The 72089-nt window shown below is 31.8% G+C and overlaps 8 protein-coding genes across 8 annotated transcripts; 4 read left to right on the top strand and 4 right to left on the bottom strand.

The window, feature by feature from the left end:
- The first annotated feature begins 15385 nt into the window (after positions 1-15385).
- On the top strand, positions 15386-16167 carry LOC123212259 (major allergen Pru ar 1-like). The gene is made up of 2 exons (XM_044631348.1): positions 15386-15569; positions 15680-16167. Exons 1-2 carry the CDS (start codon positions 15386-15388, stop codon positions 15973-15975), a joined length of 480 nt encoding a protein of 159 aa, XP_044487283.1. The 3' UTR covers positions 15976-16167.
- A 248-nt stretch (positions 16168-16415) lies between these two features.
- Positions 16416-16975, bottom strand: LOC123210129 (major strawberry allergen Fra a 1-3-like). Its single transcript, XM_044628349.1, has 2 exons — positions 16792-16975; positions 16416-16689 (listed from the first exon to the last, which is right to left on the bottom strand). The coding sequence occupies exons 1-2, from the start codon at positions 16973-16975 to the stop codon at positions 16598-16600; spliced, it is 276 nt and encodes a 91-aa protein (XP_044484284.1). The 3' UTR covers positions 16416-16597.
- A 13125-nt stretch (positions 16976-30100) lies between these two features.
- On the top strand, positions 30101-30960 carry LOC123210141 (major strawberry allergen Fra a 1-2-like). The gene is made up of 2 exons (XM_044628365.1): positions 30101-30429; positions 30538-30960. Exons 1-2 carry the CDS (start codon positions 30135-30137, stop codon positions 30831-30833), a joined length of 591 nt encoding a protein of 196 aa, XP_044484300.1. The 5' UTR covers positions 30101-30134; the 3' UTR covers positions 30834-30960.
- Positions 30961-31071: 111 nt separating this feature from the next.
- On the bottom strand, positions 31072-32079 carry LOC123210140 (major allergen Pru ar 1-like). The gene is made up of 2 exons (XM_044628363.1): positions 31709-32079; positions 31072-31607 (listed from the first exon to the last, which is right to left on the bottom strand). Exons 1-2 carry the CDS (start codon positions 31890-31892, stop codon positions 31309-31311), a joined length of 483 nt encoding a protein of 160 aa, XP_044484298.1. The 5' UTR covers positions 31893-32079; the 3' UTR covers positions 31072-31308.
- Positions 32080-41018: 8939 nt separating this feature from the next.
- On the top strand, positions 41019-41945 carry LOC123210139 (major allergen Pru ar 1-like). Its single transcript, XM_044628362.1, has 2 exons — positions 41019-41307; positions 41410-41945. The coding sequence occupies exons 1-2, from the start codon at positions 41124-41126 to the stop codon at positions 41706-41708; spliced, it is 483 nt and encodes a 160-aa protein (XP_044484297.1). The 5' UTR covers positions 41019-41123; the 3' UTR covers positions 41709-41945.
- Positions 41946-42089: 144 nt separating this feature from the next.
- LOC123212265 (major allergen Pru ar 1-like) lies at positions 42090-42845 on the bottom strand. The gene is made up of 2 exons (XM_044631356.1): positions 42567-42845; positions 42090-42456 (listed from the first exon to the last, which is right to left on the bottom strand). The coding sequence occupies exons 1-2, from the start codon at positions 42748-42750 to the stop codon at positions 42161-42163; spliced, it is 480 nt and encodes a 159-aa protein (XP_044487291.1). The 5' UTR covers positions 42751-42845; the 3' UTR covers positions 42090-42160.
- Positions 42846-51955: 9110 nt separating this feature from the next.
- On the top strand, positions 51956-55662 carry LOC123211496. The gene is made up of 6 exons (XM_044630264.1): positions 51956-52407; positions 53239-53450; positions 54133-54418; positions 54520-54605; positions 54707-54798; positions 54903-55662. The coding sequence occupies exons 1-6, from the start codon at positions 52147-52149 to the stop codon at positions 55160-55162; spliced, it is 1197 nt and encodes a 398-aa protein (XP_044486199.1). The 5' UTR covers positions 51956-52146; the 3' UTR covers positions 55163-55662.
- Positions 55663-56113: 451 nt separating this feature from the next.
- Positions 56114-58941, bottom strand: LOC123211497 (protein DEHYDRATION-INDUCED 19 homolog 4-like). Its single transcript, XM_044630265.1, has 6 exons — positions 58796-58941; positions 58610-58684; positions 58375-58523; positions 57583-57660; positions 56512-56777; positions 56114-56409 (listed from the first exon to the last, which is right to left on the bottom strand). The coding sequence occupies exons 2-6, from the start codon at positions 58680-58682 to the stop codon at positions 56301-56303; spliced, it is 675 nt and encodes a 224-aa protein (XP_044486200.1). The 5' UTR covers positions 58683-58684; positions 58796-58941; the 3' UTR covers positions 56114-56300.
- Positions 58942-72089: the final 13148 nt, after the last annotated feature.

Raw genomic sequence — 72089 nt, 5'->3', positions numbered from 1 at the left:
TTTTGAAACTTGATTGGGGCCATTTTGTAGAGTGCCTTAGATATAGGTGTTATTCTCATTGCCAGTTCTATACTGAACTCAAGCTTTCGCTCAAAATTAAATTTTGACAACTTTTTTAGGAAAATATTTAAAAACTCCCAAACCACTAGCATCTTCTTAATGCTTAGGTCTAGCTTTACCTTGCTCATTATATGAGCCAAGAAACATGTACACCTCTTACTTAGCATTTTTCTTACTTTTAAGGCACTGATTATCAAACTCTTGATACACCCCTCAATGGACTCAAACTAGTCCCTATTTTTAAGACTAAATCAAACTTTCTTATGTTGGTAATCAATCTCAGGATAGGATTGAGCCATATACCTTAGCTAGCGACATCTATAATAGACTTTTTACCCTATCTATCACTCCTCTTTATGATGTCTACCATATCTTTGATAGGCTGGAATCAACTTTCTCTATTTCTTATTGCTCTTCTAGCCTTTTTTATTGCCTTTATACTAGAAGGGTTTTTTTCCATTTCTTCTCTGAATGAGTGTTTTTCTAAATTGGGGCATTACTAATACTTGACTACACTAGTATTAGTGTTAGGATTGGCACTCGTAAAAGTGTTGTCTAGGTGAAGGTTTAACCATACATATTTTTCATAAAAAACCTCTACCATTAATGTTCTACTCAAGGCTTTGTTGTAAGTCTATGGTGGTTGTTATCTTATCATCACATCTCAAGCTATAGCTAGATCAAACTCATAGACAAATTTCTCTATCTACCCTTTCTTTGTACTAACTATCTTAGGGCATACCTCGTTAAGTGATTAAACTTAGTAGAGTATCCCTTTACTGAACTATACCTTTTGTCAAGGTAAGAAACTCTTATGCTTGGATGGTTTTCATATTTGTACCCTTATACTCAACCTCAAATCTCCCCCTAAACATAGACTAAGACATCTCCAAAATCTTAGTAGTCTATCAGACCAGGTTCTATCATGTTCTCACATTAGACTTAGAAAAGTAGGTGGCTTGTTGCATTCTCTCCTAATCCATTATTTTAAACATGGCCATAACACTTTCCACCTACTCTAGCCACTTTTCAACTATAATTAGGGCCTTAGCTAGCATATACTAGGCAAATTGAAAATAGGATACATCTAAGCCCTAGCTAGTACTGTTGTCGATACTATTATTGGTGTTGAAGTCACCTCTATTAAGCCCTAAGCCTATGTTAGTGGTACTTGTGCTAACTCATTACCTTGAGCTAAAACAACTTCATGCTCCTTAAATATCTCCAAAAAAACGTCTCTAACATCCAGAGCACTCAAATCTCTCTAGGGAACTTGGGGTGCTGCCTCATTACTTTAACTCCTCTGTTATTTGTTTCACTATTCTTCTCTTTTTTCTTGAAAAACTCATTCACTACCATAAGCTAGAGAATTTCCATACTCCTTGAACATCTCGTAAAAAATGTCTCTGACATCTTGAGCACTTAAACCTACTTAGGAAACTTAGGGTGCTACTCCACACTTTAACTCCTCTGTGGGTTATTTGTCTAAGTATTCTTGGTATTGGCTTTTGTTCTTCTCATTTTTCCTAAAAGCCTCACAACGATGAGTCTCCATAAAACTTAACATGTATAATAAAATTGAACTTATAGTAATCGGCTATAATTGTCATCAATGTGGCATAAAGGACTTATATTCCTGCTAAATTGACCACACACATTCTTTGAAAATATCTTTTGGATACCAAAATCATGCTCTGTTATCAACTTGTAACACCCTTTCTAGAAGTACAGTTCTAGGAATGTAAGCATCACTAAATTGCCTACTTTAATGTAAACTCAAAACATTTGAATAAAACTTCATTTATTATACTTTATAAAATGATTGAAATACCCTTTATTAAATCTATCTCAGAAGCATAACGAAAGATCTTAAATAGTAAGCCTGAACTAAAATCATAACGTGGGTAGTCTACTACAGTCATAAAATTGAAATAAACTAAAAAACAAGAAATTTGGAAATAAATTTAGAAAGATAGAAATGTCATCACACGTCTAACCAACACACATCTTATAGTTATCACAATCACTTGTATTTGGACACAAAAAGGTAAATGAATGAGTGATAAAAACACTTAGTAAGTAAAAGACTATGCTGATAATTTTTACTAAAGTCTCCAAAATGCCCTTAAACTCAACCTATACCAACTTTGCCATTTGTAGTTAACATTAAACCATTCTATGGGTGATGATAGGCCATATTTTTTTTCTTTATGCTCATACTAAACACTAAGGACTGTTTAGGCTATATATCGTAACTCTCAAATTGAACTATGTCTCTTTCAGTCATCAAGAAACCATTCCCCTAGATTTTTATCTAATATGACCCTATTGAACTTGGTGAAAGCATTTGAATCTAAAATTTGTAATTAAAGTTGTATACTAGGTCGATCAGTCTAGATTGAATATAAGGATTTAATACCTTGGCCATTGAGTTATCTTTTTGTTTCACTATACCAACTATATCTTAATTAGGCTCTATTGCAAGTATACACCCTATTGAGGGTCTAATGTCTTGTTACAGATGGTGTATTGATTGTATATTAACAGTGACCCTTCGTAAATATCCTATGATGTCTATCATGGATACATCTAAAGCCTTTACTTAACTTAGCTCGCTCTCACTTTCATCTAATACTATATCTTATGTCCTACTATAATTAAACTCTAAGGCATGTAGGCACTATTACCTACCTAGGCTTTTTATACTATTACTATAGACGACCCTTAAATCTCTAGCCTAGGTCCCTTATTCTTTTCTTGACTCTACCTTAAACATATAAGCATGTACATTTAGACATATGAGGGTGTGTCTTTTTATTTTACTTGCATATGACCACCTTTCTGTGGTTTCTCCTCGTATGCATCTATTGATAGATACATGAGTATGTATCCTAGCTAACATAAGCATGTACCCTTCAGATTTTTAATCTACTTACCTTTCTTATTCTCTTCCTAACTGTACTACTTCTTAGGAGTATTATGCTCATTTCACCACACACACGGTCGAGCTAAAACTACATATGGGAAGTCTATGTGTCATAGTTGACCATTAACCAGTCAATGACGTCCAATGATTGTTAGAATGTCAACAAATTTAGCCTGAATTCTAGAGTTCATGCATATGAGCGTATATCCCATACCACAAGGACATGTGTCAAAAAAAATAGACGTAGGAACCCTAATTTTATACCATGTATATTTTATATAGAAGTTTGCGATCTCAACACATTAGCACATCTAAACAATTACTTTAAGAGCAATACTAAATTGGTTTATGACCTATATATTTTCATCTAATGTCAAACCTTAGAGCAAGTCTAATTTTGAAAACCCTCTACTTCTTATATAACTCATCCGTTCATCAAATACCAATAATTCCTTCAAGCTAAATATGTCACACTTTAAACGGCTAGGGGTTCATAAAATAATTTCATAAACTTATATTTACAAAGAAGAATCAACGATTATTGCAATAATGACCAACAAACACAGTCAACACATATATCCATGATATCATTCACAATACCTCAACAACATTCAATATTCAATCAACAAGGGATCATGATAGGATTATTTTTCTTATCAAACACATAGGCTTCAACCCTCTTTTTATTACAAATCATCAAAATACAGAAGATAGTCAAAACCTATTTACCTTAACTCTGTAGAAATTGAGCACGTAAGCAAGCCCTTTTTACTATTCTCTTTGTATCACCATATCATTAGAATTAGGCCACTAAGGTTACTATACAGAAGTTAGATGATCAAACTCAAATTTATCTCTCTCTTCTTAGGGTTTGTGTATTTGGGAATTGAAAATAATAATCCCTAAAACTTAGCAATGTGCCTTATATAAAAACTAATTTTGCGTTCAATACATAATTGTGTGTTGAGGCATACAGGTGTGTGTCACTTAAATTTGAATTTTACATGGATTTAACTTATTCAACTGCGTGGTCATGGCACATAGACATGGTCTTACTATACACAACTATGTGTCACTCTAAACCTATATTTTTTAACTTTAAATTATGCCAACTCATGTAGAAAGACTATTGTACCTTTGAGATGTACTTATGGGTCCTACAAGGTGCTGGCCAGTCTTCTAAAAATGTTTAGTTTATTAGTGTGATCCTTTAGGTTTATCGTAACATAACCATAAGCTTTTTTTTGAACAATCCAAAAAACATATCTAGAAACTGAACGACTGTAGTAAACATCTAGCAATATGTCATAGTCTTAAACCATGATGAAGAAACACTCCATCAAACCTAATTTCCTAATCATACCTTTTGTGTAGGTAAGATCATTCCATTGTCTAATCCTGATCAAGTTTGGGCCCATGGTATATGGAAACCCTAATCTTAATACTCTATAGATCATTGATCAATATATTTAGATTACGTCATCATGAACAACCTTTTACGACTTATATTATACTCCGATAAGAGATTTTGATTTGTAATAGTTATCAATGTTTATTTTAGAACTCGAAACTAGATCAAGTCAGAGGATACTTTGAATCCAATGTTTTCAAGTCAATAAATCTTATCTTGATCATCATTTATCTTCATATACAAAAATTGCATGACTAACATAACCTTTTGTACAAATTTGATTAGCCTCATATTTATACACCATATGAACCATATGTATCTGTATAAGATCGACCATGATATCTCACATCAAATGATTACTTTGGACAATCATATGATAAGTCATTGATTATGATTTAAGGACCATGTGACATTGTTATTGGCATGTTCGAAAAACGATTCACTAACTGTTAATCCTATACTAATCTCTAATGACATGATGATCATTGTCATTTGCACTAATATCATCTCATGATATTCAATGAAGATATTCAATATGTCTGTTATATGATATTATTGCCTAACTTATATCATGTTTATAAGGAACAATTCAATAATTCAATTTTATATTCTGAGTGAATTACTTGAACAGTTCACATACATACTTTATATTAATGCAAATAAAGGAAGCAATTTACACATATAAACAAAAGAAATATTTCTTTTATTAATAAATTATTACATATATATACAAGATAGAATATCCTAAAACTAATAGCACAAATGGTTCCTAAGACATACACAACATAATTCATGCATAACATGAGATGTTTTCCCATGCATAAGACATGCATACATGTACATAAGATTACAATCTCAGTAACACGTGTATGATGAATCATACAAATGCAAGCTATGTATAATCATTTATGAAGCATGCATGACTATCTATTCTATAACGGTTAAGAATACCCTGTGACAGAGTAGCTCATGCATTAGAAGAAAAGGATATATGTTCTTTTAGCTTGAATGCACGACTATACAATTGACTCAAAATTGAATGAATGTACAAGGGTGTTACCTAATCATTCGCAGATTTGTCTTAAGTGATATTTAGGGATTTAAGTGGCACTATTAGGAATTGATAGGTGCTATGAAAAGAATAAGTTAAGGCACATAGATCATGAACATGTACATGATAGGTGAAAACTAGAGCCTAAGTTAAGTTAGAATTTAGATATGAGAAAATATATTTTAGAATATGAATATGAGATTAAGATTAAGAGATAGAGTAATAATTAATGTTTTTCTAGAATAGGGTGATGAGACATAAAGATCTCATAGACCATATGTAGACCTAATTATCTCGAGAATACATCTATGGTACATAAAGATTCGAAGATATAGAAAGATCCATATCATCCATGGAAACATGAATTCCTCACAAATAAAGGACAATGTATTTAAGAATATTGTTATGAGAAGGCATCCATAACATAGACTATACACTAATAGAGAGGTGTTGTACTGATGGAGAAGATGTGTTGTTTATCATACACACCCATAGAAAATTGTCATGAGAGAAAGCCTATTCTTAGGCATCCATAGAGAGATGCTTAGATATGTTCATGCATACTGTGATTTACGATATCTTGAGAGAGTTAGTAACATTGTGAGGGTTCCAAATCCATGTTTTATCCTAATCTAATGGGCATAGAGATAAGTAAAGAGAAGATTGAATGTAAATGTTTTCTCCATAATGACTAAAATTTACACTTGTGAAGCATTCCAAGCCATCCAAGGATGGGTAGAGATGAACCCCTAGATGATGAGACAAATTAAGTGTATTATCCAATATTTATGGTTATTATTATTTTACTATTATCATTTTTTAATATGATAAATTTTGTTTAGGATAAGAGTTAGAGATTGTGATATAATTTGAATATTAAAGATATGGGATAAGTTTGAATTTTGAAAATTGGTTAAATCAAATTTAAATATTAATTATTAGAGAAAATTATCTTATCTTCCATTTTAAGGGGATAGATACTTTTGAATATTACGATTGAGACAAGGATTTTAATTATGGATTTGAGATGTCTATGAATATTAAGGATTTCTATTTGGAAAAAGATTTGAATATTAATGAGGACAAAGTGAATTTGAATTTTGTAGAAGATTTTAATAAATTAAGGATAAAGATAAGGAGTTAACTTCAGTAATGTAAATTTCTCATTAATTGGAGATTAAATGTTTAAAGTCTTATGAAGACATGCATTAAAAAAAAAAATTCCAAACCTAAGCACTAATAGAACAATAAGAGAGGAGATGATTATTATCTTTCAAGGAGGCAAAAACATTGTTGATAAAGGATTTGGAGTAGTGAAGAAGTGTTGCTGGAAAAGTCTCAATCACAATACGGTAAGTCTCAATTGTAGTATGTTTTAACATTTTTGTGTGAATATGATATAGGATTGAAGAATTAGATCTTTATTTTTGTTAGAATCATAATTTGATTTTAACTGTTTTAGATAAAAAAAAAAAAAAGTTATAAAACGGGTCTAAACTAGTTTTTAAAATAAACAAAATATATATATTATTGGATTTTATTTATAAAATTAATATTTTCCTTGAATTTATCTATTTGCTAATAAAAATACTTGACGTATGTTTCATTTCATTTCATTTTATTTATTAATTAAATTTTATAAAAATCTGAAATTTCTAGTAATTTGTTTAAAAATTAATTTTATGAATTTAAATTATCAGTTTATGGTATTGTAAAAATTTCAAAAAATATATATATATTTAAGATGTCATAGAATACTATTAACCCATTTATAATTTTTCATGATTTTATAAGTTATAAAAATTTCACTAAGTTTTCTAAGATCTTAAATCGTTGAGCCTAAAAATTTCTCGATAGTGTTTGTGACCTCTGAAAGGAACCATTTTATACATAACTTTCTAAATCATTTTCAATTTGAATATTTTTTACATATAAATTAATATGTCTAGCTCTATTCTGAAAATTTTTTAATTTTACAAATTAAATTGAATTTATTAAAATTATTATAATATTCAGTGTTAAATCTGAAAATTTTTTGGTAGAGCTTGTGACCTGTTAAAAAAAATATAGTTTTTAGGGCTTTCCAAAAATTTTGAACTTGAATATTTTTTTTATAAATAACTTAGTATGTTACAAGATTGAGTGTTAATTCTAGAGGAGTTTTGGCAATATTAGTAATTTGTTAAAAAAATTCATTTTACATGACTTTTCAAATTATTTTTAGGTTGATATTTTTTATTTAAGCCATTAATATGTTTAGTTCAAGTCTGCAAAATTTTATAAATTTATGAGTTATATAGAATTTTATAAAATTACTAGAAACTTGAGTGTCAAATCTGAAAACTATTGGCAATGTTCATGAGCTATGGAAGAAATTAATTTTTGAGGAGTTTTTATACCCCTTTTAAGTTGAATATTTTTTTTGGTAAACTATTCATATGTCTTATTTGTCGCTGCCAAGTTTCATAATATTTTAAGTTGTATAAGAATTTATAAAATTCATGGAACAAAAGTTGTACTGTGCAAACATGTGTTAGCTAGGTCTAGGATTGTTTATTTGGGTATCTTTAGAGGTTTTTGATATAAATTGAATTCCTTGATTGTGGCTAGTTATCTAGTAGGTTTTTGTATGGTTGCTTGAAATGTGTAAGAGTTTGTATTGACCTTTATTCTCAATTGAGATAAGTAGAAATTATTCATTTTGGCCTTTGTGTTAATGCTAAAGCCTACACTATCATTCGGGATCTAGTAAAGGACAGTCCATCGACAACTATTGGTTAGTTATCTTGTCATAACACTCTTTTTTATGTATTAATTTTATCTGGAGCCACATATCATTTTATAATATGTAGTACTATTGAGAGAATAAATCTGAGACGAGGGTAGGTAGCTCAATTATTTAAGATAAAGGCTCAAGTATTTATGATAAAGTTATTAGATGTGAACAGTGTGATTAGTATTTGTTACTAACAGGAGAATTTGTGTTTGTAAGGGCATATAGATTTTGGTGGATCTCGTTGTGTTTGATTTTTAGAGAGGGACATTTGCATAGTATTCTTATCAAGATGAGAAAAATGTTAAACAATGGATACACAAGATGTTTGGCTCATGTGGTTAGCTAAGTGGATAGTAAGAGCCTAAGATTGAGTGAAATACTAGTAGTCCAAGATTTTCTTGATGTATTCTTATATGAGCTACTAGAGTTGGCACCTGACAGAGATAGATTTGGTACTGCGTAAGATGCCAATTTCTAGTTCCATGCAGAATGGTGCAACCGAACTTTAGGAATTGAAGAAACTACATCAAGAATTCCCTTATAATGGGTTGATCAAACCAAGTCGTTCTCCTTGGGGAGCTTTAATACTTTTTCTTTTTCTAGTAAGTAGAGGAGCCATAATACTATATGCAAAAAAGAAAGCTAGATCTTTAAGAATATGCATTATTATAAGGAGTTGAATATAGTAACAATCAAAAATAAATATCCACTAGATCACACACGATGGAGGATTGTTTGGCAACAGTGAAAAGTATTAGGCATATTGTGTTGGATAATAATTTAATAATTAATAGGTGGTTAGTTTGTGCCAATAAAGTGTGTATTGTATGCTACAAAAAGTGGGTAGTATGTCTTAATTGTTAGGGAATTATTTTTATGTGTTTTAATGGTTATAAAATTTTTGGTAACCACCTCTACATGTTTAAAGTAATGGGTTAGTGGTTATTTATGGTTATTTAAGTTTTTGTAAGTAGTCGGTTAATGACTATTTTAGTTTGTTTAAGGTAGTGGTTAGTGGTTCCAAAATTCTTGTCCAAGTTTTAGTTTCTATTATTATATAGTCTATTTAAAGGTTTTTAGTTAATGAAGAAATATGCAGAAATTTTCATTCCTTTCTCCTGCATATTTTTTTATTTTAGCTAACAATGGTATCAGAGTAAGGTTAACCAAAGAAAAGCTTTTGTGAGAAGAGAGTTTATGGAAAGCAGTAGCTTATTTTATTATGCAGCAAAAAATTATGGCAATTGATAATTTTGTGCAACCATCAATTCCTCGCTTTGATGGTTAGTATGATCATTGGAGTATGTTGATAGAGAATTTCATGAGTTCAAAAGAGTATTGACAGATTATTGAGAATGGAGTACCCATACCAGCAAAAGAAACATCAACATAGAAAGCGAAAATGGAACCATTAAAATTGAAAGATCTCAAAACCAAAAATTATCTCTTCCAAGCAATTGATCATTCAATCTTGGAAACTATTCTTTACAAAGACACTTCTAAGGATATTTGGGACTCTATGAAAAGGAAATTTCAAGGATCAACAAGTGTAAGGAGGTAGTAGCTTCAAACACTCCTTCCATAATTTAAAATGCTATAGATGAAAATAGAAGAGTCAGTCACAAATTACTTTTCACAAATGATGACAATCATCAACCAAAGGAGGATCCTTACTGAACAAATGACGGATGTCAACATAAATAAAAAAATTTCTTGATCCATGACACCAAATTTTAGTTTTGTTGTTTGTTCTATAGAGGTAGCAAATGATATTGAAGAACTCTCAATTGATGAATTGCAAAGTTCTTTACTAGTTTATGAGCAAAAGTTTAGTTGGCAAGAGAATAAAGAGTAGGAATTAAAGCTTCAAATGGAATCATTTGTTTGCAGCAAATAGAGCAAATGGAGGATGAGGTAGAAACAAAGGAGGTAAAGGGAACTTGGATCAAAGATACCATCAAGAGAATTAATCTCTTAATTCTGAAGGAAAAGGATGAGACCATTCTAGCTCAACTAATTATAGACCAAGAAACAAGTCTAATGTTGAGTGCGGTTGATGTCATTAGTATAATCATTACAAATTTGAATGCTAAATAATCTCTCTAAAAATAGAAGAGAAAATTCAAATTTTGTAGAAAAAGAGGAAGAAATATCCTTGTTAATGGCTCGCTATACTGGAGAAGAAGTTAATAAGAACTTATGGTATCTAGACATGGGATGCAACAATCATAATGTGAAGTTTTGAGATAATTCAAAAGCCTCAATCATAGGAAAAAAGACAGGTAACTATTCAAACAAAAGAAAATGTTACTCAAACAATTTCAAATGTCATTTGCCTTCCACAATTGAAGAACAATTTGCTAAGCATTAGACAATTGCAAGAAAAAAGTTACAAGATTCTCATAAAAAATGGAGTATGTTACCTTCAAGATACCAATTTGGGTTTAATAGCTCGAGTTGAAATGACTACAAATAGGATGTTCCCTTTCTATCTCAATAGCATCAATTGATCATGTTTTTCAGCAAAATTAAATGATATGGCTTGGTTGTGGCATTTTCACTATGGTCATTTAAATTTTAGTGGTCTAAAGATGCTTAAACAGAAAAATATAGTTACTGGTCTTCCGGTTTTTGCTAGCCCTTCAAAAGTTTGGGAAGAATGTGTTGTTAGCAAACAAAATCGTGATCCATTCCCAGAAGGAAAATCACATAAGAGAAGAAAGCAATTGGAAATTTTTCATTTTAAGATATATAGATCAATAGATCCAATGGGAGAGGTATTTCATCATTTTTATTGATGATTTGAGTCAAAAAAATTGGGTTTATTTTTTGCAGGAAAAATCTGAAGCTTTTATAGCCTTTAAAAGCTATAAAACACCTATTGAGAAGGAAGTTAGAAACCTAATAAAGATTCTTCATATAGATCATGGAAGAGAATACAAATCACATGAATTTGAAATTTTTAGTAAGACTTATGGAATCAAGAGGTAACTTACAACAACATATACACCTCAATAGAGTGGTGATTGTGAAAGAAAGAGTCATACTGTTTTGAATATGGTGCAAAGTCTTATGACAAAAAGTTATGTTCCAAAAAATTTTTAGCTCAAAGCAATAAATTGGACCATTCATATTTTGAATAGAAGTCCTATATTTTCTATTCAAAATATGACACCAGAGGAAGCACGGAGTAGATAAAAACTGATGGTTGACCATTTTAAAATTTTTGGGTGTATTGCCTATGCTCGTGTTCTAGACCAAAAAAAGGAGAAATTAGATGACAAGGGGGAGAAGTGCATTTTTCTAGGTATTAGTGAGCAATCAAAAGCTTATCAGCTTTATAATCCAATCACGAAGAAAATTATTATTAGTAGGATGTTGTTTTCGATGAAAATCAAACCTAGTAATGGAATGAGAATGGCATTGGAGGAGATATTCCAATAGATTTTGATGAAAACAATAATGAGAAAAGTCAACAAGCTTTGGAGAATATACAAAAAACAGTAATTCTAGCAAATGTTCAAAGTTCATCTACAGTGAAAGAAATTAAACAAAGGCATTGTGTTAGAAAAATACCTGCATGGATGTCTGATTATGAAGCAACATAAAATGACTAGTTTAAAGACCCATTTACATATTTTGCTTTCTTTTTTGATTGTGATCTTATAGATTTTGAAAAAGCTGTGAAAAAATCAAAATGGAAAAAAGCGATGGATGAAGAAATTGCAACCATTGAAAGAAACAATATTTAGGAGTTGACTAAGCTTCTAAAAGGACAAAGACAATTGGTGTCAAGTGGGTTTACAAGACAAAATTGAAGGAGAATGGTGAGGTTGACAAGTACAAGGCACGATTGGTGACTAAGGGATATATAAGCAAGAATATGGGATTGACTATAAAGAAGTTTTTGCTTTAGTTGCTCAACATAATACAATCAAATTGGTGATTACAGTAGCAGCTCAAAATTCATGGCCTATTTTTCAATTAGATGTTAAATCAGTATTCTTGCATGTTGATTTGCAAAAACAGGTATTTATTGATTAACTCCCTGGTTATGTGAAGCATGGAAGTGAAAATAAAGTGTACAAATTGAAAAGGACATTATATGGGTTAAAACATGCTCCACAAATTGAAAAAGGTATAATCAAATTAATGATTATTTTTTAAAGGATGGTTTTAAAAAATGACCATATGAACATACACTATTTATTAAAATAGGTAATGATGGGACAATACTTATTGTGTTTATATGTAGATGACCTTATTTTCACTGGAAATGATATGGACATGTTTGAAAATTTTAAAAGATCCATGATGGTTGAATTTGATATGTCGGATTTTGGAATGTTACATTATTTTCTAGGAATTGAAATGGTGCAGTTGCGTGTTGGGATGATTTTAGACAAATTTTAGATGAAGAATTGCAATTTTGTCTCTACACCAACTAAGTTTGGTTTGAAGCTGTTGAAAGATTTAGAAGGAAGAAAGGTGGACAATGCTTTTTACAAGCAAATTGTGGGATGCTTGATGTATCTTACTGCAACATAATCTAATATCATTTATACAGTATGCCTCATTAATAGATACATGGAATGTCTAAAGGAAATGCATCTTTTGGTTGCAAAAAGAATTCTTAGATATTTGCAAGATACAATTGAATATGAGTTGTTTTACAAAAAAGGTGAAAAATCAAATTTATTTAGTTTTATAGATAGTGTTTATGTTGGAGATTCAAATAACAAAAAAAAAACACTTTAGGTTATGTTTTTATGCTAGGATCAGAAGCTTTTTCATGACCTTCCAAGAAATAACCAATGTTTCTTTATCAACCACAAAAGCCAAATTTGTTGTTGCAGCAGGATGTGCTTCTCAAGCAATTTAGCTACGGAATATCCGTAAGGAGGTTCATTTCAAGCAAGAAAGACCCATTCTTATATATTGTGACAACAACTCAGCTATAAGACTATCAAAGGATCCTGTTTTTCATGAAAGAAGAAAGCATATTGATGTAAGGTTTCACCTTTTACGAGATCTCACGAGAAAAAATTATTGATATTGTCTACTGCAAAAGTAAAGATCACATTGCAGATATATTTACAAAGGCTGTCAAACTAGATGCATTTTAAAAACTTAAGAAGTCACTTGTAGTTTGCCCAATAGAAAATTCAATTTAAGGGAGGGTCTATTATATTGAATTAAACTAATGTTGTAAACATTAGTTTAAGGGAGGGATTGTTGGATAATAATTTAATAATTAATTGGTGGTTAGTGTGTACCAATAAAGTGTGTATTATGCGCTACAAAGTGGATAGTGTGTCTTAATTTTTCGAGAGTTATTTTTTACATGTTTTAATGGTTCCAAAATTTTTGGTAACCACCTCTTCATGTTTAAAGTAGTGAGTTAGTGATTATTTAAGGCTATTTAAGTTTGTGTAAGTAGTGGGTTAGTGACTGTTTAAGTTTGTTTAAGGTAGTGGATTAGTGGTTCCTAAATTCTTGTCCATATTTTGGTTCCTGTTATTGTATAGCTTATTTAAAAGCTTTTAGTTGATGAATAAATATGCAGAAATTTTCTCTTCTTTCTCCTCTGTATTTTTTTATTTTGGCTAACATATTGCACATAGAGTAAATCACGTAGTGTGTTGTTAGATTGTTATCTTGTTTACCTGTTTTAATAAGTTATACAAATCTAATCCATGTAAGATGGGTTCAACATTCAATATTGGGCCTAAGTATAAGATTTCAAACCTTAAGGGGCCAAAAAATTACTTAAAAGTAGAGGTGTTCAACTGATATATGTGAAGAGTGATTAGGGTCCAGTTTAATATAAAATAAACAATTATTTCATAATTTCATTAGAGCCTTTTTTATATAGAAAAGAGAAAATATTTTCTCCCCTTCACAAAATCATCACATATTCAATCTAACACGAATTAGTATTTGCGTGTGTCCCCAACAGCTTCACCAACTTTGTGTGGTTTTTCTTGACACTTTTGTGTGGACGAATAAAAGTCCTGCTACCTTGTGATGGCTTGTGGAAGAAAATATTTTGAGTTTCTACATTGGTGGAGCTGCTAAACATTGGTTTGATCCTAAACTTGATTTAAATATGCATAATTTTGTATCCCTTGATCACGGAGCTCTTTGAATTTAGAAAATTCTATTCAAGCACAATATTTTCAATGCTTTCACTCTATTTAGCCTTAGAAATCTCTTCAGCCCTTGACTAACTTTGATTGAGCAATCACATTATGATTTGGTTGCAAGATATAAGCTTTCAGAGTTGGCTAACTTAATTCCACGTGATGGAGTAGTTTAGGTTGTTATCTAAATCCTCGCACGATTGTTTATCCAAGGAATTCATATGTCACCTTCCCCGAGCCATTGGAGGAAGTTAATTACGAAATTATATGATGATTGATTAAGATAAGACCAATATTAAATTATATATAACTATTTAAACACAATTTAACCCCCCCAAAAAAAAAGTACATAGTTTCAAAATTATTTAGTGCATTATAAACCCATAAGCAGACTAGTGCTTGAGGACTTTTAATTTCAACTCAGTCAATGAGAGTGAAAAACTTCGCCAAACTAGACAGAAATTAAAAAGAAATTCTGCCCAGTGCAGACAAAGAAGCACAGCCGTAATTAACAACTTTCTTTAGTACACCAAGCGCACTTGATTCCCAAATTTTATTTTTTATGAAAGCATTCAACAATTATTCAACTTAACTAAAATGAAAAAATGTATAAATTAATGACTGATCATTCTTGCTCTTCTTTCTTGTTGTTCTCATTTTCGAATTCTTTCACTTGATTATTAATAACTTTGTTTAACATGGACTACTCACTTTGATGCCCAAATTTGTTTCTTTGTGCAATCATTGGGGAATTCCAGTTAACTATTCAGAAAAAGATGCAGCGTAGTACAAAACTTGGAATCAATTTATGCAATCGCATTACTTGAAGAACTATTGATATTATCATTGGCAGTATCGAATAAAAGTTGCCTAAATTTTCTTCCATCTACCAGGGAAACTGAGAACTCAGTATATAAATAAGACCTCAATTTCACTGATCTCTCAACATTATAAATTTCTAAGGACTAATCAACCTTCCTCTTCCGCCTTTCAATATTTTATAAACACAAAAATTATAATGGGTGTGTTTACTTATGAAATGGAGGTGGTTACGAAAATCCCCCCAGCCAAGATATTCAACGCCCTTATCCTTGATGGTGACAACCTCATCCCCAAGATCGTGCCACAGGCCATTAAAACTGTTGAGCTCATTGAAGGAGATGGAGGGCCTGGCAGTATCAAGAAGATTACTTTTGGCGAGGGTTTGTTTTACACTATAATCACTTAATCCTCTTGTGTCATATATTTGCAAATAACATGAATGCAATGTAACAAATGCTTGTTAGTTTTACTTGCTTATTGTCAATTGCAGGAAGCCAATTTGACTATGTGAAGCATAAGGTTGAAGCATTAGACAAAGAAAATTTCATCTACAGTTACAGTGTGATTGAGGGTGATGCATTGATGAAATCACTAGAGAAAATCACCTATGAGATTAAGTTAGCACCTTCTCCGGACGGTGGATCCCTCTGCAAAAACATAAGCAAGTACTATACCATTGGCGACTTTGCGATTACAGGAGAGCAAATCAAGGCTGGCAAAGAAAAGTCTTCAGGATTGTTCAAGGCCATTGAAGCCTACCTTTTGGCAAATCCTGATGCCTATTAAAGTTACCAATATTAGTATGTTCAGATTTGTGTTTTGGTTAATAAGGCTTGGGGTCAAGTGTGGCTTGTAATTTTCACTAGATTAAAGAGTATGTATTGTTAATAAGGCTTTGGGTCAGCTGGCTTGTAATTGTTAAGAGTCTGTATCGTGTCACTTCACAAATAAATATAAAAAACTTCTTGTTAAGCTGTCTATGAATCTGGGAATATTATTAATATGTCCGACAGAAGACCAATTTTCTAGAAAACAACTTGTTATTAGTTCAAATTTATTGAACGAATTCAGCTATCAAGCTTTAAGCTGACATTCAAATCATACTATTCTAAAATAAAGCGAAAGAAAAGGAAAATATTACAGTACGACAAAACCCGTAATGGTAACCAATTTGGAAATTGGTTTAAGTGATAAGGCTTTAAACTTATAGGCATAGAGATCAGGGTTTCCCAAGAGATGTGCTTCCACAACCTTGTACAATTCAACTGCTTTTTCTTGGCTTGCCTTGAAGACTTCTTTATTTCATATCAACCTTTGTGTGGTACTCACTAGCCACCTTACAAATGCTTCCGCCATTGCCAGAAGGCTCGAATTTAACCTCGTACAGAACTGATTCAAGCTTCTCCCCCTAACTGTCTCCTTCAATCAAAGTGTATTTGCACACAAAGTTCTCTCTGTCGAGTACGTCGATCCTGTGTTTCACATACTTGTAGTAACTTCCTGTCAATCACATAATTAAATCGAATTGCCATCTGTTCATGTAATTGTTAGAGAATACAAAGAAATACATTCGCTAAGGACAATTTATTTCACAGGACTGACCATCAGGGAAGTTTATTAGCTTGATGCTGCCAACGCCTCCATCACCTTCAATTAACTCAATGTTCTTGAATGATTGTGGCACCAAATTTGGGAGAAGATTGTGAGAATCAAGAATGAAAGCCTGGAACATCCTAGATGGAGCTACAGCTGTTGTAGTCTCTGAGTTAATGTGAAGAACCCCCATTTTTTTTTTTTTTTTTTTTGTTGGAGCAAAAACAAATACTCTGAGAAGTGTTGAAAATTGGCTCGAATGAGGGTAGTTTTGAATTTGTGGAGATGCCGTAGTGATGACAATTTTGGCTCGACTTTAGGGGTCCAACCCTAATAGGAGGGGATTCTCCAATAGAAATGGGGAAGGGGATGCGAATGGGGATGAAAAAAATCTCCGTAATAGGGGACGGGACGAGGACAGAGATACATGTGTCACCTCCCCGCCTCGCCCCCTCCTGTCCCTTTATATTAATATATTTACTTAAAATACTAACATATTTTTATAGTTTTAGATTATTTATGTTTTTCAAATTTATTTAGACTTTTATTGTATATATTAAAGTGATTAATATATTATATTTGTGATATTTGAAAAAGTGAATTGACTTTAATTTTACTTAATTTTGTTATTTAATATATTTATATTGTATTTAAATAATATAAGAAAGAGACTTTTTCAGGTACGAAGAGAGGATGGAAAGGTGATTTTTCTTCAAAGAGAGAGAATAGGAAATCAATTTCATCCTTGTAACAGAGACGAGGATGGAAATGGGGATTGAGATCCCCTCATTGTCTCTCCTGTTGTCATCCCTAAGATGAAGGACAACTGGAGGTAATATATAGAGCTTTTGTCTACAGTTCAATACCTTCAAAGCACCCTATATGGATTGGTCACAATTCTAGAATACATAGAATTGTCTCTTCAAAATTGAGCAGAAAAAACAAAACTGATAGTTCAAAAGTTGAATGCTTAAATATGTCCTATCACAAGACTGAAGTCAACCAAATTATAGAATAATTAAAATTTCAAATTTGCCAAATTGATGTTGATATAAACTTGGACGTAACATTGCTGATTATTATAATATTCAACGATGAAAATTCTCATATTTACTTATCTTTCAAATACTTGAGCAACTGGCCAACTTTATAGAGGAAAAAGACAACAGATAGCAGACTGCAGACCGCAGACATTAAAGTAGAATTTTAGCTTACAGATTTTAACCACTGGAAATTAAATGTGAATGAGCAAAGTTATTCACGTCCTAGTGAAACAGAAAACTAGTAATAAAGTAGCTGTTAGGTTTTAGTTACGGCTTTCTACAATAACGTAAAACCTCCTTAGAATTCCATTGGTAGTTTCGTTGATTCACAAACATACAAAACATCCATACGAAGTTTTTGAGTTTATATCTGCGTTTGGATGCTCTTCGTCTTTCACAATTGTTGGATTATATCTATATCGTTCTTAATCCAAGCATAGGACCTCACCTCGATATCCACATGAAACATAGACAAAAGGAGTTTGGAAGTCGCATTGCAACACCATAATTTCGGAACTCATTCAAATTGAAATGTTACTTATTTTCGGTGACTTTATTCTAAAACAAATTATTTTCACATCATAAAAGTTTCTCTAATCCTCGAAAATAATAGTCCAAGAAATTTAAGATATACAAAATCTTACATAATCACATAATTCATGTACATCAAGAATTTCGTTGACCTCTCTCATTCATTGATTTCTTTTTGTTTTATACTTCCTAGCTACTTTAAAAAATTTATTCTACAAAATAATGGAAACAAAGAGTGAGCCGTCAACTTAAATAGTAAAAACAAGCATAATATATAACTTCTTATAAATGTTATATTATAAAAACTTATTCACTTTCAAAATAGTTAGTTATAAGGAAAAACAAGAATAAAATTTTTCATATTTCTTAATCATAAGAAGAACAATATAAAGCAATTTCATATTCATTATCATAAGAAAAGTTAAACATGATCACTTTCGTATTCATCAATGATAAGGACAGACAACATTTGTCCTTTTTCATAAAATAATTTTAAAAGAATTCATGAATGTTGCTCATAAATAGAAAACATGTCATTCGTAAGCTCATAAATAGAAAATATAAAGTTCATATTGAACTTTTGTCACATAGTATTACTTGTATACCTGGTGATCTGATTGTATTCTTATTTGTATTCATTGTAAGTTCGTTGACTTTTTATCATTCATATTTATATTTGTATAAGTTTGTAGACCTTTCTTTGTATTCATATTCATAATAGGTTGCAAATCTTTTATTATATTCATATGCATAATATATCTGCAAATTTTTCATCATTCGTATTCATAATAGGCATGCAGACCTATATAAATATTCATATTCATAATAGGTTTACAGGTCTTTCATCATTCATATTAATAATAGGTTTGCAGATTTTTCATCATTCAACATATATTTCATAGTATGTAATTTATCATCCGGTACATATATCTTTGAAAAATATCTTAAAATATTTATTAAAAAAATCATTTACATTGATTTTGAAAACCAAACAAAATAACAAGTTTCCTTTGTAGAAATATCCATTAAAAAATGCTTTTTAATATATTTTAGATTAAAATAAAAGATACTTTTGAAATATGGTCATATAATAAATCAGAAAATAGTTCATTCATCTTTATAAAATGATTTCATAACTTAGTTCATCATATAAACATTTTTAATATAAAACACAAAAGATTACAATATTATATATTATGTAATCTTTTACTTACCTTAATAGTAGATAATTTCTAATTATGTTTTCAATTGTCTAAGGAGATGCAAGTGTCTCCTTGTTGTCCTAGAAATCATAAATCAAACTTAAAACTATCAAATCTTAATCTTAGATTATGCATATACTAACTCTTCTATAACACCCAAAAGTAAGTCGAAGGGGATTTCGGTTTTTTTTTTTTTTTAGTTTTTAAATATGACAATTAATGAATTTAGGGGTACATGCCCGTTTATGGAGATACACACGACAGTGAATGTCAGCAAAAGTAAATAAGTGCATCAAATTAGGATTGCAGCAAAATAAGAAGTTGCTTTTGTTGTATAACTAGGCACATGATCGTGTATAGTCCATACATATCTGTGTATCGTGTACTAGAGATAAAAAATAAAACGTGATCAACCCTACTTTTCTCATAGTCATTTTATTTTTCAGTCTCTCAAAAGTGAGAGAGGAGTCTGTGGTTGCTTGAGGAGTCATCGTCGTCAATCACCATAATAGCAATAGTCATGCAAAGGAGGTTTTGTCACCGGAATTCAAGTAAGTAGAGTAACCCCCTTTGTTTGATCATGTGGTTTTGTAGAATAGTTCTGTTATAAGCATGATCCAAGGATTTTCAAATAAAGTAATGATGATTTTTGTTGATGTAATTGATGATGAATGTGAACATAGAGTTATATGCATACTAAACCTATTGATTTTATTAAGGTTTAGTTTTTGATTGATTAATGTTTAAAAGTCGTGTATGTGTATTTTGTATAAATAAATCATATGAATATCATGCTTAGGGTGTGTAGAGGCTTCTGTATATGTCTTAGAAGGAGTAATCTTATTGGATTTGTGATCGAAAAAGTGTAGAAACCCTAAGGTGCAATTTCTAGATCTTGACACATGGTCATGTATGGTCCCATACATGCTTGTGTGTCATTCCAAAAAATTTGAAGGTCCAAAGATCCCTTATTCTTTCTAGGGGGAGAAATAAATGCACGATCGTGTGGTATGGGATACACACCTATGTATGACTTTCCAAAAGTGGATGATGTGCACCAGAAGACACGTGGCTTGTACAAGTAGATTCAAGTACACAAGAGTGTGTCCAAGTTAACTCCCCGTGTGCATTTGCCTTATACATAATCGTGTGTTGAGTGTCATATGTTTGTGTATATGGTTTAAGAGGCACACGGGCATAGGTGAAAAAGGCACGACAGTGTACCCTTAAACAAAGTCAAAAGATAATTATACCCCTAGGCTATGTGCATAAAAGGGAAAGTTATATAAAAAGAATAATAAGCTAGTAAAGGATATAAAATTTAAGAAAGACACAGATAAGGTGCCTGACTAATATGGACGATGACACAAACTCAAATCAAGTCGAATTTGAGTCAAAAAGTCACCAATCTTAAGGTTAGTGTCACACAACTAAATAGTCACCAGCTATATGCTTAAGTGACGATATTTGTAAGAGAAATAAGGTTGGATACCCATGAGATGCATCATGCACTCTACGCCGAGGCACATAGCCACCCAAATTAGTTTAGGTGTGCAAAACATAGTTCAAGATTGACCTTTAACAAGGCATCATGATACCCAACTAACAGAGTATTAATTATTGACTATTTGACTTGTCAATGATATGGTCACTCGTACAATATGATCATTTTGTGATACGATATCTCTTTGAGACTGAGGTATATATTAAGTATCTCCCTTAAAGAATCCTCAATACACATTGACTAACTTTTGTCAATGACTAGATGATATTTGATTGAAAACCAACTTAAACCTATTATGGCCAGAGATTTAAATGGTTATTGTCATCAATTAGTAGGCTTATCTAAAATATTAGTTCTCGTATTCAGAAGTGACAAATCTTATGCTTATTCACTGTAACCTTCGTACATCTCTCAATATAATGAATCACCACATTTTTGGCAACCCTTTATAAGGATATGGTTGGTTGGTGTCAAATCATACCGATCTTTCTATATGACAATTTGGTGACCTCAAGTTTAAGGATCATATGTACCTTCGTTCACTAATATGATATATTCTATAGATATTGGAGAAATATACATATGGAATCCTTTTGGTACGTTTGTCATATGGATAAATCTACAACTTGCACCCATGTGTTGTATCAAGCCATCAACAAACAACTTTGACATATGAGATTTGTCATCATTTTTCGATGGGATTGTTCAACACTATAATAGTTCTATTACTATTACTCATGCCCTTGGTCATGGTAATATCATACCTATAGGCACTTTAGGAATGGCCACCTTATATGAACATAGGATTGCATAATCAATTGTCTCATGGTTCAACAATTCCAAGGACAATTTTCTAAATGTATGAACATTGTAGGATAACGAAATATCATATATATATTATTTATTATAAATAATGATTACATATTATATTTAAGTACATCAGTGACGACTAGCTCTAAATCACTACCATAATAGTAAAACTTTTCATATCTTCATGGTCATGCATTGCTACTAATTTTCCTTCACATTTTTAGTTTGTCTTTCTCATAATTCTATGATATTACAATTTGTTTCTAGTTGCATTGTAACTTTATAAATTATGAGTTGCAAGCAACCAAAATGATTTACGAAATGAAAGATATTGTCATTGCTTCTTTGTTCCTCCATTTTTCCTTTGCAAGTATCTTTCACCCAAAATCATATCTACCAAGATCAAAAAACCAATCTTTATAAACTGCATCTCAAACTTATTTACTTGCAATGTAGTAGGTGACCATAGAAATCTTATATCTTCATTTAAGTGTTCATATATAAAATGTTATAATAAATTGTATAATAAATATTATGCATATCATGTCTTCAAGGTCAGAGTGCTCATTTTTACACAAATACTATTATTATACAAATTTTCTATTTTCAACTGCATATGTATTTCATATGCCCAATAGCATAGCAATTCATTTATCACACACATTACGTTTAGTGTACAACAAATAATTGTGAACAACATTAGAAGAATGGTAAGAGAGAAACAAGTGGAACTTATGAACATTGAATTAACCTAAGCTAAAGCAATCAAAGCTCAAAAGTGGAATCTTCTATAATTTATTTTAAAAAGCAAAAAATAGTAGTTAGAGATGCATTCTGGTTGGTTGGTCAGTCGGATTGATAAAGGCTGGTTACTAAAGGACTAGGGGGTTTTGTTAAATAATATTTACTTCCCCATTTGGTTAGATTCTAATTAGATCTCATTCTAATTGATGTGATTTGATCTAATTTTAATTTGATATGGTTCTGATTCAATATTATTTTGATTTTGTGTATATTATTTTTCTTGTTTTGTAAAATAAGATTTCCTATTTGGATTACTCTTTAATACTGTAAATTATGCAATATTTTTTCAATAATATTCATTTTGTTTGTGGCCCAATTTCATAATTCTTACATGGTATCAAAGCGACTAACATCCTCTTGTACTTTCAACTTTAAAATTTGCTCTTTTCCTCAAAGAAACCCTACTTGTTTTTAGTTTTTCAAAAATACCATATCTTTCCTTTTTTTTTAGGGTTTTCTCTCTGTTTTGACAAATTTTAGTTAATCACCCAATAATTCTTATATGATGTGTTGTATGTCCCATCGTGATGTAAAAAATTTTTGTCTATTTATAAATTTACCTCTAATGATAATTTTGTTTCTCTCCTTAACTCATTTGGGTTTGTAATTAAGGATTAATTGACAAAACAAATTCTTCTCTCTGGTCATAGTAGTAATGGTCTCTATCAATTAACCCCTCTAATCATTATAGCCTATTTGTCTATTCGTGTCTCATCTATTGTCTAGCATCATTGTCCTTTTCATCCATCATCTATAATTCTTAAGATTGTACTTACCTCTAGGTCTGGTCCAATTCATCATTTGTAGGATACTCCCTTTGTTTGTTTCGTATATCCTTTTGATAAAAATCATCACCTTCCTTTTATCGAACAAGCTTACACAATTCGACAACCTTCTTCATCTTAATGTTTGGGGTCCTATTCCTGCTCCTTTGTTGTTGTCTTTTAGATATTATTTGTCTATTGTTGAAGATTTTAGCTGGTATACATGGTTATATCCTATGTTTAAAAATCTGATATTATTGTTGTCTTTGTTAAATTTAAGTTAATGAAAGAAATTCTTCTTTGTTGTTCTATTCAAAATATCCATTCTTTGTGAAATTTAAGTTAATGATACAAAATCTTCTTTCTTGTTCTATTCAATAAATCATTTTGTTCTTTTTTTAAGTCTCACAACATTATACATCGACTGTCTTGTTCTTACACCCTTCCTAAAATGGTGCTATTGAAAGGAAACATTATGATATAGTGGAAAAAGGATGTTGTCTCTTATTACAAACTAACTTGCCCCCTACCTTTCAGGTAGAGGCATTTTCTATTGTTGTGTTTTTTTTTTAATAAGTTGCCCATACCACTACTAAAAAATAAGAATCCTTTTGAAGTTCTTTTTTAGTACTTGCTGGACTATAGTGTTTTATTAACCTTTGGTTATGCTTGTTATCCCATGCTCACTCTGACTACTTCATATAAACTGGCTCCTCGATTTGTTCTTTGTTTACTCTTGGGGCATGATGTTTCATATCATGGGTATCGGTGTTTACATCTCCTGCCATGTGTTATTTCATGAGACTATATTTCATGGTTATGTTATTGATCCTCCCTTATCAGAGTCTTTTTCAGAGTTTTACTTGTTATCTATTCCTTCTACCACTTTTTAGATGTCTAATATGATAGGTTCACATCTCTCTCGTCTATCTATTATGCCATTTGAGTATATGTAGCCTGACAACAACTCTCAACAAACTCCTAAGACTATTTGTCCCATTGATTCAACCTCAATTGCTTCTACTTTTTTAGACATATCTATATCTAATCGATCTAAGACACCACCTTTGAAAGCCAAGTTTCTAAGTATCAATGAGATCATGGTTTCTTTTCCTTATCTGATTCCTCGAGTTCTTACTATTAAAGCACTTAATATTGCATTCTAAGAGTCTATCACATTTAAGTAAGCTTAGTCTTCTCCATATTGGCGTCAGACTATGAGTAAGGAATATAATGTCTTTATAAGAAACAATACTTGCATTCTTGTTTTGTCATCTTGTTAATAGAATTTAATTGGTTGTTAGTAGGCTTACAAGGTCAAACATCAAGTTGATGGGTTGGTTGAGTGGTATAAGGCTCATTTGGTTACCAAGGGTTTTCATTAGTACCTATTTCATGTTTGTCACCTTATCAAGGCTATTTGTGGCCTAAAACAAGCACCTAAAACATGGTATCATCGATTATACTCATTTTTACTTGATTCTAGTTTGTCAATAGCTAATTTGATCCTTTACTATTCATTCACCATACATCCACCTTAGATGTGCTTCTATTTATTTATATGGATTATTTAGTTATTATTGGTTCTAATACCTAGGCTATTACAAACTGTGTCTCGACCTTATGCTCTATCTTTGTTTGTTAGGATTTAAGTACCTTCAATTTCTTCCTTGGAATGAAAGTTGTTTGACAGCCTTACACCTTACATTAGTCTTAACATTATTACGTGGTAAATCTGCTTTGATGCTTCCAACTAGATTCTTACATTCTTTCTGCTACCTTTTTTGTTAGTTCTAAGACTTCATCATTTGATAATGATATCTCTTTTCCAGATGTTATACTCTATTATAACATGGTGAAAGACCTCTACTATCTTATGCTTATCTAGCCTGATATTGCTTTTACTATGAATTAGGTCACTTTGTGCCAATCGACTAATTCATATAAAGATATGTATGTAGTCAAACACATTTTTTGATATATTAAAGGCACCTGTTTCATGGCCCCATATTTCATTATAACTCTAGTCCTTATCTCATTACTTATTCTGATACTGATTGGGCTATTGATGTTTCAACACGATGATCTATCACTGATGATTATGTTTTCCTATGCCACAATCTTATTTGTTAGACTGCCAAGAAACATGTTGGTATGTGTAACACCCACAGGCTCGTCTCATAGGTAAGATAGTATTTTGCATGAGTTGACATGTTTGAAAAGTCAAAATTTCACTTTTTGGGTGGCACACAACTGTGTGTGAAGGAAGCCATAGTCATTTGTCCTTACCACATCAATTAGGTAAGTTGATTCCACACAAAATTTAAAATTTAAATGACACACACCCATAAGTAAGAAGCAATAAATTGCTTTAGACATTATATAAATGAGGTTAAAAATCAATTAGACAAAAGAATAAAAACTTTAACAATTGATTGAGGTCGCGAATATTTATCTACTGAATTTAAGGAATTATGTAATAAAAATGAATTGTTTGACAACTAACAGTTCCAAAAACTCTATAACAAAAATGGTGTAACAAAGAGAAAGAACCAAACTTTGTTAGAAATGGTTAGGTTTATGATGGCACAAGTGAATTTTCCAACTTCATATTGGAGAGATGTCTTATTGATTGCAACTTATGTGCTTAATTGAGTGCCCACTAAGTCAGTAACTTCCACTCTTTATGAATTATGAAAATGTAGAAAACTTAACTTAAACATGATACGACCTTGGGGGTTAGCAGCATACATCCATGACACCACCTATAAATTCAAAAAATTGAGATCAAGAGGAAAGAAATGTATATTTATAAGATACTCAAAACACTCCATAGGGTACTTGTTCATAAGGAAGAATTCAGATGGAAAAATGACTGATATAGAATCTGGAGATGCGATATTCATAAAAGATGACTTTTCTAACATGGGTGACATTGATAAAAGTCTTTATCTATATAAGATAAAAGAGGAATGTGGAGAAGGTACCTTTCCATGACTATCAGTTGTGTCATAAGAGATAATGTCTTTACTTGTTCTAAATAGTAGAAACAATGAGATTGAACTTCAATCAATTCTAGATAGTGAAAGTGAAGATCCATAATTACATAGGAGTAAACATCCTAAAACACCTAGACGATGTTTTGGAATTGAAAACGAAGTTTTCTTTACCACTCCTCCTAAAGACAAAGAGCTTAAAAATATCAAAGAAGCTTTGTCATCTTTATAAGAAAATATAACAAGAAACATCAGAGGAAGAAATAAAATCCATGGAAATTAATTGAGTCTAGAGTTTGGTGGACTTGTCACTTGGTCAAAAACCCATTGAGAATAAATGGATTCTCAAAATTAAACATAAGGTGAATGACTCAATAGACAGATACAAAGCTTCCTAGTGACTAAAGGTTATACCTAACAAGAAGGTATAGATTACGAAAAACTTTTTTGTCTATTATGAGATTTACTTCAATTGGCGTAATTCTAGCTATAGTAGCACATTTAGATCTAAACTTACATCAAATGGATGTCAAAAAAACTTTCCTTAATGGAGATTTTAACAAAGAGATATACATGGATCAACCTGTAGGCTTCGTCGTAAAAGGTTGAGAGCGTAAAGTATGCAACCTCCAAATATCAATATATGGCCTAATATGGTTATCAAGACAATGGTACTTAAAATTCTATAAAGCTATATCATCTTATAATTTTAAGATGTTAGAACAAGAACATTATGTCTATATGAAAATGTTTGATGACAAGTTTGTAATTCTATCTCTTTATGTGGATGATACACTAATAGTTGGGAGTGATTTGAAGTATATGATAATCAAGCTGCAACAACTTTCATAAAAGATCTCAAATTATATAATCGAACCAAACATATTGACACTAGATATAACATTGTAAAAGACATTATTTGGAAGAATGAAGTGATTGTATAATATATTTCTACACATAATATGGTTATCGATCCTTTAACCAAACCGATTTTGAATGATGTATATCTTGTACATGTCAAATCTCTTGGTTTTTATAGAATATGATAGATGAATTATTGAGTATATATTATACTTGTAACACAGTGTTGGAAAATCAAAGAATTTAAGTTTACTTTTTATTTGCATGATTGAATTCTTGGTGTTTCTTTATATACACATTATTCTGAAAGCTTAACAAGATTATAATGTCATACAAGTTTGATATTGGCTCACTCACACAAGCAATTGCCTTTGATGCTGCAAAAGCATGCAAAGATGAGACATATTTCTTAAGATTAATGGCATTGAGAAAGGGCACATAAAAGAGAAGAGTTACTTAGGAAACGGATTATTATTATTAGACATGTCAACTTAATAATTAATCAAAATATGATCATGAATCGATGAATTTAGCTTTGACCAGTTTGGACTTTCCACATCCAAATAACCTGTGAATGCTATATTTGAGTTTTTAATATATAATAAGACCTCCAAGATTGGATATATAATTAAGAATTCAAGTTAGTCACTGGGTACATCAACTAAACTAAGATCTGTACAGTGTTGGTAATGATATTTGAGAAAATGCACACTATAGCACATGATTCATACCATATGTATATAAAAAAGATAACCATTTGAAGTTGTGAGAGGATGAATCTCTATTCCCTCACTATGTGAGACTTTATAAGGATTATCTCATATTGGTACTCTTACACTCTTTGTCATTATTTGATGTTTACTCTTAATATCGTTATCTTAGCTGGACACCTATGGTCACACATGATTCGATCTACGGAACATGACTAGAAAAACAACTAAGTTTAAATTAAGAATTTTGAGTAGAAGAGGAAGACTTATATGTTATATGTGTCCATTGATTGGCCAATTATGTCACTCATATGGGAGAATGGACTTGATAATGGATACATATGAAAATAACACAATAACAGATGAGGAATTAAAAGGGAGCTAGTGTTATCAAGTGAGTTTTGAGTGCTGCAAGACTAACATTTTATCATTTTATTTAGGTTGAAGCGACTATGTTATTCTTGACAAATGCAGTAAATTAGCTCCCAAGTGTAGATTGCTCGTAAGATCACACGACATATTTGTCAATATGAGTTGTTATGTTCTTTAGGATTCTTATGGAAAAGTTTTGGTTTGGATCACCCATCATGTATAAGTGGGAGATACTGGATCCAGTCCACCCATGATAGGTTAACTCGATCCATTAGGGTTGAAATATCTAAATAACCTTGCAATTAAAATTACCTATCTGTCCTTGGCAGTTATGTGAGTTAGCAACAATTAGGATTCAAAGTTTGAAATCCCAACTACTGCTTGGTATTAAAATACAGAAGTTACGCAACTTTTGAGTCTCTCCTCTTCCTTGCAAAAAATATACAAAAGACCAAAACCCTAAAACCATAGAATACAAAAAGACAAAAGGGCAAATTGTGTTGTGGATTATTAATCGGGATGTGTGGGTCATTAAACATCACCAAAGAATGTGCATATTGCAATTCAAGTATGCATTTTCTATAATCCTAGAATTATTATCTCCACTTACATAGAGTTTTGCAGAGGGTAATTGTCTATGTCATAAGTCAAGTGTCAAGTTAAAGCCAAGGTGAAGTTTGTTATTTGTGTCTTGAACTTGAACTAGGGGCATTAGTGTAATTTTGTAAAGTTAGTAAGGGTTAATTAGTCATCTGAGCATGAAGGGGCAAGAAGGTAATTTGGCAGGCCTTAATCCTTAATTATTTTTATTCCTTTTCTCTTCAAAATGTATATTGCATAAAAATTACCCAACTCCCTTCCTTGCTTACTTTCAGTTCGCTTCCTCTGTGAGAGTTTGCTATGCACTGGTGAGAACTCTTGGTTCTTGCATCATCAGGTTGTCGTCTAGGGTCCGGTGAGGTCGTCTATTCTCCAGTTTGTTGTTGGTCTGTGTAGAATTGGTAATATCAGTTCTTGATTAGATTCTTAAGTGTATTTTGTAACTTATAAATGCTATTTGGTTAATTAGTGAACTGACTAGAGGATTATCCTCTGCATTGGATATAGGGTTTCGAGTTTGGAGCCCAAACGAAGTATATTGTTCTTTTGTTGCTTTATTTCTCTGTTTTCAATTGAGTAATTGCCTGTGTTGGCTGGTAATTGGTGATATAGATCTTGTAATTGAACATTAACAAGATGCAATTTCACAATTTTGTACAATGCAACCCCAGTTGTTTAGGGGAAAAAATCATTCAAAATGAATAGTCAAACCGTCAATTGTGGACTGACTAAGAAAATTACCATATTATCATCTTCGAAAATGGTTGGTCCTGTTGAGAATCGGCTGATTTCCAAAAGAAAGGGACAGCAAACACATGATTCAGGAAATTGGATTATTTGGATGTGCAGTTGGATTTTTCATCTGTCAAGAGTGTATTTTCGAGATTGAGCTAAAACTTGAGTGAGAAATAGTTGTTTTCTCTATTAATAACTATGTTTAACATGGACTACTCACTTTGATGCCCAAATTTGTTTCTTTGTGCCATCATTCTGGAATTCCAGTTAGCTATTCAGAAAAAGATGCAGCGTAGTACAAAACTTGGAATCAATTTATGCAATTACTTTACTTGAAGAACTATTGATATTATCATTGGCAGTATCCAATAAAAGTTGCCTAAATTTTCTTCCATCTCCCAGGGAAACTGAGAACTCAGTATGTATATAAAAAAGACCTCAATTTCATTGATCTCTCACCATTATAACTTCCCAAGAACTAATCAACCTTCCTTTTTCTCCTTTCAATATTTTATAAACATAAAAATCATAATGGGTGTGTTTACTTATGAAATGGAGGTGATTACGAAAATCCCCCCAGTTAAGATATTCAACGCCCTTATCCTTGATGGTGACAAACTCATCCCCAAGATCGTGCCACAGGCCATTAAAACTGTTGAGCTTATTGAAGGAGATGGAGGGCCTGGCAGTATCAAGAAGATTACTTTTGGCGAGGGTTTGTTTTACACTATAATCACTTAATCCTCGTGTCATATATTTGTAAATAACATGAATGCAATGTAACAAATGCTTGATAATTTTACTTGCTTATTGTCAATTGCAGGAAGCCAGTTTGACTATGTGAAGCATAAGGTTGAAGCATTAGACAAAGAAAATTTCATCTACAGTTACAGCGTGATTGAGGGTGATGCATTGATGAAATCACTAGAGAAAATCACCTATGAGATTAAGTTAGCATCTTCTGCGGACGGTGGATCCATCTGCAAAAGCATAAGCAAGTACTATACCATTGGGAACTTTGCGATTACGGAAGAGCAAATCAAAGCTGGCAAAGAAAAGTCTTCGGGATTGTTCAAGGCCACTGAGGCCTACCTTTTGGCAAATCCTGATGCCTATTAAAGTTACCAATATTATATGTTCAGATTTGTGTTTTGGTTAATAAGGCTTGGGGTCAAGTGTGGCATGTAATTTTCACTAGATTAAAGAGTATGTATCGTTAATAAGGCTTTGGGTCAACCGGCTTGTAATTTTTAAGAGTCTGTATTGTATCATTTCACAAATAAATATAAAAAGCTTCTTGTTAAGATATCTATCTATCATGACCAAATGCACCATTTTGACATTACATCAAGAATAATTTACGTAGATGAATCTGGGAATATTATTAATATGTATGAGAGGAGGGCAATTTTCTAGAAAACATCTTGTAATGAGTACAAATTTATTCAACGAACTCTAGCCATCAGGCTTCAAGCTGACATTCAAATCACACTACTGTAAAATAAAGCAGAAGGAAAGGAAAATATCACAGTACGACAAAATCCTTAATAGTAACCAATTTGGAAATTGGTTTAGAGTGATAAGGCTTTAAACCTTAGGCATAGAGATCAGGGTTTGCCAAGAGATGTGCTTCCACAACCTTGTACAATTCAGCTGCTTTTTCTTGGCTCGCCTTGAAGACTTCTTCTTTTATTTCATGATCACCCTTTGTGTGGTACTCACTAGCCACCTTACAAATGCTTCCACCGTTGCCAGAAGGCTCGAATTTAACCTCGTACACAACTGATTCAAGCTTCTCCCCCAAACTATCGCCTTCAATCAAAGTGTACTTGCACACAAAGTTCTCTTTGTCGAGTACATCAATCCTGTGCTTCATATACTTGTAGTAACTTCCTGTCAATCACATAATTAAATCAAATTGCCATCTGTTCATGTAATTGTTAAAGAATAAAAAGAAATACATCCGCTAAGAACAATTTATTAACAGGACTGACCATCAGGGAAGTTTATTAGCTTGATGCTGCCAACGCCTCCATCGCCTTCAATTAACTCGATGTTCTTGAATGATTGTGGCGCCAACTTTGGGAGAAGATTGTGAGAATCAAGGATGAAAGCCTGGAACATCCTAGATGGAGCTACAGCTGTTGTCGTCTCTGAGTTATGGTGAAGAACCCCCATTTCTTTTTTTCTTCAAAAAACAGAAATACACCGAGGAGTCTAGAAGATTGGCTTGAATGAGGGTAGTTTTGAGTTTGTGGAGATGAAGGACAACTGGAGGGTATATATAGAGTTTTTGTCTACAGTTCAACACCTTCAAAGCACCCTATATGGACTGGTCACAATTCTAGAATGCATATACTCTTCAAATTTGAGCAGAAAAAACAAAACTGCTAGTTCAAAAGTTGAATGCTTAAATATGCCCCATCACAAGACTGAAGTCAACCAAATTATAGAATAATTAAATTTTCAAATTTGCCCAACTGATGTTTGATATAAACTTGGACGTAAAACTTCCGTTTATTATAATGTTTGACGAATATGAAAATTCTCATATTATCTTTCAAAAACTTGAGCAAGTGGCCAATTTTGTAGAGGAAAAGACAACAAAAAGCCGATGCAGACTGAAGACCGCAGACGTTGAAGTAGAATTTTAGTTTCTAGAGATTATCTACTGGAAATTAAATGTTAAATTGGAATAAGATTATTTATTTTAGTCCTAGTGAAATAGAATACCCAGTAATGATGTAGCAGTTTTCATATCTTTCATGCTCCTGCGTGGCTGCTAAATTTTCCTTATATTTTGGGTTTGTCTTTCTCATAATTCTATGATGTTACAATCTGTTCCTATTTGCACTGCATCTCTATGAACTGTGAGATTCTAGCAACCAAAATGATTTTGGAAATGAAAAATATTGTCATTGCCTCTTTGTTCCTCTGTTTTGCCTCTGCAAGCATCTTTCACCCATATCACATCTACTAAGGTCAAAAAAACTCAAGTTTTATAAACTGAATCTCAAACTTATTTACTGACAATGTAGTAGGAGACCCAAGACTTCTTATATGTTATTAAAGATTCATGTATAACATTTTATAATAAAATATAAATTTTATAATGAATATTACACATATCATGTCTTCAAGGTAGTGTGCTCAATTTCACACATATACTATTATTATATGTAAATAAGAGACTCTACTAACTTTTATAAGATACCCTTAGTTTGATCCACTGTAACTCGATTATCAAGAGTACATCTAAACTCTCATTAAAATGAAATTAGTGAAACTATTCTGATCTATAAACTCAAGAACCTCGAAGCTCCATATCATAACTCTTGAGACTATCTAAATCTCGTTTGTTCACTAAAGAAAGACTTCAGATTCTAAATTGATGTGACCACATCATTCTTGCTTGTTTAAGTGAAAATACCTCTTCATTTGTAACTGGCCAATCAGACTAGATTAATACAAGGATTTTACACTTTGGTCATGTGAGCATCACTGTGCAATCCACTCACCTACACCACTGTGAACTGTTGAATTAAAACTAGGTTTTATTGTGAGCAAGATACCTTACTGTAGGTATAGTGTCTTACTACAAGCATGTCTTCCTACAAGCTATATAAGGAGTATAAACTCATAGTTCCCCCTTGTAACGATCCTAAGATATGATAAGCATGCATAGATTTTGAGCCATAGAATCACCTCAAGCTCGCCTTAGCTTTCACCCTACTCATATCTTGTGCATTAAATATTAACTCTTTCTTGGGCACAATAGGTACTATTACATATCTTGGAAGTCGTGATATCTTTTAAGACAACCCATTAACTCTTTGCATATGTACTTTAAATTTATTATTCATTGAAGAACATGCACAGGCGTACATTATTGAGCGTACAAGTGTACATGAACATCTATATATACCGCCAGCCTCTCATGAGGATACATGCTTATACATACAATGTACGGGCATGCACAGTTACATGCATAAGCATATACATCTTCTTTTAACTACACACGACTTACTTCCTCGTTCATTCCTCATTATGACTTCACTTACAGGTATGCACAAGCCTACATGGTCAAGTCCATGGGCATTCAACGTGCCTAGGCTATTTATAAACACTTAACATTTTTTTGACCTATGTACTTCCTAGGGGTATTATCATTATTATGCCCTACGTACGATCATGCACACTAGTTGTAAAGGTGTACCCAATGTCCTAGTCCATGAATCATCAATTGGCAGTGTATGTCCTCTGCACGATCATGGAAAAACCTTTCACAAATTTATAGGTTTCGCATGTACAAGCATGCCTACCTTCATGCACGACCGTACGTGGCTTAAGATAACACTATTTTAGGCATCCTGCGGTCACGCCTATCCTTGGTATGGTTGTGCATGATGTTAGAACACAAGTTTCAAGCTATTTTTGCATCATATTTTGTCTCTACACAAAATCCATTGATTCATCACATAATTTAACATGTCTCTATTTTCGATGGTGCATCAAGTAAGTCTCAAGCACTGCAATCAAGCTAATATATCCACCTCTCAAGATATTAATCAAAACAAGTAATATTATATATACATATTTTTTGTATATAATTTAAATACACATATGATATGTCATTATGTGATTGAATGTCACTTTATTTTTAATTCAAAATTATTCAATCATATAATGACACATTATTTGTGTAACCAAATTGTGTACTAAAAATGTATATGTATAGTTTTATTACAATCTAAACATTTCATAGAACCTTAACATATCACGTATCAACATTCACATATTAGAATTCTTATTTTAAATCTTAACCAATACACTTACAAGTTACAATCAATGTATCATATTCAAATAAACAGATTCACATGAACTCACTAAACAAAAAATTAATACATATTATCAATCGTCCCCCCCCTTCAAACCAAAAATCAACCCTATCAAGCATATAGCACACCCAGTATTTTAAAGATCATAACAATTTAATCAGGTCTACATTTTGTAGGCTATACAACACAAGAGAAGATCATCATACTTATTGGTTTCATCCCAAGCTTGAAGATTCAAGCTGATCAATTCCTCTCCTTCTTTCTTCCCTTGTCACTCATACTCTCACTAGAAAGTCTCATCAAAGCCACTACCATGATTACTAAAATATCAATTTTCAAACTCTCTCTCACATTGGAGAAATGCATAATGAATATTCAGATAACAAATATCCCAAAATTATTGCAAACGTGCCTTTTTAAACTATATTCCTATAACGTCATGCACAAGCATGTATATTTGATATGCACGATAGTGCACCACTTTAAAATATCCAACATAACACATTATCCATCCGCCTGACATGACACACAATGCACGAGTGTCTACCCTTCATATGCAATCGTACATCTCTTTAAAATTACAATACTTATTTCATTTCCATACCAACACAATCCAAATCATACATATAACCATAAATTCATGCAAAAAGACTAAAATGACCTTGAGACGTATAAATGGGTGTTGCATATGATGATTATGCATTCCAATAAATTTTTTTTATCAAGTTGTTTATTTTCTTCCTCTAATGTTGGAAAAAAGGTCGCATTAAATTGGCAGCTGACAAATTGTACTATAAATATATACATCTCCTGTCATTGGTTCATCATACTTTGATTGTAGAAGAAGATTTAAATCCAACATAAATACCTTACCTTCTTTAAGGACTCATCTTAGTGCATTGTGGTGGAGCAATTGGAACATAAGCCGCACATCCAAAAATTCTTAGATGGGTATTTGGCTCCTAACCAAAAGCCAATTGAATGGGAGAGAATTTATGATAACTTGTTGGCTTAATGCGTGTACATGTGTTGATGGATACAAAATAGCATGTCCCTAATCAGAATTGAAAGTTTTGTTCTCATTAGTAACGGTCTAGCTACTAGTTAGAGAAGTTTAATGAATGATCTACTAAACCAATTTGTGTATGAACATAAGTAACATGATGTTCAATAGTTATTTGAATTGATCCATATACAATAATTATTAAATGCTTGAGATTTAAATTCACTAGTATTATTAAGACAAATTTCTTGATTGTATATTCAGGAAATTGTGCTCGTAATTTAATCATTTGAGCAAGCAATCTTGCAAACACTAAGTCGCGAGATAACAATAAACACGCATACGACCATCTTATAGATGTATCTATTAGAACCATAAAATATTTGAATGATCTACATAGTGGATGAATAGGTCCATATATATCATCATGTATGCATCCAAGAAATGGAAGAGTCAAATTCAATCCCAACTTTTAGGGGGCGTTTGGTTTGGGTAATGTTTTATTACCGAAATAGAAAGATTACCTTGAAGATAGATTACTTAGAATATTACTGGGTATAAATGATTACTATGTTTGATAAAATTTGGTAGGTATAAATAATTATTGTGTTTGGTTAAAGGTAATAAAAGATTGCTAGTAAATTATTTTACTTAAATGCCCTTGAATATAATTATTTTTAAATATTTTTTATATTATTTGTCATATTAATTAAAAATAAATTTATTTTTGTCTTAAAAAATTAATAAATAATAATATAATTATAATAAAATCAAGATTACCTTGGTAATCATTAAATACCTAAGGTGAATGTGGTAATCAGATTACCACCTATATTACCTGCTACATCAACATTGGTAATAGAAGATTACTGTAATCTTTTATTACTGACAAACCAAACAAGAGAATAAAAGATAGATTACCAAGGTAATCTTCAAAAACTGGAACCAAACGCCCTCTTACTGGTGACGCCTTGAGAATAAGCAGCACATGAGAATTCATTTGATTTAAGAATCTTCTAGTTGATAGATGCTCATGAGAATTTTCAATATTTATTCATATCATTATAGAATTGGGATGTCTTAAATGATCATGCCAAACATTAAAAAATTTTATTACTAAACATTTGGTTTACTATAACAATAATTTCAACTGTAGCGATATTCATATAGGACAAGTTAGAGAAAAAGGATAGGTAACATTTCGAATAGGGAAAAGGACTAATTCCCACCCAAATTTTAGCCCAATTTCAAAGTCACATCCATGGGAGATGAAAAGTCCAAACACCCACCCATGACCAAACTGTCATCCAAATTTTCAGTTAGAGATAGGGGTAAAATCATAATTTTACCTATAAACTTTAAAACTTCAAAATTTTATCTTTTTTCCCCTCTTGGTTTTAAAAATTAACACTTCAACCCATCTTCAAAGTTTGAAAAGTTTAGATTTCACCCCTAGGGTTTGCTTCCTTCTCTGACCACCACTGACGGCCGACACTTTTCACCGATCTCCCTTCTCTGGCTACAGAGGATGAATCTTCATTGTCTAGATCTGGAAGAACAGACAAAGGATGATGCTTCGTCGTCTTTCATCGTTGTGTTTGGACAACGTGACGAGTGACATCGTCCTTCGTCATCTAGGTTGTGCGACAAAGAGAGATCTCTTCGTCGCACCCTGCGACGAGGAGATCGAGATCTCTTTGTCGCACCACCATCATCACACTAGGAGAAAGAGGAGGTCAAAGACAATGTCGGAGACAACACCGGAAGTTGAAGTTGAAGAGTGGGGGTGAAATTGCTGTTTTTGAAAGTTAGGGGGGCGGCTAAGTTTTAAAAAATATGGAAACCCTAAGTTTATGGGTGAAAATGTTACTTTTTAAAGTTTAAAAATTTTAGGTAAAGGTGAAATTTAATTTCTAAAACCTTGGGGAGGGAAAAGTAATAAATTTTATAACTTTAAATATAAATAGTAAAATGACTATTTTACCCCTCCCTTTAAAAGAAAAAATTAACAGAAGTTTAGTAATGGTTGGAAGTTTAAGTTTTTCATCTCTCATGGATGTGACTTTGAAATTAGACTAAAATTTAGATGGAAAATAGTCCTTTTCCCTTTTCAATACGTATTTCTTACTCAATACTATATTTGTAAAGAAAAGATATTCAATGTTTTCTTCATTCACTGTTGCAATATGCTATCCATGTTCACGAATATCATTGAAACTTAGTAAGGTTTTTTTTAGACTTCATTAAAAACAATGCATTATTAATAATGAACTTTGTTCCTCTGGATGATAACACATTGGCTCCTCCAAGGTCTGCAACAAGTTTTGTAGTAACAAGTATCGCATCAACCTTACCTTCGTGTATCATTAAATACGAGAAATATATTTAATCCTCAAGTACGGCATGTATTGTAGCATTATTTGATAGATGAATATCTGCACCTTCGATCTTGCCTTCAACAAAGGGTATGTATAATTTCTTAAAAATAAATTCAAAATATGGAATCACAAGAAAATTTCTTAGGAAGTACAATCCACACAAACATTATTTTTTAATATAAAACACTCGCAACAAATAAACTAAATAAGCACTGAAATTTAAAAGTGGGTATATATAATTTTATTGAAATTAAAAATAAAATATTATGAAAATTGAAAAATTAGGATAACTAAACAATAATATAATATTTAAAAATTAAAATTGAAAAAATGAAATTTGAAATAGTAAAATAATAAGCAAAACTGAAATAAATACAAAAAATTGTGAAAAGAAAATGAAATAAAAGGAAAAATTGAAAGAAAACATTAGAAAATTTTCAAAAAAAAAGATAAATTCTATTAAAAACCAAGACAATATTAAAAATAAAATAATAATTGATTAAATTAGCTAAACCAAGGGGTCTATACAATTTTTACCAACATTTCAGGGATTATACAAATATAACTAAGAAAACGCAATTTACCAAAATTACTCCATTATATAAAGGAAGTTTGACAACATTTCAGGGATTATACAAATATAACTAAGAAAACGCAATTTACCAAAACTAAGGGGTCTACTATGACTAACTAAGGAAATTTGATTTAAGTTTTCAAATTTTGCTTATGAATGTCATGTTTTTAAGTTGAAATTGCTTGTTATTTAAGAGGTTATTCTTGTGACTTAGTCTAAGGTGTGATTTGTGACTTTGAAACTGTAAAATTTTGTAACCAAATTATAGAAACCTTAGTGGAGGTAAGTTATAATACTTCAATTTAATTTTATCTTTAATTGCATCTCCTTCTTAATTACAATATTTCGTGTGTTTCATTTTTTTTATAAAATAAAATTTAAATTTAAATCCAAGGTGCTCTCTGCCCTAGAAAAATTTACATTTGAATGTACTCTTGAATAATAATCTTCTTTCGCATATGTTTTAAGGAGTTTTTGAGTAAGTTTTATCCCACCTAAAATTTGGGAAACCTAGTTTAGACCCCTTGAATTAAAAACTTACATAATCTCATACAAAACTCAACTCTATTAGAAAAAGAAGAAAAAAAACTATTTGGTTTCCTTGCCATTTTTTAAAATTATGTTGTCAGATCACACATTCGGAAAGGTACAATCTGTCAAAATCGTACTTGGTAAGGTGTGATGGGGAGAGATCACCCCTTGGGTGTAAAATTTAACAATAACTGAGAAAGTTATATTTGAATAACAACACTAATTACGAGTAATAATGCAATAGTGGGTGTGAATAGTAGATGTATTTTATCAGATGTTGGTTAATTTTAGAAGGTTGATTTCATAAGATAGGAAAATACTTCATACGTGTGTCGATTATCCTATTGTTAGGCTTATAGAAGGTCGTTAGCCTTCCTTGAACTTTGACCCTTGAATACATTTTCCTAAGTCACTGTAAGCTAGAGCGGTCTTTGAAAGTTCGCTTTGGGTATGGTTTTAGATTGCATAACACGCAATAATGTTGCAGAAAACTCTCAACCTCTCATATCAAAATTGAAGCAATACTATAATTTTGGTTGTAGACAAGTCTTCTTGACTTTGATCCTTGCTTGCTTGATGTATACTTTACATTGCAATTTTTTTTTTTTTTTGTATTAAAAATAGAATGAAATGATTTTATTTTATATTGCAATATTTCTGCTGAATTCAAACAGATAAGTCTTTGTCTGGTTGGCCAGTCCATAATGGATGCTTTGAATATTGATTCTGAGTTATCTACACCAAAGTTCACTCACGTCCAAGCTGTTTCTCAGTGTATATATACCCTTAAAGTTCTTCTTATTCACAAACTCAGAAAGATCTATGATATTTCTATTTGATTTCTTTTCTGTTTCTTCCCCGGAAAAATTAAAGTAAAACATGGGTTTTCTTAATATGAACACAGATAAAATAACATCCAAATAATCCAACTTCATGAATCATGTGTTTGCTGTCCCTTTCTTTTGGAAAATTAGCCAATTCTCAACAGGACTAACTATTTTCAAAGATGACTATTCATTTTGAATGATTTTTTTCCCTCAAAATGGGGTTGAATTGTACAAAATTGTGGAATCGCATCTCTTTGCAAATCCTGATCTCTGTATTCCCCAAGTTCAGCTTGGCTGCTTATAAGAAAAACGCCATACTTGATCCTTTGTTAAATGTGTTGTACCCCAAACATAATGTGTGTGATAAATGAATTGCCATTCTATTGGATGTATGAAATATATAAGCAGTTGAAAATAGAAATTTGTATAATAATAATATTTCTGTGAAATTGAACACTCTAACCTCGAAGACATGATGTGCGTAATGTTAATATTATATGAATCCTTAAATGAAGATGTTAGGTTTCTTTGGTCTCCTACTACATTGCTAGTAAATAAGTTTGAAATTTAGTTTATGAAGCTTGGTTTTTTTAATCTAAGTAGAGATACAGTGCAGCTAGAAAAAAATTGTAACATCCTAGAATTATGAGAAAGAAAAACCAAAAATATGAAGAAAATTTAGCAGCCATGCAGGAATCTGAATATATGAAAACTACTAAATCATTAATTCCTAGGTTTTCTGTTTCACTAGGACTAAAATAACTCAGCTCATGCACATTTAATTTCCAGTAGATAAACTCTAGAAACTAAAATTCTACCCCAATGTCTGCAGTATGCACTCTGCTGTTTGTTGTCTTTTCCTCTATAAAGTTGGCCACTTGCTCAACTATTTGAAAGACAAGTAAATATGAGAATTTTCATATTCCTTTAACATTATATTAATCAGGAGTTTTCCTCTAAGTTTCCATCATCATCAGTTTGGCAAATTTGAAATTTCAATTGTTCAACTTTTGAACTATCCGTTTTGTTTTTTCTGCTCAATTTTGAAGAGACAATTCTCTGTCTTCTAGAATAGTGACCAGTCCTTATTAGGTTCTTTAAAGCTATTGAACTGTAGACAAAAAATTCAAATAATTTCCAACTCTATATATACCCTCCAGTTGTTCTCCATCTTCACAAACTCAAAACTATTCGCATTCAGGCCAATTTTCAACACTTCTCAGAGAACTTCTTTTTGCTCCAAGAAATAAAAAAAGAAATGGGGGTTCTTCACCATAACTCAGAAGCTACAACAGCTGTAGCTCCATCTAGGATGTTCCAGGCTTTCATCCTTGATTCTCACAATCTTCTCCCAAAGTTGGTGCCACAATCATTCAAGAACATTGAGTTAATTGAAGGCGATGGAGGCGTTGGCAGCGTCAAGCTAATAAACTTCCCTGATGGTCAGTTCTGTTAAATAAATTGTTCTTAGCGAATGTATTTCTTTGTATTCTTTAACAATTACATGAACAGATGGCAGTTTGATTTAATTATGTGATTGACAGGAAGTTACTACAAGTATGTGAAACACAGGATCGACGTACTCGACAAAGAGAACTTTGTGTGCAAGTACACTTTGATTGAAGGCGACAGTTTGGGGGAGAAGCTCGAATCAGTTGTGTACGAGGTTAAATTCGAACCTTCTGGTAACGGTGGAAGCATTTGTAAGGTGGCTAGTGAGTACCACACAAAGGGTGATCATGAAATAAAAGAAGAAGTCTTCAAGGCGAGCCAAGAAAAAGCAGCTGAATTGTACAAGGTCGTGGAAGCACATCTCTTGGCAAACCCTGATCTCTATGCCTAAGGTTTAAAGCCTTATCACTCTAAACCAATTTCCAAATTGGTTCTTATTAAGGATTTTGTCGTACTGTGATATTTTCCTTTCCTTCTGCTTTATTTTACAATAGTGTGATTTGAATGTCAGCTTGAAGCCTGATGGCTAGAATTCGTTGAATAACTTTGTACTCATTACAAGATGTTTTCTAGAAAATTGCCCTCCTGTCGGACATATTAATAATATTCCCAGATTCATCTACGTAAATTATTCTTGATGTAATGTCAAAATGGTACATTTGGTCATGATAGATAGATAGCTTAACAAGAAGTTTTTTATATTTATTTGTGAAATGATACAATACAGACCCAGAGCCTTATTTACAATACATAACTCTTTAATCTAGTGAAAATTACATGCCACACTTGACCCCAAGCCTTATTAACCAAAACACAAATCTGAACATACTAATATTGGTAACTTCAATAGGCATCAGGATTTGCCAGAAGGTAGGCTTCAATGGCCTTGAACAATCCTGAAGACTTTTCTTTGCCAGCTTTGATTTGCTCTTCCGTAATCACGAAGTCACCAATGGTATAGTACTTGCTTATACTTTTGCAGATGGATCCACCGTCCGGAGAAGATGCTAATTTAATCTCATAGGTGATTTTCTGTAATGATTTCATCAATGCATCACCCTCAATCACACTGTAACTGTAGATGAAATTTTCTTTGTCTAATGCTTCAACCTTATGCTTCACATAGTCAAATTGGCTTCCTGCAATTGACGGTAAGCAAGTAAAATTAACAAGCATTTGTTACATTGCATTTATGTTATTCACAAACATATGACACAAGAGGATTAAGTGATTATAGTGTAAAACAAACCCTCGCCAAAAGTCATCTTCTTGATACTGCCAGGCCCTCCATCTCCGTCAATAAGCTCAACAGTCTTAATGGCCTGTGGCACGATCTTGGGGATGAGTTTGTCACCATCAAGGATAAGGGCGTTGAATATCTTAGCTGGGGGGATTCTCGTAACCACCTCCATTTCATAAGTAAACACACCCATTATAATCTCTGTGTTCGTAAATGATTGAAACAAAGAGGAGGAAGATTGATTGGTTCTTAGAAAGTTTTAATGGCGAGAGATCAAGGAAAGTGAAGCCTTATTTATACACTGAGTTCGCAGTTTCCCTGGGAAATGGAAGAAAATTTGGGCAACTTCTATTAGATACTGCCAGTGTGACTAGATAATTTCAATAGTTCTTCAAGTAATAAATTTTTCTGTAATTGCGTAAAAGTGATTCCAAGTTTTGTGCATCTTTTTTCTGAATATTTAACTGGAATTCCAGAATAATTGCACAAAGATCAAATTTGGGCATCAAAGTGCGTAGTCCATGTTAAACAAAGTTAATTAATAATAATCAAGTGAAAGAACTTGAAAAGTTAATTAATAATTAAGTGGAATAATTCTCTTTATGCCTTCACAAAAAACAACTTTGGCAATCAAGTGTGCTAGGTGTATGAAAGAAAGTTGTTAATTACGGCTGTGCTTGGTCGTCTGCACTGGACAGTACTTCTTTCTGTTATGTTTGGCAAAGTTTTTCACTCTATTTGACTGAGTTAGAATTAAAAATCCTCAAGCACTAGTCTGCTTATGGGTTTATAATGCACTAAATAATTTTGAAACTCTTTACACTTTTTTTTTTGGTTAAATTGTGTTTAAATAATTATATATAATTAAATAATTAAATAGTTACGTCCGTTAAATTGTTTATCGCTAGTAAATCACTTGGAAATATCTTCAAGGGAAGATGTTGGTTCCCTTGAAGAAGTTAAGGGAACAACATTGAAAGGGTGGTTTTCCGTTATGTTTTTGAGTAGGAAGAAGTTGAAACCAAAAAGACAAAGTTTTATATGAGATCCTCCACCCTGGAGGATATCTTCAAGGGAAACATCTTTTCGAAGAAACTTTCCAAGCCAATATGTGCAGCAATCAACCACAAGACTAGCAATCAAGGAAGCATCTCATGTCTATCTAAGAATAAAGAATGCAGGTTGCAAGAAGACCTTCCCTTGGCACAGATTTTATTCAAAATCTCTGTCAAGCATTTTCTGGTCATGCTCCATAAGCCCGAATTGTGCACGGTCATAGATGTCAAGTTAAGATAGCAACATTAAGAGTAAACATCAAATAACAGCAAAGAGTCTAAAGACACAAACATGAGGCAATCATCATCAAGTCTCACACAATGAAGGAGTAGGGATTCATCCTCTCACTACTTCAAATGGTTGTCTTTCTTATGCACGCATAGTATGAATCATGTGCTATAGTATGTATTTTTTCAAATATCATTACCAACACTACACAGATCTTAGTTTAGTTATTGTACCCAGTGACTAACTTGAATTCTTAATCATCTATCCAATCTTGCAGGTATTACTATATATTAAGAACTCAAATCTGGCATTCACAAGTTATTTAGATGTGGGGAACCCAAACTGGTTAAAACTAAATTCATTGATTCATGACATCATTTTGATTAATTATCAAGCTGACATGTCTAATAATAATAATTCATTTCTTGAGTAACTCCCATCTTGCATGTGCCCTCTCTCAATGCCATCAATCTCAAAAAAATGTCTCATTTTTGCATGCTCTCTTAACGTCAAAGGCGATTGCTCGTATAAGTGAGCCAATATCAAATTTGTGTGACATTATAATCTTGTTGAGGTTTCAAAATAATTTATGTGTAAAGAAACACCAAGAATTCAAGCATGTAAATGAAAAATAAATTCAAATTCTTCGGTTTCCCAACTTTTTGTTACAAGTAAATTATATACTCAACAATTCATCTATCTTATTCTACGCAAACTAAGAGATTTGGTAAGTGCAAGATATCCATCTCTCAAAATCGATTTGGTTAAAGAATCGACAACAATATTAAGCCCTTGTCATTTTGGTAACTGTTTAAAGTAGTTAATGGCTGAGTGATCCTTTATGGTAGGATGCATATTAAGCCATCTTCAAGGTCCCTGGGTGAATGATTTTAAAAGAAAAGCATACATACACCATATTCTATAAAATCAAATCACCTAAAAGACATAATATATAGGCACGTTCCAGTGGTATATTTTGCAATAAATCATCAAGCAATGACAAGAGGTTAGTGTTTATATTCCACAATTATAAATTTTACTAGTTTCTACCTTGTGTATTTGTGATTATGCATAGATAGAAGCATTCATTTATGTCTAACATTTGATATCAAAGCAACTATGATCTCTGTCTTGCTTTGTTGTTGAATTGTCATGGATTTTATGTTTAATCCAAATTTGTAGTAGAGAGAGAAAATTTATGTTTGGCATTTTTTGCTTAAAATTATAGTTTATATGAATTCTATATGAAAAACTAAGAATTTTGATATATATATATATATATATATATATATATATATATATATATATATATATATATATATATATATATATATATATAAAACATTAAAATTGGAGTTTTATAGGTTGATTTAAGGTGTTTTGTATATTCGGGTCTGAAACCAAATCTATTGACCCAAATCATGACCCAGTTGAAGGTCAAGGACGACATTTAGATGACATGTCAGTTGCATCTGATTTTTCAAACTCAACATGTCATCTATATTTAGAATACGCAGATGACATGTCATTCATTTCCTGTGATTCCAGTGTGCAAGATTTGTCATCAGACCAGTTTCACTTTTTGAGAAAATTTGACATGGAATCCTAATTTAATGACTCGAAGTTGGTTTTCCAAGTAAGCAAATGAAGTGTTTCATTAATTCAAAAATTTATGCTTTAGAATAACAAATATTTTAGTTTTATAAAATATGTTTTTCAACATGTTTATTATGACTTATAATTGTTATTTATATTTATTTTAAAATTGGATTACTTCAACTTTAAATCCAATTTATATTATTAATTATTTATGTGGATTAATTTTTATGCATATTTAAGGTTTAATTGAAATTATTTTTTATCTTAATGAATATATGCATAAATTAGATGTGAGGTGATTAGTATGATTTTAATTAGTTAAAGAGTAGTCACAACATCTTTGATTATATTAAAATTATACATTAAGTATCCTAGGATCATATATAATTATATGACATCAATTATAATTAATCATTGTAAATATGATAAATTTTATCTCATAGGAATTTTTATTATATTTATATAATTAATTAAGATGAAATAATAAATTATTTTTCTTAATCTATCCACAAGAATTAAGGAAAGGCATATAATTTGTTAGTTTTATCATACGATTTTAAATGTATGTATATAAACCTATTTAAATTAAAAACTTAGCCTGTAGACAGTTTTTATATTATGTGGTTCATATATTTACAATATGTTTATACTTTGGTAGAATATGATATATATATTTGTATGTCTTAATTTCGTGACTTAAGTGTGTATGTTTATATTTTATTTACAGTTGTTCAACCTGTGAATTTCTCTGATAATGTATGTGATGTTCCTAATTTGAGTAGTGATAACTATAAATTTGGAAAGAAAGAGTTCTTCTTAAATTAAGTTGTATGGGCAATGATTATGTTATTAGGAACGATGAATCACTTGCACCTACAAAAACTAGCACTCAAGCTGAAGTTGCCCTGTATGAATGAAATGAGCGATCGAATCGCTTAAGTATGATGTTCATTAGGACATGCATATCAAACAATTACTAAAGGCTATTGATGAACAATTTGAGTTTTTAGATAAAGCTCTTACCAACACTTTTATGATGAAGTTATCATCAATGAAGCTCACCAATGTTAGAGGTGTGCATGAGCACTTCATGTAGATGAAGGATATAACAGCTCAACTTAAGGCTTTTGAGATTGAGATGTTTGAATCTTTCTTTATGCACTTCACACTGAATTTGCTTCCACAATAATATGGACCCTTCAAAATCTCTTATAACACACATAAGGAAAAATGGTCTTTTAGTGAACTTATGACCATGTGTGTACAAGAGAAATGATGGTTGTTGATAGAAATGGGTGAAAGGGCACATATGGTTACAAAAGGAAAGAAGAAGAAAAACCAAGCTAAGCATAAAGGAAAGGATAAAATATCTATTCAGCCCAAATTCAAGGAGTCCAAATGTTTTTTAAAAAGAAAGGACTTGTGAAGAAGGATTGTTTTAAATTTAAGACTTGGATTGAAATGAAAGATAATCCAATTTTACTTGTATGTTATGAATCTGATATGGTTAATGTATGTCCATGTTTCAAATATCTTGCAAGGCTTTCTAAACGAAAGGAGGTCGATGGCTAATGAACAGTGCATCTATTTAGGAAACAAGATACGTTCATATGTGGAAACAATCAGAACATGCAGATTAGTTTTAGATAGTGGTTTTATGTTAGATTTGGGATGAACATTTTATATTCCAAGTTTCTCTAGAAACTTGATTTTAGTTTGAAGACTTGTACCTTTTGGATTTTCCTTTTTATTTTATGAAACATCATTTAGTTTATTTTAAAAATCTGTAATTATGGGAAATGTTACATCGTCTAATGGTTTGTTATGAATTCACTTACAAAACAATGTTTTATTTAATTTGATGCATATTCAAAATAATGTTGGTATTAAAAAAAGTGTTATGAATATCTATAAAAAGAATTAAAAGGTTAGTGAATGATAGGGTACCACATACTCTAGATTTTACTAACTTTGATATTTGTGTGGATTGCATAAAAGGAAAGAAAACTAACAAGTCAAAGAAAGATGTTAAGAGGAGTTCAGACATATTAGAAATCATACATAAAAATATTTGTTGTTCAGATATGGATGTTTATGATCAAAAATACTTCCATCTCTTTTATTGATGATTATTCACGATACATATATCTCTACATGCTTCATAATAAGAACAAAGCATTAGATACCTTTAAGGTGTTCAAGGGAAAAGTAGAGAAACAATCTGGAAAACAAATTAAAATCATGAGATCAGATAGAAGTAGAGAATATTATAGTAGATACACTCAAAATGGACAAGCACCTGGTCTATTTATAAGGTTTCTTAAAGAGAATGGGATTATTGTCTAATACAATATGTCTGGTTCTTCAAACTAAAATAGTGTGGCGGAAAGAAGAAATCAAAATTTATTAGACATGGTGCAGAGTATGCTTAGCAGCTCCAAACTTCCTAAATCATTATGGGTTGAAGCTCTTAAAACGGTAGTGTATATATTAAACCGAGTTCCAACCAAGGTTATTTCTAAAACACCATTTGAGTTATTTAAATATTGAAAACCGAGTTTACAACACATATGTGTTTGGGGATACCTGTCTAAAATAAGAGTTTATAATCCATATGAGAAGAAATTAGACCCAAGGACTATTAATGGATATTTCATTGGATACACTAAAAAGTCTAAAGGTTACAAATTTTACTGTCCATCACATAATACTAGAATTATGGAATCTCAAAATGCAAATTTTTTTAAGAATATCTTGATCAGTAGGATTAATCAATCCCCAGACTTAGTTTCTGAGAAAGATCATTCAAATGTTTAACCATTCATTTCAACTACTAGATTGGTTGTTATTCACAGCACCCTTCAAGTTCAAATAGATGTTGAACAACTAATTAATAGAGTTCTATAAATTGTTGATAATAATCTAGTAGATCAAATTGTTCAATAATTTCTAGATATTGTTGAACCACCAGTTGTACAGTCTACTTCATAGGAGGATGTTGATATAACATTAAGAAGATCAATTAAAGTAAGAAAATCAGTTATTTCTAGTGATTATATTGTGTATTTACAAAAAGTTGACCATAATTTGGGAGTTGAAGACGATCCTATCACATTTTCATAAGCAATGGATTGTAGTAAATATGTTTTATGGTACGATGTCATGAAAGATGAGATAGAATCAATGAAGAGTAATGGAGTTTGGGATCTTGTCAAGTTACCTAATAGGGCAAAGGCCATTGGGTGTAAATAGGTCTTCAAAACAAAGAAAGACTTATTAGGTAACATTAAGAGATATAAAGCAAGATTCATTGCTAAGGGTTTCACTCAAAAGGAAGGAATCGATTACACGGAGACTTTTTCTTCTATATCTAAGAAAGATTCTTTCCATACAATTATGATATTGGTGGCCTATTTTGACTTAGAATTACATCAAATAGATATGAAAATGGTATTCCTTAACGAGGATCTGGAGGAAAAGGTATATAAGAAACAACCTGAAAGACTCTCCTCTAGTAATGGTGAGCATTTGGTGTGTAAGCTTAAGAAGTCCATCTATGAATTTAAACAAGCCTTATGTCAATGGTATTTGAAATTCCATGGGGTCATCTCTTCTTTCGGTTTCATATAGAACATCATGGATCAATGCATATACCAAAAAGTTAGTAGGAGTAAAATTTGTTTCTTTGTTTTATATGTAGATGATATATTACTTGCAACCAATGATAAAGGGTTACTTTATGAGGTGAAACAATTACACCCTAAAAATTTTGATATGAAGGATACGGGGTTAAGACTTTTTATGTCATTGGCATTAAGATTCACAAAAATAAACCTCAAGGTATTCTAGGTTTATTTCAAGAAACTTATATCAACAAAGTTTTAGAGAGATTTCGAATGAAAGATTATTCACCAAGTATAGCACCAATTGTGAAGGGTGATAAGTTCAATTTGAACCAATGCCCTAAAAATGAACTTGAAAAAAAACAAATACAGAACATTCCTTATGTTTCAATTGTTGGAAGCCTTATGTATGCTCAAGTATGCACAAGGCCTGAATTGCATTTCTTGGTGGGATGTTAAGGAGATATCAAAGTAACCCAGGTATAGGCCACTAGAGAGCTACAAAGAAAGTGATGCGATACCTTCAAGGAATCAAAAAGTACATGTTTATATATAAACAAATTGATAATTTAGATGTAGTTGGTTACTCCGATTTAGATTTTACTGGATGTGTTGATTCAAGAAAATCAATATATGGATACATTTTCATTTTGTTTGTTGGCGAAGCTATATCTTGAAAGAGTGTCAAGTAGTCATTGATTGTTATATCTACCATAGAGGTTGAGTTCATTTCTTGTTTTGAGGTTACATCACATGTTATATGTTTAAAGAGTTTCATATCTGGGCTTAGGGTTGTTAATTCTATTTTCAAGCCAATAAAGATTTATTGTGATAAGTTAATTGTTGTTTTCTTAACTAAAAATAATAAAAGTAGTACTCAAAGTAAGCATGCGACTACTACTTCTATTAGTAGTATTCAACCACAAGACTAGCAATCAAGGAATCATCTCATGTCTACCCTACGATAAAGAATGCAAGTAGATTTTCAGCCTGAGGTAGTGAGAAGACCTTTGCTTGGCAAAGAATCTATTAGAATCTCTAACAAGGGTTTTCCTATTCTCTTTTGTGATAATAAGGGAAACTATCTTCTCTTTCCCAGTCAGGATGTTTTTTATATTGTAATATTCTCTTAATTCAATTATAGTACAAACAAATCTTTATAATCATGTTTGAACTAGAAATCCCCTAATTGTCCTAATTTAATTATAACTTGTCTTCGAAAGTCATATAAATATTTAAAAAAAAAAACAGATAGCTCCAATGAAATTGTAAAATAATATTTAATTTACAATAAACTTAACCCTAGAGGTGTCAAAGGGATTGAGTAGTGCCCCTTTTATTTTAGCCCGTCCTAGGCAAACAGAGTCGACTATTGTAACGGGTCGTGCCAAGCCTGCGAACTTGGCCTTTGACACCCAAAATATTAAAATAATTTTAAAAATAATAAATTAATTAATTAATAATAATTATAATATAAGAAATAGTAAATTTTTATAAGAACTGAAAATTTTAGACTTAAAAAATGAGTTAAGTTCTTTGGATCAATCTCACATATGTGAGACACCTAAAATTTAAGTTTGATTGAAACATGATATTGAACATTTATTTATAGTGAGTAAATGAAGTGACTGTTTATATTCTTTTAAATATGAGACACTTTTACACTGCAAAAGTGTAAGTGCATAAATGTCTCACATTTAAAAGCATTCAATCACCAACTATAAATAAAGACTAGGCAAAAGATAAGTTTCAACCAAACTCAAATTTGGATCTCACATTAGTAAGATTGATCATGAGAAACTCAACTCATCTATTATAAATAAATTTGTCTTCTTTCTAATCACAATTCAATTTCTTAATATATTTTCTTTTAGGAAAATTAAATTAATTAGCCTAAACATTAGGGAACTGAGCAAAATTACCTCAAAAGTTAAACATTAAGCAAAAATGTCTCATTTATCTAAAATAACTAAAATGCCCTTGTATATAAACCAAAATATTTCATATTTCCACCCATTTTTCCCCCAAATTCACTATTAAAATTTAAAGGAAAACCTAAGGCTCTAACGGGTTCAGTGGTGGTTTGACTTCTTCAAAAATTTTTGCATAGGCCTTCGCCTTATAGGTAAATGGTTGTTCATCATGTTTAAAATTGTCTACGTGGCCTTTATCCATTTCTATTGACGTGAATAGCTATGCACGAATGCGTACGCTAAAATTATATATTTCTTTTTCATTTCAACTCATTATTGTCCACAATCAACCTAGGTCAACATTTACCAAATGACATAATTATTTACCCATAATCATACCTATGGGTATTATAAATAATTTAATAAATTTATTTACAAAGATATTGCCTTCTATAACATTTAATAAGTTGGTACATAATATTCAAATGTGTCAACTTAGATACCATAAATGATGTTTTAAAAGGAGGAATAAATTCACCAATATACTTCTTAGTCCTCGAGCATGGTTTTGACCCAATGAGATTTTTTGACAAGGTTTTGAACGAGACAAACTTTTGTCAAATAAACATACGAATAGGAATATTATAAACATATTAGATGTCCATAAACCCTCAACTTTTAGCATCACATAACATTCATCTATTTACATCTCATATCCTCTAACTTTTTAGCATTTTATAATGTCTTAGATTATAATAATTTTATCGTTAAATATTTTATAAATGATATAACAAAATTTTTATATGTTTTCTCCCTTGTGGTTCCCCATATATATATATATATATATATATATATATATATATATATATATATATATATATTTTAAATATAAACTATTTTTTAATTTTGATGACGTTAAAAAAAAAGGCCAACAAATATTCTGCACACGTGTCCATACAAATCAAAAAGCACGACAATATTCTGGACTCTTCTCTTCTCGTCTCAGTTTCAAGTTTTAACTCATCTCTTCGCTCACTCCCATGAAAATCTCGCCTTTCAAATTCAACAAAGAAGCAATTTCTCGTTTTAATAACTAAAAGCATTTCATTATTTTTAATTCTAAAACCCTAGATCTTCAAAACCCTCCCTCGCTCCCAACACTACATCGTAATGTCCGGTTTCAGAGGGAATTCCAACGCCCGCGGTGTCCGAGGCGAGAACCGCTTCTACAATCCTCCGCATATTCGGAAACAACAGGAAGAAGAACGGAGACTAGAGCGAGAACGTCAGCATAACAAATTGAGTGAGGCACCGGTTATGGTGGGGTCGGATGAATGTGAATCGTCGCCTTATTGTGCAAGTGAATTGACGAATTTGGATCGGTTTTTGGAGTACACTACTCCTGTGGTGCCAGCGCAGCATCTGCCTAAGGTGATTGAAATTGTTTGACATTTTTAAACTTTACTGTTTGGAATTTTATTTTTGGTTGGATTCTGATTTTTCGGTACTACTATTGAACTGTCATACTTGTTAAGTTTAGTTTTTGGAGTTGAAATTGTATTGATTTTTGCTGAATCTTTTAGCAAGTAATGGTGCTTGGTTATATGAAATTTATAAGATAAATGTAGATATTTTTGGAACTTAGGTAAACTTTAATCTTTCAACTACTATTGTTAGGGCCCGTAGAGCGAATTGGTGTTAATTTATAGTGCAATGATAGAGAAATAGGAGGAAATGGAAATGAAAACGAAGTGGAAAGATAAAGTGTTTTTTCTGTTTGCCTGAGTAGAATTAAGGAGAGGAAAGAAAGAAGATTGACCCACAAACTCTTTTTTTTTTTGGGAAAATGGATAGAAGACGTATAAAGAGAAAAATGCTCACTGAAGAAGAAAATATATTTATCTTTCTTACTTTGTTTCCTTCTCTTACATTAGAATTAAGGATTATGGAAAAATCAATGCAGTCTTAAAACAATACTCAAAAAGGATGAAAGTATGAGAAGTCAGTTTTCCTTCTTTCTCTTTGTCATTCCATTCCCTATCACCAAGCATGGTGTAAATGTGTATGATTTCCATTTTAATTGAAGGGTATGTAAGAATCAGGAAATAGAAACCAACTTTCCTTTTTTATTCAAGTGAGACCCCAGAAGAGCATCCAGATTAGGATATTTTCTTCTTTGGATTACTTTTTGTGTGGTCTTGTTATTATTATTATTTTTTTCTTAATGTTCTTATTTTATTGACATCTGCACTTTTGTTATAGACAAGTTTAAGGAGATGGGGAAACCATGAAACTGAATGTTATCCATACTTCGTGCTTGGTGATTTATGGGAATCATTTAAGGAATGGAGTGCATATGGAGCAGGTGTTCCTCTTTTGTTGGATGGGAATGAATCCGTCAAGCAGTACTATGTTCCTTACCTGTCTGCGATTCAACTCTATACAGATCCATCAAGACCCTTGACAACGCAGAGGTGAGCCATTGTCCCAGTCAGTTATCTTACTTTTCGTCTCTACTTACCTAGATTGTTCATAATTGGTCTTGTTTTGAAATGGTTTGAATGAAATTGGTAAATTCTAAATTAGTGGTACATTGTTTTAGATATTTATTGTTTCTTAGAATTACCTCTGTACTTGATTATGCCACTTCCTCTTCCATCCTAATTATGCAATCTGTTTTTTCACTTCTCTATGATGATTTATGCTTTAGTTATTTTAAATGCTTGTTGACCATGAACTCTAATCAAATTCACATGATAGGAAAGTCATGTAAAACTTTTGAACAAAGGAAAAGGTTTTTGTTTAAATTCTGTGTGTTCCTTCTATGTTTTCATATAATTAGTATAATGTTTTGGTATTGAATTTAACCCATCTCTTTGCTTGGTTTTATTGGATATAATCTGAGCTTGTTGTCTAGGGCTTAATGATGTAAATTGTGATGTTTGGAATCATATTTCATAAATGTAGTGACATATATATTCTTCTGTTCCAATGCATGTTTTACTAATAATCTGTCGTGAAACTTATCACTGTTTTTTACCAAATTTGATATCTTTTGCTTATGTAATTATTAATGGTGGATGCTTATATAGTGGAGATTTTTCTGTCAAGTGATGCATCATCTTAATAAAATCTTTTATTCCCATCTTTGGACAGGAGGCCTGGTGAGGAGAGTGATGCCGATACTTCCAGGGAGACAAGCAGTGATGGTAGCAGTGACTACGTGGTAGAGAGGCAAATTGATGATTTTGTTCAGGGGACTTGGAGCCAGCAGAATACAGCAGATGAAAACATCCAGAAGTTAAATAGGCTCTCACTGAGAGACAAAACCTTGAACGGTTCTTCAAGTGATGAAAGTGACATTCGTAACACTCCCAGCAAGCTTATATTTGAATATTTGGAGCATGATACCCCATTTAGTCGTGAACCTTTGGCTGACAAGGCAAGTGCATTATTGTTGACATATTATCATGTTAAGCTTCTGGGTTTTTTAAATATTTTATTTAATTATTACATGATCTAGAACTAACTCACATCCTGCAGATCTCAGTTCTTGCATCTAGATTCCCAGAACTTAGGACATACAGGAGCTGTGATCTCTTATCAACAAGTTGGATATCTGTGGCATGGTATGGTTTGTCATCCTATATCAGCTTTATGAAGTGACTGTTATTTTAATCTCAGTTTGAAAATTTAATCTAAAAGACTTGTTTTGTCATTCCTGATATAGGTATCCAATATATAGAATACCTATGGGTCCAACATTACAAAATCTTGATGCCTGCTTTCTGACCTTCCATTCCTTGTCAACACCATTTCAAAGTAAGTTTTCTCCTTTGCCATACATGAGGGAAAAGTGTCCATCTTGTGTGTGTAATGCAGCTTCAATATTGGTAACGAGGCTGCTACCATTTTTTTTGAGGCAGGTACCAGCTCTGATGGGTTGTGCTTCCCTAAATCTACTACCAAGGAGGTGCTCAGGGCTGACATGTCCTTCAAGCTGCCATTGCCTACTTTTGGGCTTGCTTCATACAAGTTCAAAGTTCCATTCTGGGACCATAATGGAGTTTATGAGTCTCAGAAAGCGAATTCTCGGTTGCGAGCTGCTGACAGGTGGCTAAAGCTTTTACAAGTCAAGCATCCTGATTACATCTTCTTTATATCCCACAACTCCTACTACAGGTGAGGAAGTGTTACCTTTAACAACTCAAAAATTTTTATTGCTAAAAGGGAGTTGACATGTCGAGAACTACTAAGCCCCCAAAGTGCCTCCCAGGAGCTCTGTTGGTATTTATACTTTTTGGAGCATAAACATTCTTAGTGTTTGCCATATTCACTATGGTACTTTGTGTTAAGAAAATTGCCTCAGCGTGGTATGTTTTTGGTGTTTGTGGGGTAAGGAGGATGATCTGTTTTATGTGAGAAACTCGTCCTAGATAGATGCTGTGGACATGGATATATTTTTCAAAGAGAACTTTCTGATAATAATCCATGCTAGATTCTTATCATGTGAATCGTCTAGACTGGGCTTTTGCGGGCAGAAAATAACTTTATAATAAGGATGTAAGATTGTGTAATTTTTTGTATATAGACAGGCCTTGCACCCGAGTTTGTGTAGAATACTTTGTACTAACTTTTTACCAAGAATTTGATCTTTTATAAAGCTCTCTGATGACCTTAATATGAGTATTAGATTGATTTAATGGTTATTACTTGTCAATTATAGGGAAGAACCTTTTCATTTTCCATGTTTGGATTCAAAGGGCTTAAGTTTTTCGCCATTTAGATCTTACAAAATGACAGGCGCATGGTTGCATTGGCTAACAATTTTCTTGTTCCAAGGACAGCTTTACAATTGCAATGTGCTAATCGATCCTTGGGCAGTTACAGAAAAATCCATACTGGTCAATGTCTCTCTTTTTAGGGCCTCTCTCTGCACTTGGCTATTGTATGAACGGTCACTTGAGTTGAGGCCCTAAAATGTTCTCGTCTCAAGCACTGAAAAAGGCAGATTTGCATTTCCCTATCGTTATTAGACATGAAAAAATCTAATTAAATCTCGTTATAACTATTTTGACATCCGTATAAAAATGGCGCATCATGAAAAGTAAAAGCAAAGCAACAAAGCAACAAATCAAGTAGAATGGTACTTCCATCTTTCCATTATGCACATCTTAGAAATAATGCGCATACAGAATTTCTCTGATCTAAATATTACCACTTATAACATAGACTCAAATTCTTCTCCATCTCCTTAATGCATAACAGTCATAACTGCTGGTTCTAATATTAATCGCATTTCATTCACTGAATACCCCTATGATTTATAAGTAGTCATCAAAAATAGTTGACAGCACAAGTCCTCGGACGAACTCAGACTTGTGGGCCTTCTCCTCTTGTTCTTTGTCCGAAAGCTGAGTTTGTTGGATGTTTCTGTCCATGAATGGCGTTAGAATGGAAAGGGGATCTAATATATATTGATTAGTTAAGTATAGCATAATTCCCTATCATATAGTGTACTGCAAATGGATATACCTTGCTTGAAAATTGTCATTTGAGCTCTCCTCTACTAACGTTGGTACAACCATACAAACCGATTGTGTATTAACAGATTCATCAGCCTTACTAGGTGAATTGAATATAAATGATGACAACAATGGATCAGGCTCTGCATTGCAGGGGGCAACAAAGCACGAAGATCCCCCCAGAAGAGATTGCAAAGTTCCATCTCTCAATTCTCTTCTCAATAAAGAAAATGTCGAATTAGATGTACCCCTACGCAATCTCCTTCTGTGCTGCACGTAATCCAAAGTCAAGGAGCACTAGAGATTCTTTCCACTAACAAAGCAAATGGTAATACACAATAAGAAAAATATATCTAATAAATAGAACAGTAGCAAGTACAACATATTCAGAAAAGTAAATCCTTGTAGAACAATAACTACTAAGATAAACAATATGTGGAAGATAGTTAGAACAATCCGAATTCCAAAATTAGACTAAAGATACAATCCTATATAATATTGGAATTGAGAAACCACCTGCAGATAATAGTATATTTTGAAGTAGATAGAGGATGTTGGACACCATATATTTAGATACAAGGATGATGCCTGTGCATTATGTTGAATGCATCTTTCAAATTATGACTATCTCACACATAATTTTTGCCAAATGCAGGTGCTTTCTAATGTAATCATCCATTCTGAAATTCAGACCCAATTGCATGTAGATGTGATGTCATCAAGCATCCAAGACACTAACTTCTCAAAGTAATTGCCAAATAAATCATGGAAAACAACTACCTGCACTTGGGATATCACAGGAAATCAAAATGAATTTATAACATAGACAAATTCCAGGATAAAAGGTTGAATATTAAAGTTATTATGGACTTAAGCAATTTAGTCCGATTAATTTTGTTATGATAAAATTGGGAGAAAAAGGCCTACCTTCCCCCATAGTCTGGTTACTTTATGCCACATAAAAATAGTTCAAAAAGGTAAAGATCATGCACTATTCAACTATCCAATGCAGATTAGCTAAAACTAGAGACAAAATTGAAAACATTAATAATGGCAAAAGCTAACAACATAAAAAGGATATTCTAAAGAAACTCCCATGTTGCAAAGTAATATGGCTAACAATATCCATTCCCACCCACTTTGCACAAACAGGGCACACCTGAAAATATACAATAAAAGAAAATCCAAAAATTAGAGCTGTAAGCATATCTACCAGAATCTCTTAGGAACTTCTGACCAACTAGAAATGGAACCTTAAAAAATAAAGTTTTTAAGTTAAAAAAATCTTAAAAAAAGGTTTACCCAACTAATTTAATATTAATCAAGATACCTGATTTCATATCAAAAGCAAGATGACAGATTCTCTAGATGATGTACTTGTCACTCATATCAAAAGCAAGTTTCACAAGTTGAATTTATGCACAAGTTCCATAAATTCAGTTATAAGTAGCCCAACACAACTAAAAAACCCCCCACTTAACATATTCTCAAAGGCAATTAAGGCACTCAACATGACACAACCAAACCAAATATCACAGCATTCCCATCAGAATCAATATTCAAGCTGACAAAACGAACCCATTTTCCTGCTTCCGCTTATCAAAGATTTGATATCACTCACCACAGTAGCAAAAAAGTAATCATTGACCAGAAAAGCAGTTTCAACGAGTCAAGCTAAAAATAAATTACAATACACAGCCAACAACACAACAGTATCTTAAAAAATTATACATTCATGAAACTTAAGAACGTCTTAATAAACCTAGCCAACGTGCAACGCATGACATTTGCTTCAACATAAACCACTTAACATTACTATAAAAAGAGAAAAATGTGATTTAAAAAAATAATAGATAAAAAATCTGAATGATACCCCGTTTTTCGCTTCAAAAGGATGATCTTCATCGATGTGGCAACACAGTCCAACAATGTCGAAATCTTCAGCACAGAACGGACATAAATACAACCCTCCGAATTCATCATCACCGTCAGTTTCATCCAATCCTCCTCCCATAAAGAGATCTGCACCGAACACAAAATCTCCATTAAATGAAAAAGAACCACGAAAACGTCGTCGTTTCCCAAAAAAAAAAAGGATTGCATCTCACCAGATCGAGTCTGGTAGCGACGTGAAGAAGAAGAAGAAGTTGAGAGACGAGTGTTCCACGAATTCGGCTCCATCTCTAAACAAAAAAGATTAAAAACTTCCGTCGATTTCGAGTGAATTAGGGTGTCAATTACGTAAATTAATTAAAATTGACGTCTTTGATTAGAAAGTGTGAGAAATATTAAACCCTAGATCAGAGAAATGGTCGATGGAGCAGCAGAAGAACTCAAACTCGCCATCGAACTCTGTGTCATGGAGGGGGGCTTTGGATGCTTATGAACACATTTCTTTGCCAAAATGCCCCTAGACTCTTGTTTATTTCCGTAAATACCTTTCTCCACTTGCGTGACACGAATGGTCGTTATTTCACCCGGGAAAATTTATGGGCCCACGTGCCGGGTACTGTTGGATGAGTTTTTCAGCACGTGTTCTGCTTAATAATGTTAGCTTGATTTTATAAAATAATATTTCATTGTTTGTTAATTTACACCCTCCACAGGCCAAATGGCATTCCCCTTCAAGTTTTAGTCTAATATTAAAAAAATATCCATAACAATGAAAAAATTTAAATATCTATTTACAAACTAATTTATATTAAAGTTTTCTATTAGAAAAAAATAAAAAATCACCATTTTACCACTAAACCATAAAATCCTAAAAATTTTATATCATTTCCTCTTTTGAGTTAAAAAACTAACAATTTTTCTAAGATTAAGTTTTGAAAAATAACATTTTTCCCCTTTCAAAATTCCCAGTGAATGATGGCCGTCTCTCCCTCTAGCACCTTTTATCCATTCTATATCTTCTCCCTCTAATAGCATCTTCTGGATTCAAATAGTCTAAACAAAACCCTTTGTTTAGATGACAAAAATACATCCAAACCAAGGGTTCGTCGTCTCCGACATCTACCCTTGGTCTAGACTCATTGTTGTCATCCAGAGAATGACAATTCATTTGGACAATGTCTTTGTCGTCCAAATGAAACCTAGTCGAAGAGAGAGAGTTTCAGATGGAGAGAAGGCGTTGGAGGGAAAGAGCAGTTGTCATTCACTAGAAAATTTGAAAGGGGGAAAATACACTTTTCAAAACTTAATCTTGAGGGGAAAATGATATAAACTTTCAGGATTTTAGAATTTAGTCATAAAATAACGATTTTACCCTTCTCTTTAACCAAAAATTTTAACAAAAGTTAACTCATGAATAGATCTTTAAAGTTTTCAATTGTGACAAATATATTTTTGATAGGAAAATTATATTAAATGTCTAAAACTAAAGGGTGTTAAGAAAATTGTCCAAAATTCTAAGGATTAAGCAAAAATGCCCTTAATTTGGAAAATGACTAAACTGCCTTTATATAAAAACCCCACTTTTCCCATAGATTAATTGTTCAAATTCATAAACAAATTCGGATCTCTTAGGGGCGCAACGGGTTTTTGTCTTTTCCATCTACTTTTCGTATTTTCTAACAATCGAAAATGACAAAAAAGAATAATACATCATTCCACTTCTTGTTTAAATCAATTTATTGTTAAGAGTATTGAGATTTGAGAGAGATTTTATGGTTTGAATGTTTAGGGTTCTGATTTTGAACAATGCATAAAATGTTTTGATTCTCGGTTGTTTTGCTTGAATTTTTTGAGGGGTTTTGTGTTATTGGATGCGTATATTTGATTTGTGTTGAAATTAGAGGCTGAAATAACGATTTTTGATCAAAAAATGGGTTAGATTTGTCAATGCTACAGTAATCTCCTATAGGTGCTCGTGAGGTGAGAGAAAATTTAGCGTTTTCAAAATTTTATGGGGAGGGGGAAGAGGGGGAGATCCATGGGGTCCGTGGGAAATTTTACACTAAATCGTGGGACAGTCCGTAAAAATCGTGGATTGGGTGGAAATTGACTTTTTTTAAACTATAAGGTCTCTAGGAGACAAACTTTGAACGGCCATAAGTTTTGATCTGGAAGGAGTTAGGGGCCTGTAATATTTCAACGTGAAGCTCATTTTGAGCTCTATAACGATAACTAGCTTTGTTGGTTGTGCCTAATTTGGAGGCCCTAATAAAACTATTTCAGTGTGTATTTTGTCGTTTTTTTTTGTTTTACCAAAATTAGGATTTTCAGTTTTTATAATTTTGAACTTGTTTGTGATCAGGCTAGACTTTTTTGATATGTAGTTTTCAAATTTGACATTTGCCTCTTTAGTTTTGTGCTTTTCTAAACACATTTTACAATGTAATTATGAAATTTCAAATCGATTTTTTAATTTTCTTATTTCTAAGAATGTGTAATTTTCGAAATTCAAATATGTTTTTTCATATTTTTGAGTTATTTTTTTATTGTTGATATTATAGGGTATTTCAATATATCTATTTATTTTTAGCATGTTGTTTAAATTCTTTATATATTGTGTACTATCAAAATGTCCCTCATATTTTTTTAATATTTTTTAACCCCTAAATTATTATCAAATATCCAAATGCTCCCTTTACATGACATACAAACTAGATTTAACAAATAAAATTAAATTTTGAGTTAAGATTCATATAAATATTTTTTTTTCATGAATTGATTTTTTTGACTCGAATTAAAAAATATGAACTTCTTCTTTCTGAATAAACCCGTAGTAATTGATATTAAGTAAAAATGAGAGTGAAAGTGAGTATTTAAGTGATATGAGAAGTATATGTAATGAGAGTGTGAGTGAGAGAGTTTATATAGATTTGGTGAAAAGTAATTTCGGTATTTTAAAAAAAAATTATGACATTTTTACTTAGAAATAGGAAATTTTGATATTTTTACTTAATAAAAAGATAAAATAATTATTTAATTTAATTTCCCTTTATGTTATTACATTAAAACTTAAGTGAAAAATAGCCTTTTGGCCTAATAAATAAATTAAAATTCAGCTCATTAAGTGTCTTTTGTAACCCGGTTGGTTAGAACAGCCGTTTTAGTAACAAGAAGTTCTTGTGTTCAACACTCTTTTTCCCAAAAGAAATCATTTTGAAAATGTTCTTTTTTTTTTTTTTTTTTTTTTTTTTAAGGGTTAAAAGACTCATTCTCACCCAAGTTGTGCCTACCGACAAAATTTTATCTGTTACCTTTACAAAATCCAAAATCATGTTTTGTTTGTGTACCCAGCCTATCTACAGTTTGCCAGATCTATGACCATCACTCTAGTAACAGGGTCTTCTTCCATAAAAAGTGGCAGAAAATCTTCTATCACCTCAAAACGTAACCGTGAAATATTTGGTAAAGTTTGTGTGGTAGCAATCCGGTGCACCGATTGTTTTGGAACCCATGCTTGTTGTCCAGAGTTTTGCAATATCGTCAACAACCACCAGATCAGAGTCTAAATAAATCACTCTACCAACACATGGCTCTAGCAGATCAGCTAAATAATTTTTAGCACAATTTAACGGTTGTTCAAGCGCTCGTCTAACAAAAGAGGAGATCATGTTTCGTACAATTTCTGGATCGAAATAAACAACCCTGAACTTCACTAAGTCTTCCAAATTGGTTTCTGACACCAAGCAAGAAGTGAAAGCAAAAACTTCCTAGACACATCGAATGTTGCAAAATGAAATGAACCGCTGCGATTGAGCCACGGAGGTACAACCAGCGAGGGATCACAAACTTTGCGCTCAAAGCTTTTTGCAATGATAAAGGATTCAGTGAATAAATGGAGTACAGACGAGAGGATTTAATGGCTTCTGCTGGAGGAGACGATGGAAAAATAAAGAGATAGAAAGATCAATAAGGGTCATTAATTACTGGCCCCACATATTAAAAATATATATAACAATAATTATAATATATATTTAAATTAAATTAAACTTAAATTTTTTAAAATTAACTAAAGTGATTTTATCTTTGGTAAGAATAAACATGTTGAAAACCAGATCAAATTGATCAATTCAATCGATTGAATTAGAAACTAGCCCTAAGTCTGATTCGATTAATATAAAAAATTGATTTTATTATTGACTCAATCAAATCTGATTAAAAATCAGATTTGATCGGATGAATCAATCAAAATTGGATTTGATTTTTGAATTTTTTTAAATTTTAATTATTTTTAAATAATTTATATATTTTTTATTAGATTGGATAAATTTTTAAAGGTTTATAAGAAAAAATAAGTTTAAAAATAAAATAAAAAGAAAAAAAATATCGTATATACATTGAAATGTCTTTTATAGACAATAATTTATAAAATTATGTTTTTTTGTTATCATATAATTGAGACTTTTTTTATTTTAATTGTTTTATTGAAATCAAATGAATAATTGTTACTCTTTCAAAAAGATATGTTCTAATCTTTTAGGTATGGTTATCTTGATTAAATTTTTTTTTTTTACAAATTTTTAAGTAAAATCTATCCATTATAATTTAATAATAAATTGAACCGATCAATTTATCAGTTGAATTGGTTGAACTGATCGAACCATAAACTAGTGAGACAATCAATTAGATCATTAATCCGGTTTTAAAAGCATTGTGTAAGTGATTGTTGATTTACAATTTGAAAGACTATCATACAACAGAATTATACATTACCATATTTCAAAATTCATACAATCATTTTATTATTTAATTGGTTGGAGCCAGTAGTATATGATATATAGCCGTTCACACCGGCGACTGATCAAAGTAACAAACTTATTATTTTGTTTATTTCATATTTATGTTTATCCTTATCATTTTGTACATAGAGATTCCATAGATATAATGTAATTTTTGTAGAATTATTTTTTTTTTTTACGATTTTTTTATTTTTATTTACTTCTGAAATGTTAATTTAATTATAAAAAATAAAAGTGTGATATAAAATATCTATTTATTATTTAATCTCTTTATACCATTAAAATAATAAAATATGCTATTTATAATTTGCTTGAGAATAAGCTATTGATGTTGGTAGATGGGGCTAAAATGTGGGTAGGTTCAGTATTTTAACTTAGAAGGAAGTCTCTAATATTCCCGCCCAGCCCAGCCCAGCCCATGTTAGCATCATATGTACTAGTGGTTGTGGCTACAGAGAAAGACAAGAAGCACTTTTAGGCATCTTTTTTAAAGGTAAAAATTGATGGGTCACGGATTTGTTGAGTGATGACAAAAGGCAGCCAGCTTGCAGTGAGCGTTGTGCTGAGGGTACTGAGAAGAAAAGCACTCATAGTTTGTTGATATGAGAGGAAGTAGTAGTAGTAGTAGTAGTAGTAGTAAAATAGCCTTTTTTAGGTTCACAAAAAACGAGGAAGCGGCCACCACCACCTAATGATGGATGTTGACTTTGCAATCCAAACCCAATAATATGGCCACTAGCTATGTGCTGTCATAGCAGCATTACCAGATAACAGTACCAGTACCAGGACCCACTCCATTTCTTTCTTCTGAACAATTACCTGGGCTAGCAAATGTGAGCATTTCACGAAAGAGAAAATATGGATTAATTCAGATGTAGTAAAAAACGAAAGCCTAATTAATCTTGAGTTGGGGAGGGGAGTATAGACATGTCATGTGAAAGAAATGAAATTTAGTACACCAAAATGGAATGGCTTGGAACATGAACAGAGCATTGATCCCCAGTTCTCACATGCTTCCTCCAAGCCAACCTGACCCATATATTTATTCCTTTTTTATCTTTTAATGTATGCTAAGCTCTATAATGCTATCTTATACGTAGGGCGCAGCATTTTGCTTGGTTTCTTTGGTGATCCACACATTCAAGCTGGCAGATTTTATGTTCATTGAAGAAATTTTAGACAATCATTGGCCCTTCTTATATGAAATTACTATTGAAAAGGATTTTATTGTAATTTACTCCCTTTACTTCATTGAACTTAAGGTAGGTTTGGAAGCATCTAACAATTAAGGCACCAGAATGAATGATGAGTGAAGACAATCAAATTGGCCAGGCAAGCTGCTTCACATCCAATTCTCATCTCTCTTCAATAATTCTTCTAGTCATTCAAAATTTCGTACACCAATTGAAGAGTTGGATGTTAGGGACGATAACTTGTTTCCCATAAATGGATTGAAAGAGCTCAATAATTTCACATCCTCCATTTCCTTGGTTAGTTTTTGGGTTTTTCTTCTGTGTGTTTACTCATTCCATACCCTTTTAACTACTTTTTTTTCTTTTTTAAATTATTATTATGAATATGAATCTTATTGTTTCGGAACTTTTAATAATTGGGTCTTGCTCATCAATATTTATACTTGTGACTTTATATTTTTTTTAATATCCATTTATGTTATGTGATTTTTTTATTAAAAATTACTATATATTATTTGAATATTTAATTAAATATTCAAAATTAAGTACACATCAAACATCACAAAATAATTAAAATAATAAATAAATTGGGTGTTTAGAACTGAATTAAACGTAGCTATACCCACTCTCATTTCCATGATACAAAAACCAACTCTAATTTTGTATTAGGGTGATAGGGATGTGATGTGTACAAAACACACATGTACACCGCGCTTGGACTCTATTGCATATCAACTTCTCTTTTCTTTTTGCGTGGCCTGGTTACCTTCCCCTTTGTGGGCTCCAAATTCCCACAACAACACACCATCACATAACCTTCCAATCTCATCTCATCTCATCTCATCTCATCTCATCTAGCATATCACGTTAGTTTCTCTTCACTGTAGATGATGTGAGCCTTTTTAAAGTGGGTTTTTTGGGTCCCTCATCAACAAGTTTAACAAATCAATTATTGTTTTCTAAAACAAATTTATATCATGATCATTTATATTTCTCTTTAGAGTATGTATCATTTGAAAAAGACGTTGACAACATATTTGAGAAATATTTTGGTTGTAAGATTATCCATTTTCTCTTGTGTGTGTATATATATTTTTAAGAACTAAGTTATGCTAAAATAATTTAATAAACAAAAATAGAAATAAATTTTAGGTAACCAATAAAATAGATTTTTTTTTAGGGGTGTATATGAAATCAATCAATATAGTTAATTGAAAAAACATCTCAAATAATGACAAGTTCACTGTCATCTCAAGGGGTAGAGACATGTTGTGCCATACAGACCAATCTTATGGATCTTCTCATCATGAAATTAAACACATAGACTTAGGCAGGTGTACAATTATCTAAATGCAAGTTAAAATATACTCACAACAATTGACATGCAAGAGCGGTTAGCATTATATGAAGGACTACTTGACTTATGCATGTTCAGAATTTAAACTTAAAACACCTTTTTGGTTCCAAATCATGTTCTTGTACCATAAATGTCTTTCCCTAGATACATATCTCTAGGCAGAGTATGGACCCGAAGAGACGTGTTTTCTTAAAATTCTACTCATTCATAATGAAATTTAAAAGCATGATAAATAACTTAACATCTCAAGCATGCAAAAAGGTGTAAACACAGTCAACTGTATCATGCCAATGTCGTATATAAATAATGATAACATATCCAACATAACCATGATGCCTGTAATTAAATCCAATAATAACACAATGCATAAGTAAATACAAATATCAGTCTAGAAACTACAAAATATAGTAATAACTAAAATGCTCATTTGCCTCATGCAACATCGTAAGTTAGACCACTAGCTCCCTTGTATGTCTTACTATTAAGACCCCTACTTATAAAACCACAATAAGGGAATATGTGAATGTTACAACACTTATTAAGTATGTGACATCTCAATAGCTTACACACAACATAACTAAATTGGTGTCCAATAGCAAATTGTATCTCATAAGTGTGGTTAACTCTAAGATGTTATTTGACATCCCAAATGTCCATCCGACTAACTATGACATGCTCATGCCCTATATCCATAGTCGATGTCATCTCAAATGACAAGCCTAAGCTCATCTTGACATCCCAGATGCCATGTGAAAACATATGATATCTTAGATGGCTACTACTCATAATGCACACAATGCAATATTGGTTGAACTTTGAGCTAACTAACAATGATAATCTAGTATTAGGAGGAATTTAAATCATGGTCCCCTTTTACCACCTAAGTCATAGGCTCGTCATCGTGGATGACCAATACGTTACTATGTTAAGTCATGAGAAAACCAAATCTCTTACTCTCATGACATACTCAACTAGATCTACATAGCTCATGTGTGTTAAGTCAATTCACTGTGTTCCACCTAACGTAAGTGACCTCCTTACTATAATCAACCATATGTGATGCCATATCATCTTGTCCAACGTTTGTGGTATCTTGTGATACTAGAATTTCATCAGATTCTATCTTCCTCCCACTCCTCTTCTTGAGAATAAACTCTCTCTCTCGAGGAAAACATAGGTTTGAGCAATATAGATTTTTTGCTCTTATAAGTGGTAGAAGCAGTAACTCTTGGTTTCATTAGAGTACCCTACAACACTTTTCAAATTTAGAACTCCATTTGTTCGAAGTCAATTTCTTAACAAAAACCTCACTGACTTAGATCCTTAAGTAATTTAAATTAGGTTTTTGCTCAACCACAACTTGTAAAGAGTTTTGTTTACAGACTTAAATGAGACACAGTTGTAACACTCCTTTATAAAAGTCTTGCCCTCTAGAGGAAGATCTCACTAACCTTAATTCACTAAAAATGTAACCACTTATTAAAAACCAATATTCAACTATATAATAACAAATTACTAAAATACCCTTATCACAAATTCAATAATTGGAAGCATTCAAAGTATGTCATAAATGTAAAATATGAATCTCAAATCATAACATCAAACAGTGTGTTGAGTATCGTAACTGATTACATATTTGAAATATGAAAGCATGATAACTGAAATGTCATAAAGGCCTCTATGTTCTCTATGCTCATTGATCATTGCTCACCCTACAATCATCACGATCACTTATATTTACACACATGAAAGTTGGAGAGTAAGTGATAAATCACTTAGTAAGTAAGAGACTTTACTACCATCTTTTTCATAATCCCCAAAATATCTTTGGCTCAACCTATCATAACTCTATCATCTGAAGTTAATCTATAGACTCCTATTACGATGATCACGGGTCCTACATCTCATATATATAACTTATATATGAAACTCAATAACCTCTAGGTTTTATAACAAATCTTTTGAGATAATTGGGTATTGCTTAGTTGCTAGGAATCACTTTGGATTATGAATTGCGGTGACTACACCCTCACTAAGGTCAATTATGTTTCACTCGATCACTAAGGAATTACTCCTTAGATTCATAACTAGTGTGACCATATCATCTCTTGGTAAAAACATTATCATTTGAAAGCTATATCCCATAGTTATATACTATGTTAATCAGATTAGATCGAATACAATGATTTGACACCTTGACCATGTAAGCACTAATTATGTAGTAGTGTTATTAAAACTAGATCAAATTAACTCGTTCAACCAGTTTGACTACAAACCAGCTTTTGATCCGGTTTGGTTCATTTAAAAAAGATTGTTTTTGTCTTTTATATATGTTTATAAAAAAAAAAATCAAAGTGGTAGTAGATAACATTAAAAGAGTATGATTGACTAATTGGTTAGAAGTTAAATAGTTATCATTAAAAATAAACACATATTAATTAGAAAAAGAAAAGTGATTGAAAATAAACAAACATTTGATTAGGCATAAAAAATATCCCTAAAACATAGCTAACATGCCTTTTTAAAATTTTAAGTGTGTAACGCCATGCATGAGTGTATGTCCCCCCACACATGGTTGTGCCTCACTTAAACTCAAACTAACATGGTGTTCATCTATCTTGATTGATGTGGTAACCAATACACTGGCATGACCATCTTATGTGCAATTGTTTATCATAAAAATTCCATAATACTTTATTTAATTCACATTAACTCAATCATACATACACATAAATATAAGAAATGACTATAATGCCTTTAAGATGTACATATGGGTGTTACAATTCATCTTTCTTTATTAGAACTATCCTTGAAATTTGCTAGAAAAAGCTTAGGATACCTCTCATGTCTTACTCCATCTCCCAGGTAGTTTCCTTAACCTCGTGGTTCCTTCAAAGTATTTTGACCGAGGGGAGCTACTATAACTCAAATCATATAATAGTTGAATCTCTTCAATCCTTAATAAATACAAAAGATCACCAATATACTTACACAACAACGAAACATGGATTAAATTATGAATAGATCCATGCTTGTCAATAACATAAACCTATAAGCTACCTTTTCGATCCACTTTACTATCTCATAAGGGTTGATATACCTAAAAGCCAACTTACCCTTTCTCCCAAACTTTATGTCAAAGGCTACTTTGATGAAAACTCTATCACCCACACTAAATTCTAAATCTCTCTGTCTCTTATCAACATAGCTTTTTTATCAATCCTAGACCTATTTCATCCTTTGCTTAATCAACATAACATCTTCAACCGTTCTCTGAGTCAATTTCGGTCTAAGAGTGTACTAAAGCATCTCATTCACCTAACTCATCACAGTGTAAAAGAGAACAACACCTTATACCATAAAGTGTCTTATAAGGCACCATTTGAATCATTATCTGACAACTATTAATTTAGGCAAACTCAACTAAGGGTAACATCTCCACCCAACTAGCCCTATGATTCAAACAATAATATCTTAACATATCCTTTAACACCTGATTGGTCATCTCTATCTGACCATATATCTGTAGGTGATACATTATACTGAATGTGAAATTTATACCTAATGATCTATGTAAGCTCTTCTAGAAAGTCATCTATGCATACGTAGTATGATTGTACCATAGTTAGTGGTATAAGTGTAAGGGTCGTTATGAGAGGACACTAATAAGATACTTTTTACACCATCTATAGTGGGTATGCAATAGGACAAGTGATTCATAGTAAAACTCGATCACTCGTAGTAGGATATGGTGAGCTATAATAGGCTTAAGATAGACCTCAGTCCAATAGGGGTGTAAAAAGTAGACTACACAGTTATGATACTCAAGTGATCGAAGTGTCAAATCTTTGTTTCAACTTATTATGATCGACAAGTTACTCATAGTTTAATTTAAAATAAAGTGAGCTTTCATCTATGGTGTGTCAAGTGAATATAGGATCTCAAGGGATTATTGGATATGTGACATGAAGATTGAGCTAGTGAGACAAATTTAAAGGACCTAGTAGATCCCTAGATATAGATTGTCTAGTAAGGGTTCACATCATCCAAGTTGAGTAAATAATTTACTCACGATGATCAGTTCAGTATGAATCGAGTCAAAGGGCAAAATAGAAATTTAATAAAGTTTATGTTATGTTCATACTTAATGTTTATCACTCACATTTTCTTATTTTGTCTTTTTTAGGAGATAAAACTAAGTGATGGTTATAGAGCGCAGGTTTGGTAGGCATGAGTTGAAGAGGCCATAAATGTCATATTATATTTAATGAATTTGTGATTTTAAGCAAACTATGTAAAATACTTTTCTCTAGTGAACTTTTAGTATTTTATTTTTTATATATTAGAGACATCTTTTGCACGATTTCCAAATTTGGTTTGACAAAGTGTATTTCAATCATTTTATTCTTTAAATTTATACAATTGTTTTATTTTATTTAAGTGAATACTCTTATGATCAATGTTAGTAACTCTTCCCTTCGAAGGATAATATTTTTAAAGGGTGTGTTATATTAAGGTAGCTAGCAAATTAAACGTGTTTGACTGTATGAAAGACAACATAGACCCTGATCGAAGAAGATTCGAGTTGAAAATAAAGAAAGGAAAAGAAAGTGATATACACTTAGATAGCCACTAGTTGCATGCATAAGTGGAGATGTATGTGAATACAATAGAGTTATATGAAAGATAGATACCCATGAGATACATTATTCACTTGGAGCCAAGGTGCATTATTCACTTGTTTTAGTTCAATTTAGGTGTGCATGATATAAGATAGTGGCATTTTAGTTAGTTCTCACGTGGTTAGTGGGATCCATCATATACATGCTCGTGATATGGGTTATCTAAGGATGGTAATCCAATTAGCACTCTCATACCTATGTGTATGTGATAAAATAGGGACAATGATTAGTTTTCCTATGTAACCAAGGTACCATAGCTAGTTAACATAATAGTCTAACTAGTATTATATGTGAGGCACATAATTAATAGATATTTAAGGTGTCGTTTGTTTTTTACGAGAGCATCAAATATACCAAGTTAAGCTTAGACCTTAGTCATTTGGGATAATGTTGTCTAGGTATTTAAGGTATGAAGGTGCCAAAAAGAGACAATTAGGCATAAGATGATGCTAGAAAACATCCAATATTAATTATCTAAAAATCCATCATCATAAACATAGTTCATAAGTGTAATCCATCTCTCAAACTATATAAATTAAAAACAAAATAAACTCATAAAAAAAAATATGATGGAAATACCCATTAACCTCATGCAACAACTTCAACCTATAAAGTCATACAAACAAACACATGAGTGAAAATACTCAGTAGGTAAGTGACCTTTTGACACATTACAACATATCTCAAATATGGTGTTCCATTACTATCTTACTATGTGGTAAGAAAGTTCAAGTTTTGTACATTTTTTTAGGTCATATTTTTTGTAGGGGTATATATCTAGAGAGAGGCATTAAACTGTACAAACATAATTTAAACATATACATAATGAATAATTAATAGAAACCTTATTAATAATAAATTATTAATTACAAATACATAAATTTGATTGCCTTTAAGACACTGCCCTAATAATACAATTGTACATTCTGATGCATGGTTGTACATATAGTATATATATACAAAAGTGATTTCACAATTGCATAGTTTTTCGCCCAAACACATTACATACACTCGTACACCAAATACCCTTACTTGCACATCACATTCTAACAGACAATGAGTGTGTGAAACTACCTTATTTTGTTGGTATTTCATGTGGATACAAAAGTGTTGTCTTACGCTTAGGATTCAAAGCGTTTATGTTTGGTTTCCACAATGTGAATGACGAAGGAGACTTTAAAGGCAGGTATAAATTCTTCAAAACACCGTATTGTTGTTTTGCCATATGTGTGAATCATTGGTTTACGAATGAGATCCTAAGAGTTATTTATTTTTTTGTTTGATTTTTGTAAAGTCGTTAAATTTTTTATTCTGTTACCTTAAAGGCCATAAACACTTACAAGTTGAACCTTCCTCAAAAGGGTTAGACCTCTGATGTAAGGTGTTACACTTATTGAGTAATTATATTAGTTATCATAGTTCAATTTCTCGTTGATTACTCATGATTTTGTTTTATGTACAAATGGCCATACTCATTCACTAGCACCTTCAGAGGGGGGGGGGGGGGGGGGCGGACAAGGTAACAAGACATGTACAAAAATTGCAAACATGATTGTCAACCCCATCAATGTCCATAAGTATGAGGTCCATGGAAACATGAAGAATATTGGTTTGATTAACTTATTGGAGTGAACATGCCATTTTCAAAAAATTTAGCTATCCCAAAT

The sequence above is a fragment of the Mangifera indica genome, chromosome 3 (genome assembly GCF_011075055.1).
Source record: "Mangifera indica cultivar Alphonso chromosome 3, CATAS_Mindica_2.1, whole genome shotgun sequence".
Lineage (NCBI taxonomy): Eukaryota > Viridiplantae > Streptophyta > Magnoliopsida > Sapindales > Anacardiaceae > Mangifera > Mangifera indica.
Note: the sequence above shows the minus strand (reverse complement) of the source record. Positions and strands in the feature narration are given on the sequence as shown.

Excerpts from the sequence above, each read along its gene's own strand:
- LOC123212259 (XM_044631348.1), top strand. The coding sequence starts at position 15,386 with ATGGGTGTGTTTACTTATGAAATGGAGGTGGTTACGAAAATCCCCCCA. Across the intron at positions 15,570-15,679 it reads GAAGATTACTTTTGGCGAGG|GAAGCCAATTTGACTATGTG; the intron begins GTTTGTTTTACA and ends TGTCAATTGCAG.
- LOC123210129 (XM_044628349.1), bottom strand. The coding sequence starts at position 16,975 with ATGGGGGTTCTTCACATTAACTCAGAGACTACAACAGCTGTAGCTCCA. Across the intron at positions 16,690-16,791 it reads GCTAATAAACTTCCCTGATG|GAAGTTACTACAAGTATGTG; the intron begins GTCAGTCCTGTG and ends TGTGATTGACAG.
- LOC123210141 (XM_044628365.1), top strand. The coding sequence starts at position 30,135 with ATGTATATAAAAAAGACCTCAATTTCATTGATCTCTCACCATTATAAC. Across the intron at positions 30,430-30,537 it reads GAAGATTACTTTTGGCGAGG|GAAGCCAGTTTGACTATGTG; the intron begins GTTTGTTTTACA and ends TGTCAATTGCAG.
- LOC123210140 (XM_044628363.1), bottom strand. The coding sequence starts at position 31,892 with ATGGGGGTTCTTCACCATAACTCAGAGACGACAACAGCTGTAGCTCCA. Across the intron at positions 31,608-31,708 it reads GCTAATAAACTTCCCTGATG|GAAGTTACTACAAGTATATG; the intron begins GTCAGTCCTGTT and ends TGTGATTGACAG.
- LOC123210139 (XM_044628362.1), top strand. The coding sequence starts at position 41,124 with ATGGGGGTTCTTCACCATAACTCAGAAGCTACAACAGCTGTAGCTCCA. Across the intron at positions 41,308-41,409 it reads GCTAATAAACTTCCCTGATG|GAAGTTACTACAAGTATGTG; the intron begins GTCAGTTCTGTT and ends TGTGATTGACAG.
- LOC123212265 (XM_044631356.1), bottom strand. The coding sequence starts at position 42,750 with ATGGGTGTGTTTACTTATGAAATGGAGGTGGTTACGAGAATCCCCCCA. Across the intron at positions 42,457-42,566 it reads GAAGATGACTTTTGGCGAGG|GAAGCCAATTTGACTATGTG; the intron begins GTTTGTTTTACA and ends CGTCAATTGCAG.
- LOC123211496 (XM_044630264.1), top strand. The coding sequence starts at position 52,147 with ATGTCCGGTTTCAGAGGGAATTCCAACGCCCGCGGTGTCCGAGGCGAG. Across the intron at positions 52,408-53,238 it reads CAGCGCAGCATCTGCCTAAG|ACAAGTTTAAGGAGATGGGG; the intron begins GTGATTGAAATT and ends CTTTTGTTATAG. Across the intron at positions 54,419-54,519 it reads GTGAACCTTTGGCTGACAAG|ATCTCAGTTCTTGCATCTAG; the intron begins GCAAGTGCATTA and ends CACATCCTGCAG.
- LOC123211497 (XM_044630265.1), bottom strand. The coding sequence starts at position 58,682 with ATGGAGCCGAATTCGTGGAACACTCGTCTCTCAACTTCTTCTTCTTCT. Across the intron at positions 58,524-58,609 it reads TCGCTACCAGACTCGATCTG|ATCTCTTTATGGGAGGAGGA; the intron begins GTGAGATGCAAT and ends TGTTCGGTGCAG. Across the intron at positions 56,778-57,582 it reads AACATGGGAGTTTCTTTAGA|GTGCAGCACAGAAGGAGATT; the intron begins ATATCCTTTTTA and ends ACTTTGGATTAC.